The 65109-nt window shown below is 32.7% G+C and overlaps 2 protein-coding genes across 6 annotated transcripts; one reads left to right on the forward strand and one right to left on the reverse strand.

Annotated features, from left to right (window-relative positions):
* Positions 1 to 1063: 1063 nt before the first annotated feature.
* Positions 1064 to 25689, forward strand: LOC139495631 (caspase-14-like). 5 transcript variants are annotated; one of them, XM_071283918.1, is made up of 7 exons: positions 1064 to 1540; positions 2048 to 2098; positions 6700 to 6792; positions 8602 to 8792; positions 9627 to 9714; positions 13448 to 13609; positions 15626 to 15897. In XM_071283918.1, the coding sequence occupies exons 1-7, from the start codon at positions 1171 to 1173 to the stop codon at positions 15874 to 15876; spliced, it is 1206 nt and encodes a 401-aa protein (XP_071140019.1). In that variant the 5' UTR covers positions 1064 to 1170; the 3' UTR covers positions 15877 to 15897. The 5 variants fall into 5 exon arrangements, with proteins under 5 accessions (XP_071140019.1, XP_071140018.1, XP_071140023.1 ...); XM_071283917.1 differs by lacking the exons at positions 13448 to 13609; positions 15626 to 15897 and adding exons at positions 23403 to 23564; positions 25399 to 25689 and having other exon boundaries at positions 1091 to 1540; XM_071283922.1 differs by lacking the exons at positions 13448 to 13609; positions 15626 to 15897 and adding exons at positions 23403 to 23564; positions 25415 to 25689 and having other exon boundaries at positions 1091 to 1540.
* An 880-nt stretch (positions 25690 to 26569) lies between these two features.
* Positions 26570 to 53867, reverse strand: LOC139495638 (sarcoplasmic calcium-binding proteins II, V, VI, and VII-like). The gene is made up of 7 exons (XM_071283932.1): positions 53698 to 53867; positions 48164 to 48218; positions 47118 to 47170; positions 45687 to 45801; positions 44992 to 45120; positions 34852 to 34964; positions 26570 to 29681 (listed from the first exon to the last, which is right to left on the reverse strand). Exons 2-7 carry the CDS (start codon positions 48213 to 48215, stop codon positions 29412 to 29414), a joined length of 732 nt encoding a protein of 243 aa, XP_071140033.1. The 5' UTR covers positions 48216 to 48218; positions 53698 to 53867; the 3' UTR covers positions 26570 to 29411.
* Between the last annotated feature and the right edge of the window lie 11242 nt (positions 53868 to 65109).

A 65109-nucleotide genomic window follows, 5' to 3' on the forward strand; every position in this document is an offset into this window, starting at 1 on the left:
ATTAGAAATTTGAATTGAAATTATTTTTTTAATAAGGAAACGGGGAGGTGAAAAAATGCTGGAGGGGGTGGGGATTAGGGGTGTAAAATTTGTCTCATTTCAGATTTCAGAAATTAAAAGGATTTTTTTCTACAATTTTTTTTCTGATTAATATTCAACAGCATAGTGTATTGCTCAATAGCAAAAAAAAAAAATTAAGTTCATTTAAATAATAATCTTTCTTTGTCATATAAGTAACATTATACTTGTGACATGAACAAAAGTAACAGCAACAATAAAATAACTGAGTTAAACACACACATATCTATATATATACAAGTAAAAGTAACTAAGAGTCCCCTGTCCTCAGCTCTAAAGACTGTTTTATAAAGGAACCTGTTTTTTTTCACTTGGTTTATATTAGAAGGATTTAGTAGGACTACTAGTTTTTCAGTATCAGATAGATTTGAAAACATAGGATTATCTATTGCCATGTCATTAAAAAGTTTTATACGTAAAACATTATTTATTTGACAGTGGACAAGTTGGACATGTTCTATTGTCTCGAGATATTTTTAGATATCTGCCCTTCTCAATGAGCAAATTATGGTCACTAATTCTAATTTTTGTAAATAAACGTCTAGTTTCAAAATTGTGATATTTTAGATAAAATTCTTGGTCTTGTTTGACTTTAATATTTTTGTAAAGAAAAAGTTTGTTATTTTCGTTCAAACTATTAATTTTATTTTCCAGTAGTTCTGAATAAAATTTACTTGTAATATTCTTAATCCAAGTCTTCAGTTTGTTAACTTGTTCCATATTTTGACAGGACATTACTTTTTGTATATCAATATTCATTTCTTGTGTTGAATCTTTTATAAAAGTGGACCAAGTATAAACTCCTTGTGAATCAAGGTGTTTACTTAATGTATAACTTTCTTTTAGCAATGGGTTTATGTTTTCAGTATTTAATCTAGCCCAATAAATAATTGCTTAAGACCACATTTATTCGATGGTTTTATTTAAAATTAAAAGTCGTGTGTACACAATAAAAATCAATGACAAAATATAGTTTTCACATGTCAGAATAAATTAGTTCCTCGTCTTAAAATAGACCGTGCTCGGACACCCACACATAAAACATATATCAAGTGTTGTGTTTTTGGTGCTAGTAGTGCTACTTGAGTAGAAATGGACGCAAAAGACGAGGCGAAAGAATTGCATGCTAAATTAACATCAGATCTTAACGAGCAGTTTGGTCTGTTTGAAGCCGATAGATATGAACAGCTTGTCAACAGACTAAAAGCAAAACTGAGTCCGAAGGTAAGAAAGGAAGCCAAGCATATAATGGACATTTTAGAGGCCTTGGAAAGAAATGGAACCATAGGTCCTGGAAACTACGAATACTTGAAACGTGTTATCAGAGAGTATGACGTTCGTGTTGTGGCTGATTTGATTGAACCAACTGAACGGGATATTCAGAGAATATTGTCAAGAGAACAAGGAACTTCTGCTTCCGGCAGAAGTACAGCGTCCGGAAGTACATGTTATAATAATCAAGGTATGTCATTGTGTGTTTATATAAAATTGAGAATGGAAATGGGGAACATGTCAAAGAGACAAAAACCCGACCAAAGAGCAGATAACAGCCGAAGGCCACCATAACATTCTTCTTTTTTTTTTTTTTTTTTTTTTTTTATAGACAAATATATATATTTATCATTTGATAGAGTGAACATATAATATAATTTTCTTATAATTAAGAATAATTTACTATTTCTATTAACTGTTCTGATATTTTTTTTTACTATCAATGTGCCACCGCATTCAAAAAAAATAAAAAATGAAAATATCAGTATAAAAACGTTAAAAATTGAATAAGAATGCGAAGTCATATGTTATAAGACTACTAAAGTTCACGAAAACAATAAATCTACAAATACTTAACACGCTTGACCATAGTAAATTAATGTGGACAATTAAATACCGATCTGAGATAAGAAATAAATGTGCAAAGTTTCACCCTATGACATTTTGTACGTACTGCTTCATTTGTTTCTTTTTCAAGGTCAACATTCAGCCGACGGAAAACTAACGAAAAAAAGAAAATTGGAAGAAGGTAAGATTGTGTTGATTTTTTAATTGCATATATCATTTTAGACGATTATGATAATGCTATGCTGACATGATTCATTTTAGTCATTGATCTTGAATAAGCAATAGGAAAATATCGACAGGTTCCGCTTTGCCTTCATATTCCCGTAAATCAAACCTGTTACCCAGATAGCAAACATGTGTTGGGCCAATATTGGCATTCTGTTGGCAACATTGTTGGGCCAATGTTGGAAAACTATGTTGGGCCAACGTCATTTTGCTCATCGGCCCTCAGTTGGCCCAACATGTTGGGTCTTTGTTGGCCCAACATCAGTATGCCAACAAGGTTAACTATTTGCCAACAATCTGCCAACAATGTCAACTATTTGCCAACAGTCTACCAACGTCGTCTCTAGTTTTAAAATTATGTTGGATTAATGTTGGTCGAACAGCAGTATGCCAACGATGGCTTCAATCTGTCAAATATGTTTTTCATGCATTTCATGTTATGTATTAAGAAATATTTCTCCCTAGTATATAATGTATATTATATTGGCAGGTCAATCTCGGCTGCCATGTGGAGAGTGTGATACATCACTCGTGTCAAATGAGCAGCTGAGTTCAGTTGATCAATTTAGCAACTTGCAGAAACTATATTCAAATTTTATTTGTTTTTTTGGGCTGGTTTTAAATATTTTTTGTTTGTGCATAAAATTATTCAATCATTAAGATAAATACATTTAAATGACTATACAGATTTGAAAATATTAGATAAAGAGAATGAAGAGCACATTTTTTGGTTTGCACTTTGAAATAATATCTAAAAAAAAATATAAAAATCTGTGGTATAATACGGGGAGATAAGAACTTAATACGTTGGCATATTGTTGGCACAATGTTGGCTCATATTTCAATATTGTCATGAAATATCAATGATATGTTGGTTTTTTTTATAAATATACTGTTTTAAAAACTTTTGAATTATTCAAAATGCTAAGAATTTTCTAGCTCTTGGCACAGACGGTTTAAAATAGTCCTATTTGGGAAGACTTTATTATTTGATATTTTACTAAGTCCTCAATGCCATTCAAACACAATATATAGTCTCTATGATAACATAGAATCATTCAAATAAAGTTCGAATAAAATTGGTTCAGTCGTTTCAGTCAGAAGACCTTACACTGAACCAACGGATAACGTAAGTCAAATATTGTTGGGCAAGCTACTTTAAAAATAACAGTTGGTAAGAAAATGTTGGGCCAACATTGGGCCAATAACACCAAAATGACAGTTGGTGGAAAGTCGTTGGGCCAACAAGGGGCCAATAGTGTCAAAATAACTGTTGGCTGAGTTTTGTTGGGCCAACAAAGGGCCAATAGTGTCAAAATAACTGTTGGCTGAGTTTTGTTGGGCCAACAAGGGGCCAATAGTGTCAAAATAACTGTTGGCTGAGTTTTGTTGGGCCAACGTCGGTTTCTTGTTGTGCTGCCAACGCCAACTATTTACCAACTGTGCCAACCAATCACCAATGTTGGCCCAACAAAGTATTGCTATCTGGGTATTAACGAAATTCATGTGTACGAGTTACTCCCCTTTCGAAGTTCATATATTTTCATTGACAATAAAGAGCTAGCGGAAACATCAAATTAATCTGTGTGTAATGTGCGTGTGTGGAATCGTTAAGTCTTTCCAAATCTTTTTATATTGACAATTATAGTTAATCCTTTAATATCAAGCTATTTTTTTCATTAAAAATTGATAAACACGCATGATATTTAACTGTTAACTTTAATATAAAGATTTACATGGACTGCAGGCGATTTTGTACGGATCGGAACCAGTCTGCAATTACCGAAGAAAAACAACTTGTGTAAAAAGTGTAATACATAACACAGTGTAGATACTATTCTGTACGCTATCCGGAAGTCGCGATTTTCGAAGCGATGATTTCCAACTGGCTAACAGGACGGTTTTGCCTACGGTAACTTTTCTCATCATTTGTTTACTCCTATATCTACCAAGTGCTTTGAACATCTTCAAGATATATATAGCATCATAAATATAAGTAACTGTAACAAAAACATGCATTAGAATAAAAAATATACGTGTGCATCACATCAATTTGGTAGAAAAAAGTGAAATCGACTGACAATTTTGCTCTCGTAGTACAAAGCAAATAATCTTTTATTGCAAATATTTGCATCAGTTTACAGTTAAATATATACTGTTTCAATATTCTTTTCGGATTTAAGTAGAATATTCGTATTTCCCATAAAAAATATGTTTTCCTTGAGGATCCCAAAATAAATTACTGTACGATCAGTCTAGAACTGACTGTATTCTAGAAGCGATTTCAGATTTTTTGACTGTATGACCAGTCGTGATTTTGAAGAAAAAACAACAGCAATTTGAAGGTATATACGTTTATATGTGATATTATGAACTATCCAGGGAACTATTAAACAGATATATCATGTTAAGGAGGGGTATTTGCGAAAAATACCAGTCGAGAGAATGTTAAATTTCACGAGCCGTAAGGCGAGGGAAATTCATTCTCAAGACTGGTATTTTTCGCAAATACCCCTCAAGAACATGATATATCTGTTTAATTACACCGAATGTTAATGTTCAAAAACGCATTGATGATCGTGACGTTACAAGCGTCCAGTCAGATAGAGTATTTTTTGGCAAATACCACGGCAGAGAGGGTAAAAAAGGCATATCCCTTTGGCAAATACCCCGGCGGCGTTAAAAAATGAACGATATTCATTTGATAACAGTGAATTGGTGAAAAATACACTGGCATTCAACCAATCAAAACCCAGGATTCTTACATAAGGTGTAATTAAACGTGTAATTACTTTCATCAAACAATACAAATATATTTCTGATGAATTTTTTAGACGGCAAAATAATTGTATGTTTGTTCCATCAGTCTTATTTAAGATCAAATGCCTCAAAAGTAATACATGATTCGCTTGTGGAATTTGTAATAGTGTAGCGTTACAGTTATCTGTTTAGCTATTACATTTTTAAAGATTATTTACACCGTCCGCCGTTGACCAATTGATGATAACATAAATCAAGCTTGTCTTTTAAAATAACAAAAATGGATAAAGACAGCTTTGCGTAATGGGGGTAATTCATGTGATTTAATTTTGGTAAGTTTACAGAAATAGAAGGTCCATAATACATTAATCGAGTAAAAATGGAGCAATTTCAGAAAACTTTAATGATTGGTTTAGAAGGTGTTGGAAATACCTGATGGGTGCCCCCATATAATGTAATGTTCAAGTCCGTATCTTATATAAAGTAACCCCATAAATTTTTTTTTTACTAAAATTCGAAATAGACGGTGCACAATACAGTCATTATTTATGATAAGGAATCCGCATAAGATTAATTAATAGTTATATCAGTGACGGATTCAAAAAAAGGGGATTCGGCAGTTTGAAACCCTTTTTTAACTATCAATATTATGCATTTGTATGGGAACATATATTTGGAATCCCCTTTTCTCCTGGATTGGACCCCCTCTTCATTTAAAAATGTCCGGAACCCCCAATGTATATTAAGTGGTTTATGAGGAGATGCGCTTACAAAACCGGCGACACATATTGTACCGGTCCAACGGACGAACGGAAAGACGGACTTCTTTATCACTATAACCCCCGCTTGACAAAGTGGTGTACAATTGAGTGTCAGAGAGACAGCTCTACATCTTAAACAAAGTGAAGGAACTGTGATCAATTATAGGCTACAGTACGGCCTCGAATGTGTGTAAATACATGCATTTTTATATAACAACTAAATCTGTGTGTTTGTACAATTTTAAGTATAACGGAGGACATTTCTGAAACTTATATATTAGTATACATCAAACCTTCCTCTTATTTTAGCAACATTTTAACATCCTTATACTTAATGTAGTAAGTCGAGTACACCCTATCAAGCTAAAACATGTTTCATAAGTTTTCAGGATGTGAATGTATTGAAATATGTTTGTGTTATTTAGAAAATGCCACCTTCTAATGTATCGTAAATAACTTTGAAATCACCACTAGAATACAGTGACATAAAGACTGATCATACAGTTTTAAAATAAACAAGCGAGACTGATCGTACAGTGAGAAATTCAAACAAGTGTAATTTTCTTATTTCTGGCTTCAAAGATCTGGTTGAAACTTTTACCACCACTTGAAATATACTTCATTTAGTTAATTAAGTCTGGTTTTTACGTTAATTTGTACACTAAGAGGGTAAAAAGATTGTTTTTAGGTTCGCCGACTGATTTTTCTTAGTGATGCACTTGATTATCTCTTGATTAAGGCAAAGATACGAATATTGAATGTGCGGAATTTAATTCTAAACCATTTGAGAATATCGATGTCGGCTGAATTAATCATTAAGCAATGTACAGATGATCAACTTACCGTTTAATTCAGTATACCCATCAAATTTAAAATGTGATCCAAAAAGTTCTCGCTTCGAAAATCGCGACTTCCGTATAGCGTACAGAATAGTATCTACACTGTGCATAATCAAATCGGTAATAGACAATTAGGCTTAGGCATAATGTTACATGCACGTGTACAATCTGGTGTTTTTTTGTTTGACTTATTACAGAAATTCAAATTCTAGATGACAATAGGTATGAAAAGGAAAGGGGACAAAAAGGATATATGTTGATTTTAAATGTCATCTCAAAGGGACGGTCAGGTAATTTAAATTTAATATATAGCTGTTAGCAGTAGAACACATTATTGTTGAATTTTGGTTATCTGTATTAACCATAATATGAAGCAATTGTTATCAAATTAAAGGCGAAATATACCAAATGGATCTATCAAAATACAAAGGTCAAATATAGAAACTAACAAAATCATAGAAAACATGAAAAAAGAAAAAAATGCAAACAATATACCGGTAGATTACATAACACTACATTCAAAATAAAACAAAAAATGGATATATGAACCCAAAAAACCTGGGGGTGACCTCTTTTGATAGAAAGCATAAAAATGACAACTGTCGGACCCTTTTCGAAGTCACAATGGTACTTAATCCTTGAAATTGATAAATTGAATAAAAGTATTACTTTTAAATAAATGTACTTTTTGTTTGAATTATAATACATATTCTAGAAAACAAAACTCTCATTACATGTCTGATTTAAGCGTCCCTGGAAAGGGCATTTTGTCTGCGATTGGATCGGTATACATCACAAAACTTTCAGAACAGTATGCCCCCGTCACATACACAAATTCCTTAAAGAGTCCATAAGGATCGCCAACTCGTAGTCAATCGCAATCATCTATATATAACACGTACGCTGGTATCCGTAAAAACAACCACCTCGTTACAACTAGTATTTTCCTTTAGGGAAAGCGATACTATTTATTCTGCCATAGGCGACAATACTAACATTTTCTAATTTTAACACTTTTTATAATAAAAACCTGGATAAAACAGTTATGTGTGGTGTTAGTACTTTATTACTCTATTTTAAAAATTGAAGCCAAATAGTATCATGACCAATTTCCAACGGAGCTTGGTTATGTTATCCATGCCCACCGTCATTTTGCAGCAAATTTATAAAATTTTGAAAGCCTTTTCGAATAATTCTCTAGAAAATATTTCAATAGGTTTTTAAATTTATATTGTAAATATTAACACTGCAGTTATTCATAGATAAATAAAAAAATATATTGTACCCTTACATCCAATCACGGCGCTCCTAAGTTGACTTCCTTCACCTGTCTCGGGTACACAAAAGGCCAACCTAATGCTAGGAAAATGTAATACTACCGTTTTCCCTTTACTCTATCAATCACTTATTGTAGAGTAGTATGCGGATCGGAGCTGGATCTGCCGGGGAGTTTGGTAACAACTCGCAGAAACTCTCGAAGTTCCGTAAAGGAGATGCAAATAATTTGACACGCGAAAAATCTTCCAACGATTGTCCACAAATTAATTTTGCGTAAAAAAACTAGTAACAATCCTTTAGTATCGCAAACTGCTCGAAAAAACAAACTGCTCGCAAGAATTCATAAATGAATGGTAACAAGAGGTAAGATTTGTTAATGTTAACGATTTGATTACAGATTAATTACGGATAATTACGAGTGCCTTAGTGTTTACGGTTTCATTCGGGTCGTGTTACGATGGTTTAATGAATTGTTACGACTTAGTACGAATAATTCACGTGCGGTTACATCACTATTTGTAACAACACGGTACGTTAAATGTAAGAATTTAAAAATTACGTTAGATGTATTCTGTTATAAAAGTTCGATAAATGGCCGTAAGTTGTTTATAGTTAAGAGGTGAATAACTTTTAAACATACGGTAGAGAAACAGGTCAAATAATTGAAAACAGAGTATAATGGGTAACACATAAAATAATAGGGAAATACTCCCAAAAAAATTAACAGAGCGGATTCTCGAAATAACTGTCGATTGTCTAAATTAGCCGATACACCATAAAAAAAAAATTGAGGGAAAATAACTAATAACTGAATTTTACAGGCAGTGAGAGAGATATATCAGCATTGCAAAGTTTCTTCTGTGGGCAGCTTGGTTTCACTGTCAATGTGAAGGAGGACATGACGAAAGATGAGTTAGTTAAGACTCTGTCCGAAACAAAACAAACATTGACTGGAAGCGAGGCTAAGAAATACTACTGTTTTATCTGTGTTGTTATGAGTCATGGCGGTGAGGTCAGTATATAAAATGGCCTTGTACACCTTGTTTAAAAATACAATTGAAAATTAATTCATTATTTTATTAATCTGGTATACGGTTAAATCATGATCAGGTGTCAATCAAACGCATATATACATTTACATACACTTTCATTACATACACTTTAACTTAATAATTTCATGAGCAAGATTGGGATGTCTGCTTGCATTTCTGTAATTTTTCTTTAAATTCTAAGGCTATTTTATTTCATTTTTTTTTAATGTTGGCCTATCATTCTCCATTCCACAATCATGTTTGCCCTTTTTTTTCTAACTTTCGGCCAAATCTTCTCTTTCTTTTATTTTCGGTCAAAATTTCTCTGTTTTGTAATTCAGTCCATGTCATGGACAATCAAGATAAGGTACATTGTATCAACAATTGTTTTAAGATTTTATGATTTTAGTATGTATACATAAAGTTTATGGGGAAATGGGGACTATGTCAAAGAGACAACAACCCGACCAATGATCATGATCATATAACAGCCGAAGGCCACCAGTGGGTCGTCGACGCAGCGAGAAACTCCCGCCGTGAAATGGAGGTGGGCCTCAGCTGATCTCTAAATAAAATTGTGTACTGCTTCTTTGAAAATGGAAGTCATACTAAACTCCAAAACATAAAAATGAACTTAACTAAAGATTAAAAAGCATACAAGACTAACAACGGCCAATGCTCCCAAAATGCACGTCTGCTTGAATCGTTGTATACTTCTTTATTTTTGTAATATTTTATGTTGATATTAGATCAAATAAATCTATCTATACACCATGAGGTACTAATTAACGCGTTTAAATATACATTTTTAATAGGAAGGCATCTGGACCACTGATGAACAAAAAATCAAGATGAACGACATAACAGCCCAATTTAAAAACACAGAATTTAGAGATTTCATCGGTAAGTGTATTTAGACAAAGGAGATACACCGAATTTTTTTTTCACAAAAAAAACCAGATACTCATATGCGCCACCCTCGTTCTGGACATTTTAAACATGTGTGCCATCGAAATCAGTATCGATCGTATGGGAGCATCCTCTTGGGGTTTTTGATTATGTGATCACTTGGCTGTTTTTATAATTGTCAAAGGGGCACTAGCTGTCAAATTCATGTTCACCGATTTGACTCAAAGTTTTATATTTGATTAATAACCATGTAAACATTTATCCAAAGAGCTAGAGCCATTTTCGCCTGAATTTTTCACATTCGATTAGATAGATTAATCATGTTTTAAATAGCCCGATAGATGCTAATTATAGTACATGAAAATACGTCACATCATCTATTTCCATACCTTGAATAGGTATTCCTACAAAAAAACAAGGTCAAGACTATTGATTTTTTTTACATTGAGTTTGTTTAAATGTTAACACCCTTTATGCGCATACCATACCACGTAATTTGTCAAGAAGCCAAATAATATCGAACAAATTCAAATGGGAAGTTGTTTTTCTCATTCTGAATATATGTATATCTGTATTTGTTCTGGTCTTCATTTTTTTACATAAATAAGGCCGTTAGTTTCTCGTTTGAACTGTTTTACATTGTCTTATCGGGGCCTTTTATAGCTGACTAGTATGCGGTTTGGGCTTTGCTCATTGTTGTAGGCCGTACGGTGACCTATAGTTGTTAATGTCTGTGTCATTTTGGTCTTTTGTGGATAGTTGTCTCATTGGCAATCATACCACATCTTCTTTTATATATTTTAAGGTTTTAACGTCTATAAGATAAGATAAGATAAGATAATATACATTTTAACCGGAGAACATCTTACATCAGTTGGTCATCGAACACCTTGTGTTACTGACACATGCTATATGGCCTTTTCTAGCATTTTAACAAATCGGCCCTTTGTTTGCGATAGAGATGCAACATCTTCTTGATGTTTTACCTACAATCACGATTTGTAGTGTAATTGGTTTGTTCTGTGGTGTTGTCTTATTTTCTGATGACGTAGGTACCAGTGAAGGGACGGTGGTAAAAATTTCAGTACTAGTATCTACACAGTTAGTAAATTAGCGCCAAAACTGCATTTGTTAAATATAATACCATGTTCAAACAAGGTTTCGAAAAATTGTTTGTATTGTTTTAAAACTTGTATACCATGGCCTTATTTTATGTTATGTGTATATAACACACGCAACATTTGGCCTCATTGCTACAGAATCAATTCTCGTGCTATTGGTTATGTACAGGCACCTACACTGTACTTCAGTTTGACGGCAGTTGTTCCCTGCATATATGTTATAAATGTAAACGTATGAAAAGAAAGTAAGTCAGGAGTATGGATAGTCATAGGAATGCACACAATAAGCGATATGTACACTATTTTTTTCTTTAATAAAATGATCTATACTAGTCAAAATGAACCAGAATGACTCTATGAATTTAGCAAACATCCGAAAAAAATATGATAGAAACATTAAACTTTAATATAACAACACAAAAAATGCAAAAGGTCTGAGTGAGATTCAAACCCTATCTTCTCTCATTGGTAGTAAAAAAATCCCTGCTTTTTTTCTCTTGATAAAATTTTATTCAAATATGTACAATGAAACATTCACCAGACAGTGCCTGGTGTCACAAACAGACAGTTACATATAGTCAGTTACAAATATATAGAAATTCAATGTAAGTTGAGATACTAGCCGTATGTTTATAATTAATATAATATTTCTGCATGGTTATCTGTTACTTTAATAACGGGATTGTCCAATATAAAATAGTTTTCTATTAAGAAATGTTCTTTTCTCTGATTTAAAAGATAAAAATAGTGAGAGATGTATTTTTCTAATATTTTTTTTAAATAGTCTACTAAATTCTCTACTCTACTGATAGAGCCACGGCGATGCTTGACAATAATTTTTATTAAAGAGCTATATCGGTACAATTTAGCGATGTTATAAAAATTTCATTAAAAAGTTGTATTTTATGTAATAAGGACATACTAAACCAATATCATTTTATTAGGGAAAAAGTAGTATAAATCACAACAGTCACGAAAAACATAACTTTTTTTTTGTTTGAAATGTCCTTCTGGGGGATTCCCTGTTTTTCCCACCTAAAATCACCCTTAATTCCGCATATTGAACTTTCATCCTTTTTGAGAGTTAAATTAAATATTTATCACACATATCATAATATATGTAAATCGAGATATTGATCAAAAAGCCTTTTATTATTGTGTTTTTATAATAGTAAATTTTATACTGTCGGCACTTTTTGAAAATGACCCTTCTGTGGAAAAAATCAGGACAAATGGGCCCTACCTCTTTTAAAAGGTCTAAGATAAACAATTTACTGGGCATGGGCTCGATGATATGTAGCTTCGATTCATCGATTTGACTCCGAACACCCCAATGGTCATATTTATATATATGTAAGCGATATAAACATAAATATAGATAGAAATAGAATAAAAACTCGTGGAATTAGATTTTTCTAGGTCTTTTGAATTTTCATGTTATAGATTAAAAATATATGTTAATCATCGTTTTTACCTTTATAAGAATGTGTTGTGTTTTTTTGGTGTGGATCGAATCAATTATTTACCTTTATTTCACTTTCAAAGTTGACATTCTTTTCCTTTAAATTACTAAACGCACACAATGTACATGCGTTATCCATCTCTAGCCAAGGGGTTAAATTGAAGTTCACATGAATACGGATTCAATGAGGTTGGATTATTCACTTGCAATCGAATAATTCATCATCAATGGTTCATAGCTAAATTTGACAAAATTGAACCATATTGATTGCTTAAAGTGAATTTCTAATTCACTATTTCACTTTCATTAATGATTGACCAAAAATAAATCATATCTTGGATTTTTTTTATATATCTCGTAGCTAAGGACCCTTTAAAATAAAAAAGCTGCAACTTGTCAAATATTATAATTTGAGGACAATAACCCTATTATTAATAAAGAGTCGATAAATGGTTTATATCATTTGGTTTTAAGATCTCGTATTACTGAAATTTGTTTCTGTGTGATTACAGTTTCTTTCATAGATCTGTAATAGATGTAGATAGAAGACAAAAAATGCTATACTGTGTCAAAAACCGACATTTAAGGGTAACAAACTGCTTCAGTCTATAAATAGTATTTTCGGTGGTATAAATTGAGATAAGGAATGATTGCCAATGAAACAACTTTGGAGCAAGTATACGTCGCCGTACGGCTTTCAACCATAAGAAAATCCCATACCACACAGTCAGCTATAAAAGTCCCCGACAAGTAAAATGCTGGGCAGTTCAAACGAGAAAAGTAACGGCTTATTTTATATTAAACAATTCAATTAAAAAAAAATGACAGACTTGATCAAACGACAATCACTTTTTTACTAACTCCTAAAATAGGGGCAGGCACATACAAATTGAAATGTGGCCGAGTTTCACATGTTTGTATGCGCTTACCCCCCCCCCCCCCCCCCCCCCCCCCCCCTACCCCGATACAATATTTGTTTTCGACAAGAATTACATATATAAAACTGACGTTTTGCCTTTACGATAGTAAATACGTAAACACAAATTTACAATAATTATTCCATAAAAACCTCCGTTATTCCATTGTGCTCGTCAGTTATTCAATAATAACCTGATTTATTCGACACAATTATTCAATTATGTAGATAAGCCGAAAATATTCATTGTGCAGGCCTGCAGAGGAAAACCAGTCCAAGAATTAACAGAACACGTAGCAGACGATGAAATGGAACTTGAAGACGACTTTATTGACAGCGTAACTGTGCCAAAGGATGCCGATATTCTTATTGCATATGCAACAACGGATGGTTGGTATTTTGCTCAAATTTTAAAGATATTATTCATGAAAGGGTATGGTTGGGGTTTTTAGATTGGAAAAAAAACGGACAAATAAATATAAAAAAGACAATAGGCTTACGATCAAGAATAAAAAATAATGTGGTGCTTAAACATCAAGAATAACGGATAAAAGAATAGAAAATAGAGAAACAAGGCATAAAAAGAGTGCCACAGAAATAAAGAATTCCCCATCCCATATCAAGACTGTTAACACTATGATGACCAAAGCGATTTTTTGTATAATTTAGAAATCATGCTTTGACATAATGGTAAACCTTGTTTTAAAATACCTCCTTAAACTATCCTGGATTTGTACCAAGCTAGGATAGAAGCTTGTTTATGATCAAAAGATCAGAATGGAAAAAAACGGACAAATAAATATAGATTTAATAAAATAAGCGTACGATCAAGAATAAAGAATAATGTGGTGCTAAAACATAAAGAATAACGGATAAAAGAATAGAAAATAGAGAAACAAGGCATGAAAAGAGTGCCACAGGACAGGGGCGGATCCAGCAATTTTAAAAAGGGGGGGGGGTTCCCAACCCAGAGTAAAGGGGGGTTCCAACTATATGCTCCCATTCAAATGCATTGATCGTCCAAAAAAAGGGGGGGTTCCAACCCCCGGAACCCCCCCCCCTGGATCCGCCACTGCAGGAATAAAGAATTCCCCATCCCATATCAAGACTGTTAACACTGTGATGACCAAAGCGATTTTTTATAATTTAGAAATCATGCAGGCTTTGAAATAATAATAAACCTTGATTAAAAATACCTCTGATGATAAAGCAATTGATAGTAATTAGATTCTTCCTACGGTCAATCATTCTCATTGTAAAATTTAATAAAAAAAAAGTTATTTTTCGTAATTGATTTTTGTTGAGCCTGCGACTTTTGTCGCAAAAGCGAGACAGCGATCCTTCATTCCGTCGTCGGCGGCGTCCACAAATATTCATTGGTTAAAAGTTTTTGAAAGTTTAATAACTTTCTTAAACTTTCCTGGATTTCTAAGAAAACTTGGACAGAAGCTTGTTTATGATCAAAAGATAGTATCCAGAAGTAATTTTTGTAAAAAAAAAATCCTGTTTATCCGAATTATACTTATAAATGGACTTAGTTTTTCTGCCAGTTAACATTACATTCACTCTGTGGTTAAAGTTTTTTTTTTAATAGTAATAACTTTCTTAAAATATCCTGGATTTGTACCAAACTAGAACAGAAGCTCGTTTATAATCAAAAGCTAGAGTCTAGGAGATTTTGTAAAAAAATAGTTCCTGTTTTTCCGTATATTTCTTATAGACTTGGTTTTTCTTCCAGTAAACATTACATACAGTCTGCTGTTAAAGTTTTTAAAACATTTATTAGATATTTTATAGTCTCAGATTAGATTCATAAACCATCCTGGATTTTTACAACTTCTTACAATCAAAAGATAGCGCCTAGAGGAAATTTTTTACAAATTTTTCCCCATTTTCGTTGAGCCTGCGACTAACAGCAAAAGTAGGCGAGACACTGGGTTCCGCGGAACCCTTACAATTTTTTTTATATATTCTATCAACCCAGTTTCGCTAACTGCTATCCTTCTTCTCTTGGGCAAAGCAAAAAACATCAAAATTTGAATTGTGAGATCTATTGGAAATTAAATTTATAACATAAAAGAAAGTTCACATTAATCTCCATTTGGACTGAAAAGATTTTCATTGAATTTTGATATTATTCCGTCTTTGATAATTTGACTTGGTTACAATTGGTGTTTGGACATACGACTCCGGCAAAAATCCCCCCGCCCCCCTTTCCCATCGTCCTGAAAATGCATGAAATATTTGCCACTGGACGTTAAACAACCAACAATCAATCAATCTACCCCCCTCTTACCATTGTCTACCAAGTTGTGTATACTTTTTAAAACCCAAGTTCGGTTTCAAAAAATATACACAATTTATGAGTTTCCTGTCGACATTAAATGTTAATACACTAAATTTCAGGGCATTTATCAGTCAGACATAGAAGAGACGGATCTTGGTTCATCAACGCATTGGTACAAGTTCTCACAGAAACATACGAGAAGCGACACTTCGAGGAGATGCTGGTTGGTGTTCGACACATGTTAGCAAAATGGCGAGGGCGTAGAAAGGACCCGGAGGATAGTGGAAAGAAACAAATATTATGTCAAATGCCGTGTTCATGGACAACACTTACGAAATTATTTTATCTAAAAGCTTCTGGGGATTGTTAAGAATAAAAAAAGATTAGTGATTTTTTTATTTAATATTTCATCTTTGGTCAAATACCAACAACAAAATGGCGATTCAACAGAAGTTAATATTTTTTCCTTTATATTGTTTTTTCCAACATAGTTGATAAACTTAATGTGCGAAAAACAATTGTGTGACTCGGACACAAAACCATACTCCCACTTGAAGTTAAATGGTTGCACACTTATAATGAAATATCTTTTTGTGCAAAATATTTCCCTATACCGCTCACGTGGTAATTATCAAATCTAAGCGGAATTTAAAGAATAACTGAGTGGTTGATGTATTCGATGGGCGTAACTTTTTGTGGTATGTATGTAAGCAACCCAACGACAAAACGATAAACGAACAGACACATAAGGAGCACTTAGAATATACAGATACATATACACTATGTCTAGTTGTAAATCCAAACTACAATTCTCTCTTTTGACAGGTTAATAGTTTAAAAGTGTTTTTAAAATCAAACCTCTCATTTGATATCGTTTATTTATATCCCATCCTGCGACTTATCAGAAAATGAATGTGCTGAGAACTTAATTTTAATCAGACTAGTAGTGTTATTGGTCAGTAACCGAAGTAATTTTCATCCTCCCATACACATCTCCTGTACCCACCACAGGGACTCGGTTAGCAGATTAAAATTTTGTAAATCAATGTTTTTAATTTATATTTTATTATTTCCTGTCTATTTGCATTACTTTATTAACGTATTTAACGTTGAGATCACCATTTCTTTGTTTTCTGGCAATGTGCAGTTTATTATCCATATCCGTATACTGAAAAAACCTAAAGGGATCTAAGTCGCCATCTTGAATTGCCTTCCCTACTTTAGATAAAAAATAATTAAAAGTATTAATAAATTACTATAAACCTCACAACAGCCCTCATTTTCTTCCAAAATTATTCTTCTATCACATGCATATTTTGATTTGTGGATTAACAGAACCCTTACGCAGCTTCAGTTGCATTCGTGTCAGAATATTCAAATTTCCCGGCGAAAGCAACGTAACTGGCAAACATGTCGTTTTCAGTATGATAGACGAAATGGGAGATAACTCTTGTCATTCGGAAACTTCCGGGTTGATGCGTTTACCACAACGATAACTCCTTATAAACAGACGAGTGCTGTCCCCTGATTTATTATTACATATCGAGCGCAAAATTATTAACCATGTTAACGAATAGAACCTTTCTTCAAACTGGGTACCATAAATCATTGACTTTTTCGTAGACACATCAATAAAATGAAGAAGTTACTTAAAATATTGACACGATCAATGGGAATTATAAGGTTTACAAACAGTACCAGGATGTAAAAAAAAGGGGGAGGGCCAGTTGGTAGGTCAACTTGGATTAATACTTTGAAAAAGTCTATTTATTTATCATACATGCATGTATTAAGTTCATTCAGAAGGCCCCTTTTTCCCATAAATACGCCTCTGATTATATAAGTGTTGTACTGCATAAATCTATGATTTGAAAAATAGCAGGACGATGTCAGAAAGTCGCATTCCTTTATGGAAATAAAACCCGATAGTTTGGGGACAATCATTTCATATTTTCAATGGGCGGTAGGATAGGAGGATAATCTGATATTGAAACAACACATGCACTGACTGTTCAAAGACATTTTTGTTTGACATTTAATTTATATGAAGGATATCTTGGTGTGGCGTAGGTATCAAGTTAGGGGACAGCATTCGCGCGATCGTCTGTTTATAAGGAGTTATCGTTGTAGTAAACGCATCAACCCGGAAGTTTCCGAATGACAAGAGTTATCTCCCATTTCGTCTATCTCACTGAAAACGACATGTTTGCCAGTTACGTTGCTTTCGCCGGGAAATTTGAATATTCTGACACGAATGCAACTGAAGCTGCGTAAGGGTTCTGTTAATCCACAAATCAAAATATGCATGTGATAGAAGAATAATTTTGGAAGAAAATGAGGGCTGTTGTGAGGTATATAGTAATTTATTAATATTTTTAATTATTTTTTATCTAAAGTAGGGAAGGCAATTCAAGATGGCGACTTAGATCCCTTTAGGTTTTTTCAGTATACGGATATGGATAATAAACTGCACATTGCCAGAAAACAAAGAAATAGTGATGGCAACGTTAAATACGTTAATAAAGTAATGCAAATAGACAGGAAATAATAAAAAATAAATTAAAAACAGTGATTTACAAAATTTTAATCTGCTAACCGAGTCCCTGTGTACCCACACCTGTTTATTAAACTAAATTGTTTTGGGAGACTCGGTTGTTCAAAGTTGACTCCGGTTTTGACCTGGAGATCAATCTGTAGATATCTCTTCGGTTTGTCTATTTCAGCCGAGAAGCCCAATCACGGTTTCTCTTCCGAGAACTTCGGTCTCCTTCAACATAATAACAAACTTCTCGGTGTCCTAACACTCCCTTGGTGTTGGGTTGGAGTTGTCTGTGGTGATGGATTGTATAAAAGTCAGTGACGCATCTCCATTAATCCTTATAGGGAGTGTAAACGGATTCCACTGTACCCTTGCAGCTCTCGAGGGGTGCATCGCATTTCGAAGGAATTTTCGTATTGTACATTTATATTTGGCAATCCTTTCAACCGAATATACATATGAATAAATTGTCATTTTTTGGCGTAGACTAATGAGACTTATCACCAAATATGTACTTGTAGCATGAGCAATAGAGCAAGTGTCACCTGTAGAACTGCTTACCATTCAGGAGCACCTGAGATCCGGAATGTGTTTTTGGTGGGATTCGGGTTTCTTTTTTTATCTACAGAATCGAAATTAAGTTAACATATCTAGCAAAATGTTAGTCACTCCTCTCAAAAATGGTTGTCTAAATTGTCATCTTATCCATCATGTAATTTCTTGTTGTGCACGCGTTTTTTTTTTTGTTTTTTTTTATTATTAAATTTTATCTATAGACAAAATTGCATAAACACCGACAATTAACTAGTTTAATAAACGTAATAAACGTATAACAGAAACAAATGCTGATTTGTCAAAACAAAACGACTATAAATGCTAAACCAAATGAGTGGTCCTTTCCCAAAACTCATATTCCGATTCCAACTTTCAACGGTATATTTATTCACTTTGTAACATATTTTGATTCAAATATATTTGCAATCAAACTGAATTATATAAAGAAATAAAGTGTTTTTTGTTAGAGCTAATTTTTTTATGCTTGTAGATTAAAATTTTGTTGGCTTGCTTGCTTTGTTTGTTTGTGTTTGTACAGACGTTTGCTCAAGCATTGTAACTTAGACTGACTTCTGCATACAATATAAGTAGGCAGAGTTAAACCGGTTGATAGATTTAAATTTAATTATTCGATAATGTCAATTCAAATCTGAATGTAATGTTTACTGGTTTGACTCCGCCTTTTTATATTGTTTGCAGATGTCAATCTTAATTGCAAACATTTATACAAACAGAGCAAGCTTGCAAGCCAACCAAATTCTTAAATCTACAAACATTAGGAAATTAACTCTAAAAATAACCCTTGCATACTTTTTTGCATATTAAAAATATTTCCATAACAAGAGGATAACCTGCTTTGTATTACAGTTTTGAAATTGACTTTGAAAATTAATTCTTAGGAAAGGCTAATAAACAAATAATATAATGTAATGTTTATATGCATATACAAATTTATATAGATATATAACAAAAGCAAACACAAATATTTTGAAAAAATCGGCCCTTTGTTTGCGATAGAGATGCAACATCTTCTTGATGTTTTACCTACAATCACGATTTGTATAGTGTAATTGGTTTGTTCTGTGGTGTTGTCTTATTTTCTGATGACGTAGGTACAAATGTACCAGTGAAGGGACGGTGGTAAAAATTTCAGTACTAGTATCTACACAGTTAGTAAATTAGCGCCAAAACTGCATTTGTTAAATATAATACCATGTTCAAACAAGGTTTCGAAAAATTGTTTGTATTGTTTTGAAACTTGTATACCATGGCCTTATTTTATGTTATGTGTATATAACACACGCAACATTTGGGCCTCATTGCTACAGAATCAATTCTCGTGCTATTGGTTATGTACAGGCACCTACACTGTACTTCAGTTTGACGGCAGTTGTTCCCTGCATATATGTTATAAATGTAAACGTATGAAAAGAAAGTAAGTCAGGAGTATGGATAGTCATAGGAATGCACACAATAAGCGATATGTACAATATTTTTTTCTTTAATAAAATGATCTATACTAGTCAAAATGAACCAGAATGACTCTATGAATTTAGCAAACATCCGAAAAAAATATGATAGAAACATTAAACTTTAATATAACAACACAAAAAATGCAAAAAGTCTGAGTGAGATTCAAACCCTATCTTCAAAACAATCTCTCATTGGTAGTAAAAAATCCCTGCTTGTTTTTCTCTTGATAAAATTTTATTCAAATATGTACAATGAAACATTCACCAGACAGTACCTGACAGTTACATATAGTCAGTTACAAATATATAGAAATTCAATGTAAGTTCAGATACTAGCCATATGTTTATAATTAATATAATATTTCTGAATGGTTTACTGTTACTTTATAACGGGATTGTCCAATATAGAATATTTTTCTATTAAGTAATGTTCTTTTCTCTGATTTATAAGATAAAAATAGTGAGAGAGGTATTTTTCTAATAATGTTTTAAAATAGTCTACTAAATCCACTACTCTACTGATAGAGCCACGGCGATGCTTGACAATAATTTTTATTACGGAGCTATATCGGTACAATTTAGCGATGTTACAAATTTTTCATTAAAAAGTTGTATTTAATGTAATAAGGACACACTAAACCAATATCATTTTTGAGGGAAAAAGTAGTTTAAATTACAACAGTCACGATAAACATAACATTTTTTTTGGTTTGAAATGTCCTTCTGGGGGGATTCCCTGTTTTTCCCACCTAAAACACCCTAAATTCCGTATATTGCACTTTCATTCTTTTTAAGAGTTAAATTAAATATTTATCACACATATCATAATATATGTAAATCAAGATATTGATCAAAAAGCCTTTTTATTATTTGTTTTTATAGTAAATTTTATACTGTCGGCACTTTTTGAAAATGGCCCTTCTGTGGGAAAAAAATCAGGACAAATGGGCCCTACCTCTTTTAAAAAGTCTAAGATAAACAATTAACCGGGCATGGGCTCGATGATATGTAGCTTCGATTCATCGAGTTGACTTCGAACACCCCCAATGGTCATATTTATATATATAAGCGATATAAACATAAATATAGATAGAAATAGAATAAAACTCGTGGAATTAGATTTTTCTGGGTCTGTTGAATTTTCATATTATAGATTAAAAATATATGTTAATCATCGTTTTTACCTTTATAAGAATGAGTTTTTTTTTTGAGTGAATCGAATCAATTACAAAATGTACATGTATTTACCTTTGTTTCACTTTAAAAGTTGACATTCTTTTCCTTTAAATTACTAAACACACACAATGCATGCGTTATCCATCTCTTGCCAAGGGGTTAAATTGAAGTTCACATGGATACGGATTCAATGAGGTTAGATTATTCACTTTGAATTGAATAATCATCATCAATGTTTCATAGCTTAATTTGACAAAATTGAACCATATTGATTGCTTAAAGTGAATTTTTAATTCACTATTTCACTTTCATTAATGATTGACCAAAAATAAATCATATCTTATATTTTTTATATATCTCGTAGCTTATGCCCCTTTAGAATAAAAGGCTGCAACTTGTCAAATATTATAATTTGATGACAATAACTCTATTATTAATAAAGAGTCGATAAATGGTTTATATCATTTGGTTTTAAGATCTCGTATTACTGAAATTTGTTTCTGGTCCGAGAACACAATTATTTCATAGTGCATTTCTTTTAGAACATAAATGAAAATAAAAAAAAATCCCACCTGCGCTTTCTCAAAGAAACTTTTACAGTGTGGTGTACTACTTTTGGGACAAATTATATCAAAATTATAGAAAACTTCATCGGCTCTAACTTAAAAGATGGACAATTTTATGTTTAGGGCGTCTTGAAATCTTTTGACAGCTAGCTTCCTTAGTGCTAATTTTCAACCTTTTTCAGCTGGACCAAATCACGACTTTCCTTTAAAATTCTGGACCCAAATTTTTTTACAGTGTAATTTTATTCCCATACTTGCAATTTGAGGCAATAAACATGGAGAAATAAATTTGGAAGGGGTATAAAAATTAATGGCAAGTAACCCACTGTCAACACTAGGGACTATACAAGGGACGACAATTGTGGTCTCGGACCTTCTGTATGATTACAGTTTCTTTCATAGATCTGTAATAGATGGAGATAGAAGACAAAACATGCTATACTGTGTCAAAAACCGACATTTAAGGGTAACAAATTGCTTCAGTCTATAAATAGTATTTTCGGTGGTATACATTGAGATAAGGAATGATTGCCAATGAAACAACTTTGGAGCAAGTATACGTCGCCGTACGGCTTTCAACTATGAGAATATTAGTTACATAGTGTGCTAGTGACCTAATACGGTATATATGGGGTCAGTAAATTCCATATGGGGTGAGAGCGAAGCTCGAATCCCCATATGGAATTTACTGACCCCATATATACCGTATTACGTCACTAGCACAATATGTAACGAATTTATCTTAGCGACTATCTTAACGTGTGAAATTAAGACTAGTGATTCTCAAAATGAGCATTCAATTCTGTTAGCATTAAGAAAATACTTCCATTGATCCTACAAAAACAGATGCCAACAATAACGACTTGTAAGGTTTAAATGTGTTTTATGAATTTATTTCAATCTTAAACATCAATTTCTTCGTCTATTGGAACTTTTAAGTTTTTTTCTCAGCACCGTTTTATAAAGGGACATAACACCATTACTAACCGTGTATGAAATAAGCCCCGCTCCTTCTTACCTTATATGGAATATAAAGGGACGTAACTCCACTACTAACCGTGTATGAGATAAGCCCCGCCTCCCTACTAACCTAATATCAAATATACACGGTTTGCACGCGGACGCTTTTAACCAATCATATTCCTAGAAATGTATAGGAGGTAAGAGAAAATCCCATACCATACAGTCAGCTATAAAAGTCCCCGACAAGTAAAATGTTGGGCAGTTCAAACGAGAAAAGTAACGGCTTATTTTATATTAAACAATTCAATTAAAAAAAAATGACAGACTTGATCAAACGACAATCACTTAATTACCAACTCCTAACTTGGGGGCAGGTACATAAAAATTAAAATGTGGCCGAGTTTCACATGTGTGTAAGCGCTTAACCCTCCCAAAACCCGATACAGTATTTTTTTTTCGACAAAAATTACATATATAAATCTGACGTTTTGCTTTTACGATTGTAAATACGTAAAAAAAAAAATTAACAATAATTATGCCATCAAACACCTCCGTTATTCCATTGTGCTCGTCAGTTATTCAATTATGTACCTGAATTATTCGACACAATTATTCAATTATGTAGATAAGCCAAAAATATTCATTGTGCAGGCCTGCAGAGGAAAACCAGTCCAAGAATTAACAGGACACGTAGCAGACGATGAAATGGAACTTGAAGACGACTTTATTGACAGCGTATCTGTGCCAAAGGATGCCGATATTCTTATTGCATATGCAACAACGGATGGTTGGTATTTAGCTCAAATTTTAAAGATATCATTTATGAAAGGGTATGGTCGGGGTTTTCAGATTGGAAAAAACTGACAAATAATTTATTAAATATAGATTAAAGAAAATAGGCTTACGATCAAGAATAAAGAATAATGTGGTGCTAAAACATGAAGAATAACGGATAAAAGAATACAAAATAGAGAAACAAGGCATAAAAAGAGTGCCACAGAAATAAAGAATTCCCCATCCCATATCAAAACTGTTAACACTATGATGACCAAAGCCATTTTTTTTATAATTTAGAAATGAGGCTTTGAAATAATGGTAAACCTTGTTTAAAAATACCTCTGAGGATAAAGCAATTGATAGTAATTAGGTTCTTCCTACGGTCAATCATTCTAATTGTAAAATTTAATAAAAAAAAGTTATTTTTCGTAATTAATTTTTGTCGAGCCATCGACTTTGGTCGCTAAAGCGAGACAGCGATCCTACATTCCGTCGTCGGCGGCGTCCACAAATATCCACTCAGTGGTTCAAAGTTTTTGAAAGTTTAATAACTTTCTTAAACTATCCTGCATTTCTAAAAAAAAAACCTTGGACAGAAGCTTGTTTATGATCAAAAGATAGTATCCAGAAGTAAATTTTGTAAAAAAAAAAATCCTGTTCATCCGCATTTTACTTATAAATGAACTTAGTTTTTCTGCCAGATAACATTGCATTCACTCTGTGGTTAAAGTTTGTTTAAATTTTAATAACTTTCTTAAACTATCCTGCATTTCAAAAAAAAAAACTTGGACAGAAGCTTGTTTATGATCAAAAGCTAGTATCTAGGAGATTTTGTAAACAAAAAATATTTCATGTTTTTCAGTATACTTCTTATAGATGGACTTCTAGGTGGATTTTCTTCCAGTTAACATTACATACAGTCTGCAGTTAAAGTTTTTAAAACATTAATTAGATTCATAAACCATCCTGGATTTTGACCACTTCTTATGCCTCGTTCACACGGACATTTAATTCGAATTCGCTTATCGCGTTCACACACTCTTCTTTTTTAATTCGAATTGATTCGAATTGGCTAATTCGAATTATCAAATTCGCATAAAAAATACGCTTTTGTGAATACGAATTAAAAAGTAAACGTCGTTTGGACAGTAAAGCGAATTTGACGCGCTTTGCAGTTCGAATTAGAATTGACGTTAGGACGTAAAACGTTTCGAATTCGAATTACGTGTGAACTCAGCATTACAATCAAAAGATAGTCTCTAGAGGAAATTTTTTTAATATTTTTTTCTCCATTTTTGTTGAGCCTGCGACTAACAGCAAAAGTAGGCGAGACACTGGGTTCTGCGGAACCCTTACAATTTTTTTTATTTATTCTATCAACCCAGTTTCGCTAACTGCGAGCCTTCTTCTCTTGGGCAAAGCAAAAAATTCATAATCTGAATTGTGAGATCTGTTGGAAATTAAATTTATAACATAAAAGAAAGTTCATATTAATCTCCATTTGGACTGACAAGATTTTCATTGAATTTTGATATTATTCCGTTTTGATAATTTGACTTGCAATGGTTACATATATAACGACTAAAAGTCCCCTCTCCCATCGTCCTGAACATGCATAAAATATTTGCCACTGGACGTTAAGCAACCAACAATCAATCAATCTAAAAGTCCCCCCCCCCCCAACCACCAACCACCAACCACCAACCACCAATCACCACCTCTTACCATTGTCTACCAAGTTGTGTATACTTTTTTTAAAACCCAAGTTCGGTTTCAAAAATTATACACGATTTATGAGTTTCCTGTCGACATTAAAATGTTAATACATGTACACTAAATTTCAGGGCATTTATCATTCAGACATAGAGAAACCGGATCTTGGTTCATCAACGCATTGGTACAAGTTCTCACAGAAACATACGAGACGCGACACTTCGAGGAGATGCTAGTTGGTGTTCGACACATGTTAGCACGTGATCCAAAATGGCGAGGGCTTAGATCCGACCCGGAGAACAGTGAAAAGAAACAAATATTATGTCAAATGCCATGTTCATGGACAACACTTACGAAACTATTTTATTTAAAGGCAGCTGGGGATTGTTAAGAATAATAACATGATTAGTGGGTTTTTTTAATGGAATATTTTATCTTCAGTCAAATACTAACAAAAAAAATGCCGATTCATCAGAAATTTGAATGTTTTCTTATCCCAACCTCGTAAATACACCGAAAGCGTTTCTTTAATTTGTAATCAACTTCTCAGATCTTTAATCAACCTTACAACATGTACAATTGGAAAATCTTTTCGTGCAAATTAGTGGAAAGTTGTCTCATTGGCAATCATACCTCAACGTATTTGTAAATTCTTTGCAAAATTTGACATTATGTTTACCGTCAATTATAGAATCTGCCGCAAAAAAAAACATTTTCAAAGGTATTTCATGGATTGTTTCGGCTTTTTTTTCTCGACAACTTATTCCGGCTCAATTAAATTTGATGTTAATGCCAGTTTCCTTTTCCAGTTTAACTGATTGACATAGCCCTTTGCCCATTGGTGTTATATGGATGTCATGACTTATTTCTTCTTGGTAATTTTTATAAGTTGTTGTTTAATAGGTTCTTTTACGGACTTTGATTGGATTTTTGCAATTTCCCTTATAGCATTGTCATTAATTGACATCGTCTAATGGGACTTGTCACAGGATTTGTACTTGCATCATGAGCAACACAACGGGTACCACATGTACATGTGGAACAGGATCTGCTTACTCTTCCGGAGCACTGGAGTATACCTCCGGTTTTTGGTGGGATTCGTGTTGCTCAATTCTTATTCATGTTACTACAAAATCGAAAATAAAAAAAACCAGGTCTATCAACAGGTGAAAAGGAAGTCATTCTCATCACACACTCTCCCAAATGGTTGTCTGAAATGTCATCTCATTCGTCACGTGAATCCTTGTTGTGCAGGCATTTTTTTCTGTTGAATTTCATCTATTATAGACAAAAATGAACAAATACTGATAAGTAAATAGTTTTAATAAACGTATAACAGACACAAATGCTGATTGGTCAAAACAAAACGACTATAAATTCTTAACCAAATGAGTGGTCCTTTCCCAAAACTCATTTACTGATTCAAACTTTCAACGGTATATTTATTCACTTTGTAACATATTTTGATTCAAATATACTTGCAATGAAACTCAATTATATAAAGAAATATTAAAGTATTTTCTGTTAGAACTAATTTCTTAATGCTTATAGATTAACATTTTGGTTGGTTTGCTTTCTTTGTTTGTTTGTTTGTAAAAACGTTTGATGAAGCATTGTAATTAAGACTGACATCTGCAAACAAGTAGGTGAAGTTAAACCTGTTTATAGTTTAAAATTTAATTATTTGATATACAGGTTTGACTCTGCCTTTTTATATTGTTTGCAGATGTCAATCTTAATTGCAAACCTTTATACAAACAAAGCAAGCAAGCCAAACAAAGTCTTAATCAACAACATTAGGAAATTAGCTCAAAAAATAACTCTGAAACTAACTTTACCCTCTCATACATTTTCGCATGTTAAAAATATTTTCAAGTCAAGGGGATAGATAACCTGCGTTATATTTAACTTTATACATGTATTTAATATACTTTTGAAGTTGCCTTCGGAAATCAAATCTTAGGAAAGGTTAATATACAAATAATATAATGTAACGTTTATATGCATGTATATAGATATATATCAAAAACAAACAAAAATATATTGAAAAAGTTTAAAAATATAACTTCAGAGAATACACCAATCTCGAGTTCAGTTGCATTCGCAATAAAGCATTCCCCATAATTTTAAGTGTCATGATAGAAAAAAAATGACTTCACAGATCAAAAGAAACGGTTTTGCAAATGTAATTTTGTCTGTCAGCGCAAAAATTAGGTTTCTTGGAGCAATGTTACAGAACTCGAAATTTGTGTACAGACACAGCCTGGGAACAATAGAACATTCATGTATTATTCCCATATACTGCATCACAAGAAATTATTTCTTTGAGGTAGTGTAAAACTGTAAACCATTTGTACAAAAAAAGTCCTTTCTACAGGATAACAAGAGTTGCTTTTACAATATGACACTCACTTATTTTTTTTTAAAATTAAACAATAAATACATTTCACAAAATAGCCCTTTTATTTTCATAACAAAGAAATAAAATTGAGAATGGAAATGGGGAATGTGCCAAAGAGACAACAACCCGACCATAGAAAAAACAACAGTAGAAGGTCACCAACAGGTCTTCAATGTAGCGAGAAATTCCCGCATCCGGAGGCGTCTTGTTCTTTTGTGATCTTCATAAAAAAAATATGAAATTTCAACTATATATATACTGCTTGTAAAAATTAGTTTATTCTTACTCAAATTACAGCTTTATCCAACATGTTCCTGTAAAACTACTTGAGCGTAATATTTTAAAACTTATAAAATACAGATCACAACTCTTCAATATCAATTTGAAAACAAATACAAAATGTAATTTGAAAAAAGAATAATGACTTGTATTTTGTATTTATATAATAGAACATTTATAACAATGAAAAATGTCATGATGTGCAATGTCTATAGGTGTAAAACAGAGACCAAACGTCTGTTTACGTGCATTACTGGATATATATTTTATATGTCTGATCTTGTTATAACTTGCATGTATTTCGTGGATAATTTTTGCCAGTAGAAAACCACTGTATCAATAGAAAATATGACATGTATGAGGGTTTTTTTGTGAGGGGGAGGGGGCCCTTCATTTCTGTATTTCTTTAATTTTTAAGGCCAGTTTTCCTTTTTTTCTTTTTATTAAAGGCCGGTTTTCTTTATACTTTATATTTTAGAAACCACTTATTCTGTATTCTTGTCCTTTTTGGTAAATTTTTCTCTATTTTTATTCATTTTTTATTCTCTATTAAAACCCCATTTTTAATTAATTGGAAACATACCAGTGCACATAAAAGTTTAGCTAAATCTGTTCTAGGGGACCTAAACTAATGTCACTCCTTTATCTTTTTCTTTATATATAATATCAATCAATGTTCAAGAGAGGAAAAGGAATAAAAGTTATTGTCATGGGAAATAAGAATATAAAAATATATTATGGTTAATGGGTGGGGAGCTTAACTGTTTTCAAAATATATTTGATTTAATAATAATGATATGAGTGGGGAGGGCATTACCACTGCACCATTCGAAAGACAAAAGTTATGGTACAATTAAAAGGTCTTTTCATGGCAATTCGTAGTGCATATGGTTTATCATCAAAAGAGAGACAAAAACATTAAACCCCAGAGTTCTTGAAAAAGTGGTGGTCAAAAGGTATTTTTCAAATAGATTTAATAGTGATGACTAGGAGATGATTTTTTTCAAGGAGCATGTCAGGGAAAAAAAAGATTTTAAGAACTGACTGATTAACCCCTAATGTAGTATCGAGTATTGTGCTGTAGTTTTGGTCTTTATATGGTGAATTTTGAAAATATACATTATGCCAGACAAACAGCAGGAAAAAATCAAATCCTGCATCATGGATCTTTCCAAATTATATAATTTTAATAAGATACACCAGATCTACAAATAACCTACTGAATTTAAAAATACTGATTCTTTTCCAAGCAATTTCACTTTGCTATAATATTTAAAGTGTAACCTGCATTGCTCACCTGGTTTTCATATTACAGGTTTCATTAAACAAGATCATCAATGACGGTATGCATTGTAGAAATATAACATGTTGGCCCTAACGCCAGGTTCTCTTGAAATTATCATGAAATTTCTGTTAACCCTGATACCATGCAAAAACATATATATATATTCTAATGGTGCAATATCATTTTTTAGATTTTTTCTTGGTCAAGCTTGGTCGTCTTGTCCCTGTATGTCCCATCCCTGCCCTGCCACTGTCCCTGCCACTGTCTTGTCTTTGCTTTGTCTTGTCCTCAATGCCAGGTGCATTTTGAATAAGTTTGAATTTGGTGTCCTCCACTCTATGTTCGAAACAACCAAATATATATCTTCCTGGGCCGTATGGGGTTCTCCCAAACAGGAAATTGGAAAAGATCTGTTCATATCCTTCTAAGTTTAGTGGATATCGTCCATACTGAAAGTGTAAAGTTATAATCAGTACATACATGAGGATCCCTCATTTCTGTATTCTTTATTTTTAAGGCCATCTTTCTCTCTTATTTATACTTGTTGTCCCTTATTCTCTATTATTTATAATTTTTGCCCATTATTCTTTATTATTTATACTTTTTGCCCACTATTCTCTATTATTTATACTTTTTGCCCCTTATTCTCTATTATTTATACTTTTTGCCCATTCTTCTCTATTATTTATACTTTTTGCCCATTATTCTCTATTATTTATACTTTTTGCCCATTATTCTCTATTATTTATTCTTTTTGTCCATTATTCTCTATCATTTATACTTTTTGCCCATTATTCTCTATTATTTATACTTTTTGCCCATTCTTCTCTATTATTTATACTTTTTGCCCATTCTTCTCTATTATTTATACTTTTTGCCCCTTATTCTCTATTATTTATATTTTTAAGGCCATCTTTCTCTATTATTTATACTTTTTGCCCATTATTCTCTATTATTTATACTTTTTGCCCATTATTCTTTATTATTTATATTTTTTGCCCATCTTTCTCTATCATTTATACTTTTCCCCCAATTATTCTCTATTATTTATTCTTTTTGCCCATTATTCTCTATCATTTATACTTTTTGCCCATTATTCTCTATTATTTATACTTGTTGCCCATTATTCTCTATTATTTATACTTTTTGCCCATTATTCTCTATTATTTATTCTTTTTGCCCATTATTCTCTATCATTTATACTTTTTGCCCATTATTCTCTATTATTTATACTTTTTGCCCATTCTTCTCTATTATTTATACTTTTTGCCCATTCTTCTCTATTATTTATACTTTTTGCCCCTTATTCTCTATTATTTATATTTTTAAGGCCATCTTTCTCTATTATTTATACTTTTTGCCCATTATTCTCTATTATTTATACTTTTTGCCCATTATTCTTTATTATTTATATTTTTTGCCCATCTTTCTCTATCATTTATACTTTTCCCCCAATTATTCTCTATTATTTATTCTTTTTGCCCATTATTCTCTATTATTTATACTTTTTGCCCATTCTTCTCTATTATTTATACTTTTTGCCCATTATTCTCTATTATTTATTCTTTTTGCCCATTATTCTTTATCATTTATACTTTTTGCCCATTATTCTCTATTATTTATACTTTTTGCCCATTATTCTCTATTATTTATACTTTTTGCCCATTATTCTCTATTATTTATACTTTTTGCCCATTATTCTCTATTATTTATTCTTTTTGCCCATTATTCTCTATCATTTATACTTTTTGCCCATTCTTCTCTATTATTTATACTTTTTGCCCATTCTTCTCTATTATTTATACTTTTTGCCCCTTATTCTCTATTATTTATATTTTTAAGGCTATCTTTCTCTATTATTTATACTTTTTGCCCATTATTCTCTATTATTTATACTTTTTGCCCATTATTCTTTATTCTTTATATTTTTTGCCCATCTTTCTCTATCATTTATACTTTTCCCCCAATTATTCTCTATTATTTATTCTTTTTGCCCATTATTCTCTATCATTTATACTTTTTGCCCATTATTCTCTATTATTTATACTTGTTGCCCATTATTCTCTATTATTCATAGATGCCAACCCCTTTTGAGACAATCAGTAACAAACTATCAAATTTTCCGTATTTTTGAAAAGTTTTCAGTAATCATTCAAAAACTTGCATTTACCAATAAAAATTACTGTCGAGTGGTTGCAAAATGATGTGCACTAAAATTTGTTTTTCAACATGTTGTCTGTAGTATGAATTCCATTCATTAATTGTTCAGATGTTCTCGACTCGTACATTTTCGTTTTGTCAAGGAGAAGTAGAGAAAGGGGGAAAGCTACTTCATAAAATGCAAGTTTTCCTCTTCGGAAGTCAGTTAGTTCCCATCAATAGGTTGATAACTCCAGAGAAACCGGAAACATTACATTGTCGTTTTCTAAATACCGGACCAGGACGGAAAAGTAATGATAAAAATCCGCGATTTACAAAATTGAACGGCGATGATTGGGAATCCGTAACTATTCGACTTTGACCGTAATAGCGTAGTTTGTATCGCAAAATCGGAAAAACTACGGAAAAATCGTAATGGTTGGCATCTATGTATTATTTATACTTTTTGCCCATTATTCTCCATTATTTATACTTTTTGCCCATTCTTCTCTATTATTTATACTTTTTGCCCATTCTTCTCTATTATTTATACTTTTTGCCCCTTATTCTCTATTATTTATATTTTTAAGGCCATCTTTCTCTATTATTTATACTTTTTGCCCATTATTCTCTATTATTTATACTTTTTGCCCATTATTCTTTATTATTTATATTTTTTGCCCATCTTTCTCTATCATTTATACTTTTCCCCCAATTATTCGCTATTATTTATTCTTTTTGCCCATTATTCTCTATCATTTATACTTTTTGCCCATTATTCTCTATTATTTATACTTGTTGCCCATTATTCTCTATTATTTATACTTTTTGCCCATTATTCTCTATTATTTATACTTGTTGCCCATTATTCTCTATTATTTATACTTTTTGCCCATTATTCTCTATAATTTATACTTTTTGCCCATTATTCTCTATTATTTATTCTTTTTGCCCATTATTCTCTATCATTTATACTTTTTGCCCATTATTCTCTATTATTTATACTTTTTGCCCATTATTCTCTATTATTTATACTTTTTGCCCATTATTCTCTATTATTTATTCTTTTTGCCCATTATTCTCTATCATTTATACTTTTTGCTCATTATTCTCTATTATTTATACTTTTTGCCCATTCTTCTCTATTATTTATACTTTTTGCCCATTCTTCTCTATTATTTATACTTTTTGCCCCTTATTCTCTATTATTTATATTTTTAAGGCCATCTTTCTCTATTATTTATACTTTTTGCCCATTATTCTCTATTATTTATACTTTTTGCCCATTATTCTTTATTATTTATATTTTTTGCCCATCTTTCTCTATCATTTATACGTTTCCCCCAATTATTCTCTATTATTTATTCTTTTTGCCCATTATTCTCTATCATTTATACTTTTTGCCCATTATTCTCTATTATTTATACTTGTTGCCCATTATTCTCTATTATTTATACTTTTTGCCCATTATTCTCTATTATTTATACTTTTTGCCCATTATTCTCTATTATTTATTCTTTTTGCCCATTATTCTCTATCATTTATACTTTTTGCCCATTATTCTCTATTATTTATACTTTTTGCCCATTATTCTCTATTATTTATACTTTTTGCCCATTATTCTTTATTATTTATACTTTTTGCCCATTATTCTCTATTATTTATATTTTTTAAGGCCATCTTTCTCTATTATTTATTCTTTTTGCCCATTATTCTCTATTATTTATACTTTTTGCCCGTTATTCTCTATTATTTATACTTGTTGCCCATTATTCTCTATTATTTATACTTTTTGCCCATTATTCTCTATTATTTATACTTGTTGCCCATTATTCTCTATTATTTATACTTTTTGCCCAGTATTCTCTATTATTTATACTTTTTGCCCCTTATTCTCTATTATTTATACTTTTTGCCCATTATTCTCTATTGTTTATAATTTAGCACCTCATTGTCCTCTATTCTTTATATTTTTTGCCCTATTCTGTAAACCCCCATCCACTTCCTCATGCATACGACTTTTCTAGCAAATTTAAGCTTAGGCAAGAAAAAAAAGTAAAATGTTGTGATTGCCAACATATGCTCCCACAACCATACATTTTATTGACAGAGTGTCATAAAAGCTGGATCTTGGGGAGGGGGGATACTCTCTAATATCTACCGTTTCTGTAAATTTTCCACCTGTAGTAAAATGTGTTATATATCCATAATGACCTTTTTACATTGTAACATGTTTAAGTTCCGAAAACATATAAAAACCAGGTGCTCCGCAGGGCGCAGCTTTATACGACCGCAGAAGTCAAACCCTGAACAGTTGGGGCAAGTATGGACACAACATTCAAGCTTGATACAGCTCTGAATTTGGATTGAGATTAAAAAAATTGATATATTATGAGTTTCTGACACAAAACAAATGTCAAGATCTTACAAATCTATTGCGCAATATTGTGCAATTAAAGATTTTTTCTTTTAAATTTTCAAAAATTTGGAATTTCAGAAATTTGATGAAAAAAAAATTGAAAACAACTTTCACCCCCTTTTTTTGCAATTAGTCCAACCCTGACATTTCTTTATACATCAGATACAAGTAGACTAGTGTAAGGGAGGTAAATCCGAACATACCCAACATTGTATGTTAAATGTTATAGAATTATCTCCCCTTCACCACTTTTAAATTGTCTAAATTGTCCATTGACCAGAAATACCTAGTTTTTCCCCTTTTTTGCCCCTAATTCTGAAACATTTTTAGCCATAACCCCCCCCCCCCCCCCCCCCCACCACCACCACCCCAAGTCAATACTAACCATCCCTTCATGGTATGGAAACTTGTGGTTTAATTTCAGAGAGATTCATACACTTAAACATAAGTTATTGTTTGAAAACTACAAAAAATATTATTTTGGGCCCCCATTTTGGCCCCTAATTCCTAAACTATTCATACCATAACCCCCCCCCCCCCCCAAATCAATCCAAACCTTCCTTTAGTGGTATTGAACCTTCTTGTAAAATTTATAGAGATCCATACACTTAAACACAAGTTATTGTCTGTAAACTAGAAAAATGCTTCTTTTTGGCCCTTTTTTTGCCCCTTATTCCTACATATTCGGGGAAATTAACCCCAAACTGAATCCCAGCCTTCCCTGTGTTATATGGAAACTTTTGGTGCAATGCCAGAGAGATATCCATATAGTTACACACAAGTAATGGTCTTAAAACTAGAAATTTTTTCCAATTTTATGAAAATGATGCATATTTTCCCAATAAAAAATTGTAGAGGTAGTTTGGAAAAAAACCAACAATATCACTGGAGGAAAATTAGCCAAAACAAATTAAGAAAAGAGAATAATAGGGTGCTAAAATATAAAGAATAGAAAAAAATACCAAAAAATTAAAGAATTCCATACAGAAATTAAAGACCCCCACCCCCGTCTAGACCCTCTGTAATGTTGTGTGAAAAATGTGGCTTCAATAAAAACTTACATCTGTCATTTCTTCATAACCTTTCTTCGCTATTTTCTTGGCCTCATCTGGTTGTAAATTGATGAGCTCTACGTAGAAGTCACATAATTCTTCTTCATCTATTACATTATTGTCTGTAAATACAAAAAAAAATACCTCTATTTCACTATAATTACATTAGATGTATGTTTCATTATAATACGTTATTCTGATTGGATAACTAGCAATCTCGTGATATTCCATAGTCAATTGCATTACACAATGCAACTTTTCATTCATGATGACACGAGGTCCCACAATAAAGTGCACAGGTAAATGAAATAAAAACTTGATAAAAGCCGTGTTTTCATGATCCTATAGGTAAAAATGTAATTATAAGTATTGAATGCTATTTTTTGTAATTTTATAGGGTTGTAAAAGCGTTGACCGTGCGCACGCTTCATACAAAATGTACTTCGGTTACGCTTTTACACCCCAATAAATTTACAAAAAAAGAGCATTCAATTCTTAAATAAACTGTTGTACTGTTGTCAAAGTATATAGTTCATCGATGTTGGTGTAGATTTCAAAAGGTTTTTGTATAGATATCAAAAGGTATTGGCATACGTTGGTGTAGATTTGAAAAGGTATTGACATAAGTTGGTGTAGATTTGAAAAGATATTGGTATAAATATCAAAAGGTATTGGTATAGATATCAAAAGGTATTGGTATAAATATCAAAATGTATTGGTATAGATATCAAAAGGTATTGGTATACTAAGTAGATATCAAAAGGTATTGGTATAAATATCAAAAGGTATTGGTATAGATATCAAAAGGTATTGGTATAGATATCAAAAGGTATTGGTATAGATATCAAAAGGTATTGGTATAAACATAAAAAGGTATTGGTATAAATATAAAAAGGTATTGGTATAGATATCAAAAGGTATTGGTATAGATATTAAATGATATTTATAGATGAAGATCTAATTAAGTACCGAATACATGTCAAACATGTAAGCATTGATCTCAATTATAACCGGTAAAGATATAAACCTTAACACATAGATATGTCTTGCCTTTTTTGTTATTTTGAAAGTAAAATACAAATGTTGAAATTAAAACAGCAACACTTTTATAACATGTAAGTTATGTAAAATATTCAAAGTCAATGTACCATGCATTAATGGGAATCAATGAGATGTACCAATGCTAATACAACTGCATACCAAATATCATTGACCTAACACTAGTGGTACCAATGCTAATACAACTGCATACTAAATATCATTGACCTAACACTAGTGGTGCCAATGCTAATACAACTGCATACTAAATATCATTGACCTAACACTAGTGGTGCCAATGCTAATACAACTGCATACTAAATATCATTGACCTAACACTAGTGGTACCAATGCCAATACAACTGCATACCAAATATCATTGACCTAACACTAGTGGTGCCAATGCTAATACAACTGCATACTAAATATCATTGACCTAACACTAGTGGTGTCAATGCTAATACAACTGCATACTAAATATCATTGACCTACCACTAGTGGTGCCAATGCTAATACAACTGCATACTAAATATCATTGACCTACCACTAGTGGTGCCAATGCTAATACAACTGCATACTAAATATCATTGACCTAACACTAGTGGTGCCAATGCTAATACAACTGCATACTAAATATCATTGACCTAACACTAGTGGTGCCAATGCTAATACAACTGCATACTAAATATCATTGACCTAACACTAGTGGTGCCAATGCTAATACAACTGCATACTAAATATCATTGACCTAACACTAGTGGTACCAATGCTAATACAACTGCATACTAAATATCATTGACCTAACACTAGTGGTGCCAATGCTAATACAACTGCATACTAAATATCATTGACCTACCACTAGTAGTGCCAATGATAATACAACTGCATACTAAATATCATTGACCTACCACTAGTAGTGCCAATGTTAATACAACTGCATACTAAATATCATTGACCTACCACTAGTAGTGCCAATGATAATACAACTGCATACTAAATATCATTGACCTAACACTAGTGGTGCCAATGCTAATACAACTGCATACTAAATATCATTGACCTAACACTAGTGGTGCCAATGCTAATACAACTGCATACTAAATATCATTGACCTAACACTAGTGGTGCCAATGCTAATACAACTGCATACTAAATATCATTGACCTAACACTAGTGGTGCCAATGCTAATACAACTGCATACTAAATATCATTGACCTACCACTAGTAGTGCCAATGATAATACAACTGCATACTAAATATCATTGACCTACCACTAGTAGTGCCAATGTTAATACAACTGCATACTAAATATCATTGACCTACCACTAGTAGTGCCAATGATAATACAACTGCATACTAAATATCATTGACCTACCACTAGTAGTGCCAATGATAATACAACTGCATACTAAATATCATTGACCTAACACTAGTGGTGCCAATGCTAATACAACTGCATACTAAATATCATTGACCTAACACTAGTGGTGCCAATGCTAATACAACTGCATACTAAATATCATTGACCTAACACTAGTGGTGCCAATGCTAATACAACTGCATACTAAATATCATTGACCTAACACTAGTGGTGCCAATGCTAATACAACTGCATACTAAATATCATTGACCTAACACTAGTGGTACCAATGCTAATACAACTGCATACTAAATATCATTGACCTAACACTAGTAGTACCAATGCTAATACAACTGCATACTAAATATCATTGACCTAACACTAGTGGTGCCAATGCTAATACAACTGCATACTAAATATCATTGACCTAACACTAGTGGTGCCAATGCTAATACAACTGCATACTAAATATCATTGACCTAACACTAGTAGTACCAATGCTAATACAACTGCATACTAAATATCATTGACCTAACACTAGTAGTACCAATGCTAATACAACTGCATACTAAATATCATTGACCTAACACTAGTGGTACCAATGCTAATACAACTGCATACTAAATATCATTGACCTAACACTAGTAGTACCAATGCTAATACAACTGCATACTAAATATCATTTACCTACCACTAGTAGTGCCAATGATAATACAACTGCATACTAAATATCATTGACCTACCACTAGTAGTGCCAATGATAATACAACTGCATACTAAATATCATTGACCTACCACTAGTAGTGCCAATGTTAATACAACTGCATACTAAATATCATTGACCTACCACTAGTAGTGCCAATGATAATACAACTGCATACTAAATATCATTGACCTACCACTAGTGGTGCCAATGATAATACAACTGCATACTAAATATCATTGACCTAACACTAGTGGTGCCAATGCTAATACAACTGCATACTAAATATCATTGACCTAACACTAGTGGTGCCAATGCTAATACAACTGCATACTAAATATCATTGACCTAACACTAGTGGTGCCAATGCTAATACAACTGCATACTAAATATCATTGAACTAACACTAGTGGTACCAATGCTAATACAACTGCATACTAAATATCATTGACCTAACACTAGTGGTACCAATGCTAATACAACTGCATACTAAATATCATTGAACTAACACTAGTGGTACCAATGCTAATACAACTGCATACTAAATATCATTGACCTACCACTAGTAGTGCCAATGATAATACAACTGCATACTAAATATCATTGACCTACCACTAGTAGTGCCAATGTTAATACAACTGCATACTAAATATCATTGACCTACCACTAGTAGTGCCAATGATAATACAACTGCATACTAAATATCATTGACCTACCACTAGTAGTGCCAATGATAATACAACTGCATACTAAATATCATTGACCTAACACTAGTGGTGCCAATGTTAATACAACTGCATACTTAATATCATTGACCTAACACTAGTGGTACCAATGCTAATACAACTGCATACTTAATATCATTGACCTAACACTAGTGGTACCAATGCTAATACAACTGCACACTAAATATCATTGACCTACCAGTAGTGGTGCCAATGCTAATACAACTGCATACTAAATATCATTGACCTACCACTAGTAGTGCCAATGTTAATACAACTGCATACTAAATATCATTGACCTAACACTAGTGGTGCCAATGCTAATACAACTGCATACTAAATATCATTGACCTAACACTAGTGGTGTCACTGCTAATACAACTGCATACTAAATATCATTGACCTACCACTAGTGGTGCCAATGTTAATACAACTGCATACTTAATATCATTGACCTAACACTAGTGGTGCCAATGCTAATACAACTGCATACTAAATATCATTGACCTACCACTAGTAGTGCCAATGATAATACAACTGCATACTAAATATCATTGACCTACCACTAGTGGTGCCAATGCTAATACAACTGCATACTAAATATCATTGACCTACCACTAGTGGTGCCAATGCTAATACAACTGCATACTAAATATCATTGAACTAACACTAGTGGTGCCAATGCTTATACAACTGCATACTAAATATCATTGACCTAACACTAGTGGTACCAATGCTAATACAACTGCATACTAAATATCATTGACCTAACACTAGTGGTACCAATGCTAATACAACTGCATACTAAATATCATTGACCTTTAACACTAGTGGTGCCAATACTAATACAACTGCATACTAAATATCATTGACTTAACACTAGTGGTGCCAATGCTAATACAACTGCATACTAAATATCATTGACCTAACACTAGTGGTGCCAATGCTAATACAACTGCATACTAAATATCGTTGACCTAACACTAGTGGTGCCAATGCTAATACAACTGCATACTAAATATCATTGACCTAACACTAGTGGTACCAATGCTAATACAACTGCATACTAAATATCATTGACCTAACACTAGTGGTACCAATGCTAATACAACTGCATACTAAATATCATTGACCTAACACTAGTGGTGCCAATGCTAATACAACTGCATACTAAATATCATTGACCTAACACTAGTGGTACCAATGCTAATACAACTGCATACTAAATATCATTGACCTAACACTAGTGGTGCCAATGCTAATACAACTGCATACTAAATATCATTGAACTAACACTAGTGGTGCCAATGCTAATACAACTGCATACTAAATATCATTGACCTACCACTAGTGGTGCCAATGCTAATACAACTGCATACTAAATATCATTGAACTAACACTAGTGGTGCCAATGCTAATACAACTGCATACTAAATATCATTGAACTAACACTAGTGGTGCCAATGCTAATACAACTGCATACTAAATATCATTGACCTACCACTAGTGGTGCCAATGCTAATACAACTGCATACTAAATATCATTGAACTAACACCAGTGGTGCCAAGGCTAATACAACTGCATACTAAATATCATTGACCTACCACTAGTGGTGCCAATGCTAATACAACTGCATACTAAATATCATTGACCTACCACTAGTGGTGCCAATGCTAATACAACTGCATACTAAATATCATTGAACTAACACTAGTGGTGCCAATGCTAATACAACTGCATACTAAATATCATTGACCTACCACTAGTGGTGCCAATGCTAATACAACTGCATACTAAATATCATTGAACTAACACTAGTGGTGCCAATGCTAATACAACTGCATACTAAATATCATTGAACTAACACTAGTGGTGCCAATGCTAATACAACTGCATACTAAATATCATTGAACTAACACTAGTGGTGCCAATGCTAATACAACTGCATACTAAATATCATTGAACTAACACTAGTGGTGCCAATGCTAATACAACTGCATACTAAATATCATTGAACTAACACTAGTGGTGCCAATGCTAATACAACTGCATACTAAATATCATTGACCTAACACTAGTGGTGCCAATGCTAATACAACTGCATACTAAATATCATTGAACTAACACTAGTGGTGCCAATGCTAATACAACTGCATACTAAATATCATTGACCTAACAACTGCATACTAAATATCATTGACCTACCACTAGTGGTGCCAATGCTAATACAACTGCATACTAAATATCATTGACCTACCACTAGTGGTGCCAATGCTAATACAACTGCATACTAAATATCATTGAACTAACACTAGTGGTGCCAATGCTAATACAACTGCATACTAAATATCATTGAACTAACACTAGTGGTGCCAATGCTAATACAACTGCATACTAAATATCATTGAACTAACACTAGTGGTGCCAATGCTAATACAACTGCATACTAAATATCATTGACCTAACACTAGTGGTGCCAATGCTAATACAACTGCATACTAAATATCATTGAACTAACACTAGTGGTGCCAATGCTAATACAACTGCATACTAAATATCATTGACCTAACACTAGTGGTGCCAATGCTAATACAACTGCATACTAAATATCATTGAACTAACACTAGTGGTGCCAATGCTAATACAACTGCATACTAAATATCATTGAACTACCACTAGTGGTGCCAATGCTAATACAACTGCATACTAAATATCATTGAACTAACACTAGTGGTGCCAATGCTAATACAACTGCATACTAAATATCATTGAACTAACACTAGTGGTGCCAATGCTAATACAACTGCATACTAAATATCATTGACCTAACACTAGTGGTGCCAATGCTAATACAACTGCATACTAAATATCATTGAACTAATACTAGTGGTGCCAATGCTAATACAACTGCATACTAAATATCATTGAACTAACACTAGTGGTGCCAATGCTAATACAACTGCATACTAAATATCATTGACCTAACACTAGTGGTGCCAATGCTAATACAACTGCATACTAAATATCATTGACCTACCACTAGTGGTGCCAATGCTAATACAACTGCATACTAAATATCATTGAACTAACACTAGTGGTGCCAATGCTAATACAACTGCATACTAAATATCATTGACCTAACACTAGTGGTACCAATGCTAATACAACTGCATACTAAATATCATTGACCTAACACTAGTGGTGCCAATGCTAATACAACTGCATACTGAATATCATTGACCTAACACTAGTGTTGCCAATGCTAATACAACTGCATACTAAATATCATTGACCTAACACTAGTGGTACCAATGCTAATACAACTGCATACTAAATATCATTGACCTAACACTAGTGGTGCCAATGCTAATACAACTGCATACTAAATATCATTGACCTATCACTAGTGGTACCAATGCTAATACAACTGCATACTAAATATCATTGACCTAACACTAGTGGTACCAATGCTAATACAACTGCATTAAATATCATTGACCTAACACTAGTGGTACCAATGCTAATACAACTGCATACTAAATATCATTGACATATCACTAGTGGTACCAATGCTAATACAACTGCATACTAAATATCATTGACCTAACACTAGTGGTACCAATGCTAATACAACTGCATTAAATATCATTGACCTAACACTAGTGGTACCAATGCTAATACAACTGCATACTAAATATCATTGACATATCACTAGTGGTACCAATGCTAATACAACTGCATACTAAATATCATTGACCTATCACTAGTGGTACCAATGCTAATACAACTGCATTAAATATCATTGACCTAACACTAGTGGTACCAATGCTAATACAACTGCATACTAAATATCATTGACATATCACTAGTGGTACCAATGCTAATACAACTGTATACTAAATATCATTGACCTAACACTAGTGGTGCCAATGCTAATACAACTGCATACTAAATATCATTGACCTAGCACTAGTGGTGCCAATGCTAATACAACTGCATACTAAATATCATTGACCTAACACTAGTGGTACCAATGCTAATACAACTGCATACTAAATATCATTGACCTAACACTAGTGGTGCCAATGCTAATACAACTGCATTAAATATCATTGACCTAACACTAGTGGTGCCAATGCTGAATACAACTGCATACTAAATATCATTGACCTAACACTAGTGGTACCAATGCTAATACAACTGCATACTAAATATCATTGACCTAACACTAGTGGTACCAATGCTAATACAACTGCATACTAAATATCATTGACCTAACACTAGTGGTGTCAATGCTAATACAACTGCATACTGAATATCATTGACCTAACACTAGTGGTACCAATGCTAATACAACTGCATACTAAATATCATTGACCTAACACTAGTGGTGCCAATGCTAATACAACTGCATTAAATATCATTGACCTAACACTAGTGGTGCCAATGCTAATACAACTGCATACTAAATATCATTGACCTAACACTAGTGGTACCAATGCTAATACAACTGCATACTAAATATCATTGACCTAACACTAGTGGTACCAATGCTAATACAACTGCATACTAAATATCATTGACCTAACACTAGTGGTGCCAATGCTAATACAACTGCATACTAAATATCATTGACCTAACACTAGTGGTACCAATGCTAATACAACTGCATACTAAATATCATTGACCTAACACTAGTGGTGCCAATGCTAATACAACTGCATTAAATATCATTGACCTAACACTAGTGGTGCCAATGCTAATACAACTGCATACTAAATATCATTGACCTAACACTAGTGGTACCAATGCTAATACAACTGCATACTAAATATCATTGACCTAACACTAGTGGTGCCAATGCTAATACAACTGCATACTAAATATCATTGACCTACCACTAGTGGTGCCAATGCTAATACAACTGCATACTAAATATCATTGAACTAACACCAGTGGTGCCAAGGCTAATACAACTGCATACTAAATATCATTGACCTACCACTAGTGGTGCCAATGCTAATACAACTGCATACTGAATATCATTGACCTAACACTAGTGGTGCCAATGCTAATACAACTGCATACTGAATATCATTGACCTAACACTAGTGGTGCCAATGCTAATACAACTGCATACTAAATATCATTGACCTAACACTAGTGGTGCCAATGCTAATACAACTGCATACTGAATATCATTGACCTAACACTAGTGGTGCCAATGCTAATACAACTGCATTAAATATCATTGACCTAACACTAGTGGTGCCAATGCTAATACAACTGCATACTGAATATCATTGACCTAACACTAGTGGTGCCAATGCTAATACAACTGCATACTAAATATCATTGACCTAACACTAGTGGTGCCAATGCTAATACAACTGCATACCAAATATCATTGACCTACCAGTAATAGTTCCCCATAAACAGACTTTATCACAAACTAATACATGTCAAGCAAAAGTTTCAAAATCAATAGACTATGACTGAGGGGTCTTGGCCAAATAATCACAATGGAAAGATATCAAAAGGTACAAGTATAGATATAAAATGGTATTGGGTAGATCTCAAGAGGTATTGATATATGTATCAAATAGTTAAGATGGATATCTCAATAGGTTTAAGTATAGATATAAAAAGGTACTGGTGTAGATCTCAATATGTTCTGGTATAGATATAAAAAGGTATTGATGTAGATCTCAATAGGTACTGATAAAGATGCCAAAAGGTACTGGTGTAGATCTCAATTGGACCTTAGGTATAGATATAAAGATGTATAGGTGTAGATTTCAATAGGCACTGATAAAGATGTCAAAAGTTACTGGTGTATATCTCAATAGGACCTTAGGTATAGATATAAAGATGTATAGGTGTAGATTGCAATAGGACCTTAGGTATAGATATAAAGATGTATAGGTGTAGATTTCAATAGGTACTGATAAAGATGTCAAAAGGTACTGGTGTAGATCTTAGTAGGACCTTAGGTATAGATATAAAGATGTATAGGTGTAGATTGCAATAGGCACTGATAAAGATGTCAAAAGTTACTGGTGTATATCTTAGTAGGACCTGTATAGTATTAGATGTCAAAAGATATAAGTGTAGATCTCAATAGGTTTTGGTATAGATATCAAAAAGGTACTGGTGCAGATCTCAATAGGACCTCGTATAGATATCAATAGTTTTTGGTATAGATATCAAAAGGACCTGGTCTAGATATCAAAAGGTGTTGGTGTAGATATCAAAAGGTATGAGAAATATTGTCAAAAATTAGTGTTTTCAATTACAGAAATTAGATAAATTCATACATACCTTTTCTGTCAATGATTCTGAAGAGAGATCGTGGGAGCAGTCGGAGCCATATTGGACAGTTTATCATACTCATACAGCCTGGTATGATAGTTTCCCATAATGCCAACCATTCTGACAGGGTTACCTTATCTGCAGAAGAGGAAAATAATATGTTAAAGCTAAGAAGGTAGCTGTAAGATAAGGCCAAGCTTTTTACCAGTCAAATCGATTCATCGATTGATTGTTGGTTTCTTAACGTCCAGTGCCAAATATGTCATGCATGTTCAATTGAATTGAACATGAAAAAGAAGTACCAGTATAATCAATCTACCTGTATCAGGTAATCCTTCAGATGTTCATAAGATGTTAGTCTGGTCAGAATTTATACTTTTTATGAGGGTCTGCATGGGATGTCCTGAATTTCTTTATTATTTAGTTTGCTTACCATTTTTCTCTATTTCTTTAGTTGTTTGCCTATTTATCTCTATAATTTGTTTTTTTCATATTTATCACCAGTTGTTATTTTTTTTGTCTTTATTTTAAACTCTTATTTTTTTCCCGATTTTTCTCTATTCTTTATGTTGTTTGCTTATTTTTTTCTAAATTTTTTTATTTTTTTTTTGCCTACAATGTATTTATCTCTTCTTTATTTTGCCCATTATTTTCTATTCTGTAACCCCATCAACACCCTAATCTATATGCAATAAATCACCTACCATCATAAGATTCTCCAGCTTTTTCTTTTAATACTTCATAGAATGTCTCATGAACTTCTCCAAATTCTTGAGCTGCAGTTGATGTTGGCGACCATTTTGTAAATTTGAATATTTTCTGTAAATTAAAGATTAACATTCATACTGTATTATTATATTGTAGGAAGTAACCATAAATTCTATATTTGTGGTGGATCTAGGAATTCTGAAAAAGGGGGGCACCCTGACTGAAAAAAGCCCCCCCCCCCCATATATATGCATCCTCTCATGCTATAGTGATTCCCTATTATAGCATCCAAAATTTTCTCCAAAAAGGGAGGCCCGCCCTTCCCCTTTAATATTTCAATAGGGTACTAATTTATTTGTGGATTTCGTGGGTTCTGGTAAATCATGTGTCAAACAAAAATACAAATTTCAGATAACCTGTAAATAGGCTTGCAATGATTTATAGGCGTGCAACGTGCAATGATTTATAGACGTGCAATGATTTATAGGTGTGCAATGATTTATAGGTGTGCAATGATTTATACGTGTGCAATGATTTATACGTGTGCAATGATTTATAGGCGTGCAATGATTTATAGGCGTGCAATGATTTATAGGCGTGCAATGATTTATAGGTGTGCAATGATTTATACGTGTGCAATGATTTATAGGCGTGCAATGATTTATAGGCGTGCAATGATTTATAGGTGTGCAATGATTTATAGGCGTGCAATGATTTATAAACTACCAGGTTTTATTAATGCGAATAGTGTGAATGATTTAGTATCGCAATAATTAGAACTCGCATTCTGATATCTGATATATATGCATCTGTATGCAGAATTTCCTGAAATCTCAATAAATAATCTCCCATTGTTGTCCATTCTTCATAAATCGCATTAATAATTACATTAGATGTATGTTTCATCATAATACTTTATTCTGATTGACTAACTGCACATCACGTGTTATTCCTAAAGCAATTGCATCACTCAATAAAACTTTTCATTCATGACAACACATGGTCCCACAATAAAGTGAACAGGTGAATTAAATAAAACAATTATAAAATTCGTGTCTCATGATCATAGCTTAAAACTGTAATTATAAGTATGGAATGCTTCTTTTTGTAACTTCATAGGGTTGTAACGTTTTTACACCCCAATGAAGTTACAAAAAGAAGCATTCAATTCTTAAATAAATGCATGCAATAATTTCTGAATGACCAGTAATTAATGTATGTCCTTCAGGCTTGTAAAAAACGCTATATAGTAAGATAAGAAGAGGCTATCGTACATTCCCATTATCTATAGATGGCAGATTATTTTATTAATCATTTGAGATGCTATGTTACTGGGTACTTATGGCATGAATGTTTTTTAAATATAGGAAAATTTTGATTTCATGGTTTAAAAAATTCTGCTTGTACATTGTATAAGTAATACTTACATCTCTAAATTCACCGAGATTGTTATATTCCAGAAAGTTATTTCCTTTTGTATCTAAAAAATAATTATTCAAACATAAATTAATTTGTAATCAAAGTGCAATAAATGCGTAAATGCACGGACACGACTGAAAATGCCATTTATCAATCTTCCAAGAACCATAACTCCTGAACGATAAAAGTCAAAATCGTCATTATTTACCTTGATCTTCATTTTGTTGTCAGTAACAACATATTCAAATTTTAAAAGCTGTGGTTGGACGGTTCATGAGTAAATGCACGGACAACATTTGGTTGCCGCCCGCCCGATCGACCGCCCGGCCGCCCGCCGTACATCCCCAAATCAATAACCGACATTTTTGTTACAATAAATGCGTAAATGCACGGACACGACTGAAAATGCCATTTATCAATCTTCCAAGAACCATAACTCCTGAACGGCAGATCAACTTCTACTTAAAATTGTGAATGGAATGGAGAGTGTGTCAAAGAGACATCATCCCGACCAAAAGCAAAAAACAGCCAAAGGAAACCAATTGGTCTTCAACACAGCGAGAAATCTCGCACTCGGAGGCGGTCTTCAGCTGGCCCCTAAACAAAGATGTGTACTAGTTCAGTGAAAATGAACGTCATTAAGGTGGTACCTAACACTACAGGGAGATAACTCTGTAAAATCAGCTAAACGTTTTAATCACGTTGTGTTTTGAGGGAATATTAAGCTCCTCAATGATCAAAATAAGTGTTTGTCAAACTGCTATATAACCAGTGTAATTTTTCTGATAAAACGGTTGGTTCAAATTTTTTGAAATTTTCATATTTTTGTCAAAGGATCAAAGTAAATACTTTGTCAAAATTTTATGAAAATTAAACGAGCCAAATTATTTTTAGTTAAGGTGTTGGATACCACCTTAAGGGAAAGTTTGAACATCTATGGTCTCTAATTAAAGTTCGACGTGATTTTACTTGTTGTGTCTTCCTTTGTTTCAGTGATTACTGCGTGTTCATTGATTTTGATGTTGGGAACAAAACATGACACTGAAAATCTTACCGAAGAATCTGAAGTAAAATTCCAACTTTTCTTTTTGAAATGGAGACAGCATCTTCTGAATTAGAAAAGCAAGGTCTATCATTTAATACCTTCAAATGTATAAATAACAAGAATGTGTCCCCAGTACACAGATGCCCCACTCGCACTATCATTTTCTATGTTCAGTGGACAGTTAAATTGGGGGTAAAAACTCTAATTTGGCATTGAAATTAGAAAGATCATATCATAGGGAACATGTGTACTAAGTTTAAAGATTATTGGACTTCAACTTCATCAAAAACTACCTTGACAAAAAACATTAACCTGAAGCGGGACGAACGAACGGACGGACGAACGGACCCACAGACCAGAAAACATAATACCCCTCTACTATCTTAGGTGGGGCATAAACACATATTTTAACACGGGGTCCACGGTTATAGCCCAGGACTGGGTTGCTCAAATCCATGACTAATTATCCATTGCGGTTATGTAATATACATTTTTTCAGATACACAGGCACTTGTTTCTATCCATAGGAAGGTCGACTATCCAAGTACACGTCCTTCTTGAAAAATTGGCAAAGTTTATGTTTTCTATGCGAAAACAAAATAACATTCGACATCGAAGTGCACAATAACAATATGCACCTAATTACAAGTGCATGGTGTTTATAAGATCTATTAGTGTTTGTGTTGCTACAGCTCGTTTAAAAATATCGCTGTGCGAATTTATTATTTGCCACATGATCAACGAAAGATGTGTTCATTATGCTATTTCTTCAAAAGGTAGCGTTCGTAACTTACACTGGGGTTGTTAGTTCGAATCCCGCAAGTGTCAGGTGCTTTCGACTCTAATCGTAATTTACTAGCATTGTCAGTTTCCTGCCGAACGTTGGTGGTTCTCTACGGGCACTCTTGCTTCCTCCACGAATAAAAACTGACTGCAACCGATACAGCCAATAGTGATCAAAGTGGCGGTAAAACACCAACAATCAATCGATCAATGCAGATTGATGTTCTAGTTATAATCGTGTTTGACTTATTTTTTAACTAATTCTAGGCAATATTGACCTATAATGGTTTACTTTTTTTTAAATTGTTATTTGGATGGAGAGTTGTCTCATTGGCACTCACACCACATCTTCCTATATCTAAATATTAAAAGTACAATCTACGAATTTTGATCTAGAATCTAGAATCGGAGAATACAGCTCAATGCTATATTTATACTGAACGTACTTTTGTATATATTGCTTACCATTTTACAATTTTGAAAAGAAATGATCTCCGTTGCTTTAAATATAGGAGTACAGTATATACTATATGGTAATTTATATAGAGTGTGTTTGATAAGAATGTATGCCTTAAAGCTAAATGTATACTTTCAACATATATCATTATAATTTGAATTTTAGTAGAAAAATACACTGGGTCAAAGTGTAATTATATAATAAAAGTTTAATCGTAAATGTGTCAATTCGCAAACGGTGAATTTACTACTTCAGTGTTCAGACTTCTGGTTTTATATATTTTAATTGGAAAGACTTCCTTTTGAAATCCACTCCGTTTGAAGGAATAAGCACAAACAAATTAGAAGCACAAATGCATGGACCCCCTTTTTCTTTTCCCTTTTTTTGTTGTTGTTATTTTTTTAAGGTTATTTCAAATTATTTTTACTTATTCAATGTGTTCTTGCTATTATCCGTACTACATTACAATACCAGTAGTTTATGTATTTTATCCTGTATTTTTATTTTCCGAACTTGACCAATGTTTACCATTTCGTATTTTTTTTTAGCACCAATCGAAAAAAAAGTATACCTTTGTTTACTCCAAGGCCTGATACTAACATGAACATGATGAATATACACCTAATTGTTCTCATAGCCTCTATATCGGATCTGGTAAACCAAGGGGGGGGGGGGCACTTCAAACTTTTTTTTGGTAGGGGTGAGCAGCTGAGACATCAAGTACCACACCCTTTTCATATATTTTGTTAATCAAAAATACATACCTTGTCATATATTAATTAACAAAAAACAGACCTATAGATATATTTCAATATTTTCACCGCTCATCATCACGTTCTTGTTAAGAAGCAAAATAGTCGCAATAAAATCACCTTCTTTTCCAATAAATTCGTCATATCTTAAACACTTTTTTCTTATTGCCCATTTTACATCTTTCATTATGAAGATATTTCAATTCCAAAATACAATACATATATAAAACACGTTTGGTACATTTTAAGATCATAGATGGTATTACATCTATGGTCAGATAAATGTAATATCATCCCAGAGTGCAACACCTTCGCTGATTTTAACATGTTTAGATATTAATTAAAAACTGATAAAAATATCATTGCCGTTCCCTCGTAAAGGACCCTGTCACAATGGAATTTCTTTAAATAATTGTTATCATGTTTTATGTATACAAACCCTTGAATGATAATTAGGTGCAAATGTCAAAATAGTTGGATTTATTGCATCTATCACTGGCATCAGTGGAAATACTACATCAAAATAAATAGAATTCAAATTGGTTTGACAAATAACTGATGCATTTACGACTGTGGTTTAATCGCATCAAGAATAAATACGGACATCTGATAAGTTTCAGACACTAATGATATAATCAAGCAAGTGATAAAATCAACCTATTGATATATTTCATCTGAATTTCTCACCCTTTTCACCTTTTCATATATCATAGAGCATGAAAAAGTGTCACCTATTCCAGCGGCTCATCCCTACCACTAATTATATAGCAAGTCATTATTTACTTAAACTACCCAACAAATTTGCAGAAATGAAACTTTTGAGTTGACATTAAAAATTGAGGATTAATGCGCTCCATAGTATACTAATTTAAGATTTCAAGAAAACCAGGGGTTATTTTTAGTAGTACATCCATTCGGAAGGTCTCTTCTTTCTTATATGGCTTTAAAGGTATGCTGAAAATTGGCATGCAGAAAGGTGATACTTGGACGATTCAGGACTCAAGGTGGCACGGTAGTATTTGCATTCCAGAATTTTGGTTGCTCTTTTGTGTACCTATAACCGGAAGAAAAGTGACGTTGGGAACTTTTACCATAATTCGAAAAGTGCTTTATATGAACTCCCATTTTAGATTGAATATTGATATGAACTCTCGTTTAAGATTTGATATTTCTATGAACTCTCGTTTTAGTTTTAAATTGAATATTTCTCCTTTTAGTTTTAGCTGAATATTTCTTGTTTCATTCTTAAATATAATGTTTCTTATTTCAAATATCCAAAGAGATTATAGATTTACTATTTTACAAATTAATCCGATGGCTGTCAAGAGTGTGAGAGATAATACATGTACCTAACACTTGAACTACAAAAGCAATTATCGCTATTTTATAAAGTTTAGCCGGAGGACAATAATCCTATTATTATTACATAACATTGGACAAGTATATTTATATTTTATAAGAACCTTTTCATGTTTTAATACCCTTATCTTTGAATTAATTTATGTTTTGTAAACTGTTGCTGGGGCAGTCTTCCCCTAGCTTTCGAACGGTAAACTTGTGTTAATAAATTTGTATATATATTTTTATACGGTCTTGCGTTTAAAGCAGCCAAAGTGTCGATTATAGACCTACAGACTTTAATGTAACCCGTGCCGAACTTCACGGACGGATGCCGGAATTCACGGGGTTATATACCCTACTTAGGTAAATGTATCTAAACAGTGTGATTGGACAAAAAATACAGTATCAACTGAACATACTTTCCCAAACTGAGGTATGAATCAGGTGTAGAAAAATATGAAATAATTTTACATACAGATGAAAATGAATTTTTGAGATTTTTTTTTAATTTTGTATTCACTGCACCGTAAAAGACCTAAAAGTACTAGTGGCCTTAGGTTTTTAAAAATAGCAAAAAAAGTAAACGGTCATGATACATATTCAAATTCATTTCTGAATAGTAAAATGAAAGTACTTCAGTTAACTGTGAATGTAGAATTTTTTGCAGTGTTAGAAAGTGGTGAAAATTTTAAAAAGCCTATCATTATCCCTTATGGGCCAGGAAATACTACCGTGCCACCCATACCTGGTTTGTAAGGGGTTAAACTTAAGATAAAAAATTAAAGCTATAAAAATTGTAAAATTTGGTTGAACAGATAGGGATTTTTAATTGGTGGTCTGAGACCTTTAAAACACAATACATACATTGTACTTCAAACAAAAACGCAAATGAAAACAATATGTTTAACCTAAACATGCATGAGGGTTTGGATGGCGATTCTTCATTTCTGTATTCTTTAATTTTTGAGGTTATTTTGCCCATTATTGAGGGGGGGGGGGTAGGAGGGGTCCTGATCCCGAAATCCCGAGCTTAAAAACACGAAATCCCGAGGTCTCAAATTTAAATAAATCTAAATCCCGACATCCCGAATTGGAAAAAAGAATTCCCGGATCCCGAAAGGGCCAATCCCGAAATCCCGAGCTTTAAAACACCCGATCCGGGAGTCCCGATAAAGGTCCTATCCCCCTCATTAGTCTCCTTTTACATTATATGTTAGGCCTACTTTCCCTCCATTCTTTAATGCTGTTTTCTTTATAGATCTTTAAATTTTGGCCTACTTTTTTTTAATATGTTTGCCCATTGACTGTAGTATTTGTCCAATATTCTCTCAATCTGTTAACCCCATTCAGACCCTCATGCATTTTTTTTACTAGTAATTAAAGTTTAAACTTTGAACCTAGACATCCCATGAAACTACTCATCTCTTTTGCAGAGAAAATATCATTAAATTATAAATCGCTGTCTTGTAATAAAAGGCCATTTTCTAAAAGTCTTTCCATGTTTATCTTAATGCATAGTATTATAGCTCGATCCTTATGTGCACTTTAGTTTTTTTTCAATATTTTGGCCATGGATTATTTCTAAATTAATTACCATCATTAAACGCACGAAGATATCCCACAACCATAATTTAACAGATTTGGGCAAATTTCAAGTAATAAAAAAGGGGAAAAGTATAAGGAATTCTTAACCAAAACAATCGTTTTTGCTGAATGTAAATTTGTTTACTGTCCTTCGCATACCAACCAATTAATTCTTGTTTGAAACTTCGATGCAAACTGTTGTATCAATTTGCCTTCAACATGCAGTGTTGTTTGTTTTTTTTAATAAAAAGTTTGTTTTATTTATGTTAATATTTAAATTGGTTGTTTAATGTTTCAACTTTTAAGTAATATGATACACTCTCTTCAATATTCAAATCCCAAATTAAGTTTGTTTTCATATCTTTTATAAATCATTATAGAAACAATTTCCACCATCGAATCTTGAGCAATCCGATAACGACGGTTAAATGTTTAAAAATTTCGGCAAGCCTCGCGTTTTAAATACAAAATATTAACTGCATGTCTCAAGTGGAGAAATACCGTATTACACTATCGTTGCAGAGTGGTATAATCATTATGTATACACAGTTCAGAGGAAATTTAATAGATGTAAATAAATAGCAATAATCTTTACGTAATATTTGAAATATCAATGAAGTACTCACCTTATTCGTGGTAAATAAAGATGATAAAACAAATGATGTTTATTGTCTATTTGCTACTTTTTCAGTGCCAATATACGCCACAAAAATACAATTTTCAAGGTTAGTAAACATGGTAAAGGTCGAACAATTCGGTCAACAACAATCTATTTTATTGAACCTATATGCTGAGAGTACCATGAGAGTGCGCATGCCGGTCATAGAGGTCACTGCGTAAATAGGTCTAAAATTCGTAGAAAATATTGGATATATAAGTTGATTTTAAATGGATATTATGATTTTCGTAATTTAAGGAATACGATCTTTAAATTGATACATAGTTTTGGATTTTATCTATTAATTCTCGATGTGTTTTGATTGTGATGGATAACTTTGTCGCGTTGTCGCCAATGTAACTTTAACATAATGGCTGACCAATCGAGCATAAACTCGTTACAAGAACTTTCTGGCCTGGCCAAGAATAGTTCGAATACTGACAAAAGTGGCATTCCAACAAGGCTTATTTCGCCTGGTTATAATATCAATGACGATATTAATGATAACGTTTTTGAAGCAACTGTTGAAAACGCCGCGTTTGGAGGCGGAGCTTCAGCTGTCAATCATGACAGAGTGCCGGAAGTGATACCGGATGTTTACAACATTTTGTTGCAAAATCAAATTCTCATGCAAAACATGATGAAAAAACAGATGTTTTCGACTACTGATAGTAGCAACAATGTAAATAAAAACAATTCTAGAAAATCGACTCAGGAAATGATTTCCATTCTTTTATTGTCCTTGAAAAAATGACTGTTTTATACACATCCATTGGCAAATATTTTATACAAGATTCGCATCTTCATATAAAAAATTATACAAATACTAATGAAATCAGTGGCGGATCCAGAAATTTTCATAAGGGGGTGCCCACTGACTGCCCTAAGAGGGGGCCCGCTCCAGTCATGCTTCAGTGATTCAAATCAACAACAAAAATTCACAAAAGAGGGGGACCGCCCCCCTCCCCCCTGGATACGCCTTTCGAAATTTTTGAATACTATGAATCGTTATCAAGCTGGTCATTTTTACTCTGACGATCGCGACTTCAAATCTTTTAAAACCTAAATATCAATAACCGTAAATCTGGGACTACATGTCTACCAAACAATAATAAAAAGTTAAATGTTTAAAAAACCTATTGATGCATTCCCCCCAAAAAAGATATACATTACCTTATGAAATAACGTAACTAAAAATAAATCTACTTTGAACTTCCAAATTCCGTATTTGTTAACAGTTAGCAAATAAACAGTGTCTCTGCTTAAGTGAAGAGGTTCAATAGAGGGTGGTTGATGTCATTTATATATTTTTACAGATTATATCTCCTATAGCTGCAATCGTGTTTAAAGTAACGTAGTTTTTTCCTTTTCACTTTTGAGCATTTTTTTTTTGTACTCAAATAAAAATCAACGAACAGAAACCCAATTTCCCGGAATTAATTTCACACCAGGTTTGTTGAGTCTTTTAATATTCTTATTATTCATAGTATCACAGCTTCAAAAGGACACTTTAGTTTCATACAGTTAGGAACTTTGTTCGAAATTGCGATTATGATACCAGTAGTGTTGAGGTAGACTGAAAAGTTGGCCAGAGGGGGGGGGGGGGGGTGGGATTTAAACATCTTAAAGGGAATAGCGTAGAAAATTAATACCCTATAAGCTAGTCAGTGTCCTCATTTTTGTTTTTTATTTTCAATATTTTTTTCCAAAAAGGGATGGAGCAAAACATGGTTTTGGCCACCTCAGCCCCGATACACCCTGAAATTGAGCATCTGTAAAAAAAAATAATAAAACATCAACAATTATTTTGAAATGAATACTAAATATATCGAAGATATGGGGTATACTAGTACGCCAATAATGACAAATAACAAAAAAAGTTGTTTGCAAAATACAAGTTCCATTTCTGTGTGTATATTTATATACATGGTGTAAAATTTTCAATTTACGGTATACCGTAAATGGGACAGCAAACGAACGACGAATAATCGAAAGAACTTTAGAGGTCAAAGTTAATAGCATTTATTTTCTCCTTTTAGACCAGTGGCAATTTTTAATTCGACCTGTTGTAAAGTCAATAATCTTATTGTTAAAAACTGTATGTTGACAGACATGTCTTTATATTTTTTTCTCGATGATTTATTTTCTTATTTATGTATTCCCACATCTTTTTAAATTCTTACATGTATAACTTTTCAGATACGAACTTTTTATTTTGACTCTGATCCAATGAATCTTTGCTTTTCTTTCTTAGAATCTAAATGTCGCGTTTTGAGCGAAGAAGCAGCAAATATCAATTTTGAAGTCTTTTGTTTTACCATGCATGCAGACGGGGATTGAACCGACGACCTCCCTCAATCGTTGCAATAACGCCACAACGAGACCACCAAGACATTTAAGTCCTACATAACGTTAATTAATGCAATATTTCCAATTTGCTACTAATTCATAATGGTAAAAGATATTTCCATGCATGCATGTGGTCTACTGACTTAAGACATGCGCGTATTCAGACGGGGTCCAACCGGCGCGCGCACCTCTAAAAAGAAAAGAAATGTAATATAGGTAAAATTAAAACAATTTGCATGTCAAAATAAGATCCTTTCAATCCTTATTCTGAGGAGCTCTCCCCCTTACATGTAAACATCAATACTCAATATCGTATATTCAAAATATTGGAACCAATCACATGCAACTCATAGATACAGTACTATGCAGTGCTCAAGTTAGTCAACAAACATGTTTGTGTTGTGTTTTCTTATTAAGAAGTTGGATTTACAGTATTTAGTGGAAAGGAGACTGTTATTTTCTTACCAGTATGACAGAAGTACGATCTTGAGGTACCAAAGTGACTCCTTTTGTAGCCTCTTGTTATTGTATGATATATAAGGCCACAGGGCAAATACTTGCTTCAATAACTACTACCAAGGTCAAAAAGACAATTAAATAGCAATGGTATGGTTTACAGTAGTATAAAAGGAATTAAGTGAAGGTCATCATAGCAAGGGAGACACAGGTTTTAGAAAATTATGTATACAAATTATTTTACGTATATAAAATAAGATGTAGTATGATTTATGATTAACATGTCTTATTTTTAAATTTTCACACGGGACCTTTGCTAAAAAATTGTAAGAAAAACAAAATATCAATGTCCATCTCCATCTGCATACATTAATTTATTCTGGTAATACAATTGGCAAAAAGAAATTCAAAAATATAACTTTAAATTCAGATTTTGCATGCGAAAATTGCAATAGGATAGCCTTCGAAAAAAAAACCACACCTCTCATTTTATATTTAAATAACATTACTTGTATGCAACATTTCTTGAACTTTTTTAAATTTTCAACAAAATATCCATGTCCATCTATACACATGTTCTGGTTCACACAATTGGCAAAAAAAGAAAAAGCTTACTTTAAATTCAGATTTTTTGTTGTTGCGAAAACTGCGACGGGATAGTCTCTGCAAAAATATAAAAACACCTCGCATTTTTTAATAACATTATTTGTATATAACATTTCTTGATATTAATCTCTCATTTTTTCCATTTTCAAAAATCGAAATAATTAAATGGCCGCAAACCTTTCTGAATCTATAATGTAGTAAACCATCAAATTTCTTTACAAGGCTGAAACAGTTTTACATTTGACCTATATACAATGTACTAAAGGTTAAGTACAGGTCAGATTAAAAACTAACTGGACAGTGGTCATTGAATGTTTACGTCCGGTTTGACTGGAGGACGTTTACCCGACATGTGAGGGTAAAGGAAATTGTTACGTACGCTCTCTGCAGGTTTCGGAATTTTATTGAAGAGCCAATTTGTAACCTGATCTGTTCAAAAGAAGAAAAAAAACATATGAAGGTTTGGATGCATGGAGTTTAAGGAATAAAGAATCAATTGAGTGTGCCAATGCTACTGAATAATGGGCCAAGAAAATAAAATTGATAGAAATGGTAAAAATGAAAACTTAGGAAAACGGGTAAAACAAATAAAGAATAGCGAGAGAAATTCTCATAATAATGGGGCTCTAAAATATAACCAATAGAGAATAGTAAGCTAACATTATTTAGAATAGAGAAAAAATACCCTTTAAATCCAAGAATACAGAAGTAAAGACCCCCTCCCCCCATCCAGACCCTATTACATTACCCTTCTTTATATTTTCGCAGGCGTCTTCAGAGTCCATATTAACGTATTTACACTTTTGGTATTTTGCTGAATCTTGCCTCCGAATGACCTTAGATCTACTCCGAATCACCTTTTGACGTCAAGCAACAATCACTTTTAAATTGTGACGTCAAATAATTTAAATTATGATGTCAAAGTTTACGGGAACCTGTGTGATTTTACGTAATGGCGGACAAATTTGCATACAAGTGTAAATACGTCTATTCATCTCGAACTCTACGAATTAAGGTTAATCATTATATCCCTTCTCCGGAATACCTCGCTGAAGTACGTCCATTATTCATAGTTCATTATTCATTATTCAATAATGAATAATGAAATAGTTCACTATTCACTATTCAATATTAAACAAATGAATAATGAATAATGAAATAGTTTATGTTTCATTATTCAACTTGAAGCGGTGAATAGTGAAATAAACATAAAAAAAAATTTACTGTGACACTATAGCTATATCCTGCCACAATACGCGTAAAAATGAGGAAAAAGCCAATTTGGAATAAAGAAATGGATATTTTGAATAATGGACCGTTCAGCCCCTAATTACAGATATATACAATACCTCAATCGAAAGCTTATCAAGAGAGGAACAAAAGGTATATAGTCAATATGTTCAGCAACGGATATTATAGGAGTAACGAAGGACATACATATCGAATTACGCGTGCAAATAAATAAATAGTCAATTTTGAATAATGAAATGGATATTTTGAATAATGGAATGGACTGGCATGTCCCTTCAGCTACTATTTAAGATCCTTGAGCGACACGTAAAACTCATTTGATGAATTTTCTAAACAAATATAATCTATTGTATTTCATGCAATCAGGCTTTCGTGCAAACCATCTTGTCAAACTGCTATGACTTCTTTTTTAGATAAATGGTTAAAAGCCGTTGATGAAGGAAATTTAGTAGGGGCAGTATTTTTAGATCTGTGTAAAGCCCTTGATCTTCTAAATCACAAACTGCTCCTTCAAAAATTACAAAAATATAAATGTTCTTATAATTCAATTCATTGGTTTACGTATTTAGCTGATTGACATCAAGTCGTATCAATTTCAAATACTTTTTCAGATGTATCTACATTAAAAGCAGGTGTACCTCAAGGGTCCGTTTTAGGTCCTATATTATTCTTAATATTTATTAATGATTTGCCTTTGTGTAATCCTAATCATAATCTTAATCTTTTTGCTGATGATAGCACTATTTCTGTAATTGGAAACGACAAAAGGTATATAAGTCAGACACTCAATGTTGTACTAGAAAATATTTGTCAATGTGTTGATGAAAACAAAATGTTAGTAAATGTGTCAAACACAAAGACTATGTGTATAGGTTCAAAACAAAAACTGTCTGTGATGTGTAATGACACATTAAATGTACCATTAATGGCCAAAAGGTTAATGAAAGTCACTGTGAAAAAGTCCTGGGTATTTTTGTTGACAAAACTCTTTCTTGGTATGATCAAATGAATCATATAATCAAAAAAGTTAATTCTTCATTAGCTTTATTAAAAAGAATCAAGAAATACCTGAATCACAATGCACGGTCGAATTCTATTTTACAATGCGTATATTCTTCCACATTTGGATTACTGTTGTTCAGTTTGGGGAAACTGTAACAAGTTTTTAGTTGACAGTTTACTAAAATTGCAAAATAGGGCAGCTAGAATTATTTTAAACGAACACGATATTCGTAAACCATCTATTGAACTATTTAAGGAATCTGGAATTATTCCTGTTACTAAGAGAATATTTTACCACAAATCATTATTAATGTATAAATCAAAACACCAACTGGCACCAAAATATTTATCCAATCTTATTGTGCCTACAAGAAGTAAACAATCGTACAATACTCGACTTTCATCATCGGATAATTTTATTGTCCCTAAATTAAATACAGAATTATACAAATCAAGTTTTTCTTTTAGTGGTCAAAAAGTGTGGAATTCACTGTCCAGTCAAATTAAAAATCAAAAAGTATATCTGCATTCAAAAACTCTTACAAGTCATTTTATTTTTAAAAGTGTTAAATTTATAAGTTAAGCCACAATGTATATCATAGGACTGGTGTATTTGTTGTTGTTGTTGTATAAAGAAAGGCAACAGTAGTATACCGCTGTTCAAAACTCATAAATCCATGGACAAAAAACAAAATCGGGATAACAAACTAAAACCGAGGGAAACGCATTAAATATAAGAGGAGAACAACGACATAACACTAAAATGTAACACACATAGACAAAATCCCACGAGAATAACAAATATAACATATATATATAACATCAAAACCAAATACATGAATTTGGGATAGACAAGTACCGTGACACGTCTTATCGCAATGTGAATTTACACTCAAAAATAAGAGAAAACAAACGACACAACGTTATAATGTAATACACACAGAAACGAACTATAATATAATAATGACCATATTCCTGACTTGGTACAGGGCATTTTTAAAGGAAAAAATGGTGGGTTGAACCTGGTTTTGTGGCATGCCAAACCTCGCACTTTTATGGCCATATGAAATATAACATCAAAATGACAACACAGGACTACAATATAAATAAATTGGAGAACACAATTGACAAAGAATCACACGAACAACAGCCAACAAAAGGCAACAAGTTCAAAATTTGTATACGCCAGAAGTGTATTTTGTCCACACAAGACCTATGTGTGACGCACAGATACAAAAGTTTGAAAGCCGAAACGAGTACAAAGTTGAACAGCATCGAGGACCAAAAGATCAAAAAGGTTGTGCCAAAAACGGCAAGGGTTTTCTGTTAAGTTACCAGAAAATCCCTATAATTTAGAGTAATTTATACTTTTGCAAACAGTAAATTTAATAAAATGAATATACAAAAGATGTACATGATAAAGCTGAAGTATTAACTAATTACAGGAAACAACTGAAATACATTTACATAACCAGACATTTGAAACACAAAAGTAGACACATCCGAATACGTTTAAACCTCTACGCCAAGTGACGTCCTATTTGAAACTGAAAAATGACGAAAAAATGACGTCATTTGAATTAGTAAAACAGAGCATCAAAAAATGAAAAATGACGTCACATAAGAATGAATAAGATAGAATTAGGATTAATTTAAGATTATATATTTGAACTAAATACTGATATTGCATTTAATAACAAAGCACATTTTAATTCTTATTAATATAAAACTGAGGTAGCAATTAACTATATTATAAAACTATGTCAGGTTTGTTATGAATCTAACTTCAAACGTAAAATATCGTACTGATTACTTTGAACGAAATCAAATCTGATAAATGAAGGCGGTGATTAATTTTCTTTACCATAACACATAAATATAATAGAAAAGACGTCAACACATTTGACAAAATCCGATGAGAATTACAAATATAACATTAAACATTTAAACTAAATACATGAATTTGGGATGGATAAGTACCGTACCACGTCTTATAGTAATGCGAGTTCACACTCGGCAAAACAGTCACAATCGGGAATAAGTCACGTTTGGTAATTAAAAGATTAGACGACATTATGACAAAACACAATCTACCATGTGGTAAAAATGTCCTTAGCTAGTTTGGTCATTACTTTATATACGTCTATTGTTTACATGTGTGTAATAGTAGATTTTTTTTTATTCATATTGTTAACATTGTATGTAGAGAGCCTTATTGAAAATTGGTTTAATCCAAATGAGTTACTCTCTTTAAATAAAGATATTATTATTAGGTCTTTCCACTTTTCTGTGGAAAGACCTATTGTTTTTCTTCTGATTATTTTTTTTTTTTTTTTCCCCGCCTAATTTTGTTCTTGCCATAAATATTTGTTTCGCAATATGTCGCTTAGATATTTGGTATATGATATCAAACAGTTTATGCGCTTTTGAAATTTACCCTGTGTAACCGAATACTTTTCTTTGTAGGAGTTATCTCCCCAAACACTGTTTTCCTTGTGTCCACTACTCCTTCACAACCGTAAAAGATTACGACAAATTTATTTTATAAAATTGCTCGTTATATCCTTCGCATGATTTGTCCAATTTTGACCGAAGCAATATGAACGCTCCATATGAGAGTAATTTCCCCTAATGCATTTGTTATAAGTGATAGGCATTTCTATTTTGTAAACCATAAGTGATAGAGACCTAGGATCTTTTGATTTGAGGTCCTTGGTGCAAAAAAATGAAAATTGAGTCAAAGTCAAAGGTCAAAGGTCAAGGTCATATTCTAAATTTTGATTCCAGCTTATTTTCACTTATTTTCAAAAACCTTAAAAGATATCGACAAATTATTTCTATTAAATTGTTAGTTGCAACATGTCAAAAAACATAAATTTTGATTGCGAGGGTACGTTGACCGTCAATGGGAGGTTTCTCCCCTTTTTATATTTAGAATAATGCGTTAAGTGATATAACTCATTATCCTTACATATTATGGACCTAGGGTCTTTTGATGTGAGGTCCTTGGTTTATGACCTTGAAATTAGGTCAAGATCAAAGGCAAATTGGTGGTTCTAGATTTAGACCTTTGCTTGAAATTCATATTTATACATCATAAAGCCATAGAAATTGACATTCAAACTGAATTTCAATATTTTCATATCAAAATATATTGTAAGTGGTGGAAATACCTTCAATTGTTCTCTGTCAGAACAATTGGTTTTTAATTTTTTTTAATTTTTTTTTCTTCCGCCTAATTTTGTTCTTGTGATAAATATTTGTTTCACAATATGTCCTGAGATATTTGGTATATGATATCGAACAGTTTATGCACCTTTGAAATTTACCCTGCGTAACCGAATACCGAATCTCCCCAGACACTGTTTTCCTTGTGTCCACTACTCCCTCATTTTTTTTTCATTTTTTTTCTTCCGCCTAATTTTGTTCTTGTGATAAATATTTGTTTCGCAATATGTCCTGAGATATTTGGTATATCCATTTATATATAACAGTTGTTATCCATTCGTTTGATGTGTTTGGACTTTTGATTTTGCCTTTTGATTTTTGATTTTCCTTTTTGAATTTTCCTCGGAGTTCAGTATTTTTGCAATCTAATTAAAAACCGATCTCTCATCGCTCCTGTTTCTGATATGTCGCGTGGGAGATCTAACGAAACCCGCTTTGAGGTCACATGTGAGTGACCTCGTAGGTGTGTCTTTTTCGACCAATGAAATTGAGTCTTCCATGATCTTGGAAGTTTAACGTAAGGCAAAGGGATGTAACTCATTTTATTTACGACGAAATCGTCAGTCAAAATAATTCATAAACTTTTTTGATTGGCTTATTAATAGGTCGTCAATTCATTTGCATATCTTTATAAATTCATGACTTTTAGTTCACTCACATGTGACCTCAAAGCCGGTTTCGTTAGATCTTCCACGCGACATATCAGAAACAGGAGCGATGAGAGATCGGTTTTTAATTAGATTGGTATTTTTGTGTTTTTACTTTTTCGCAACTATAAGATTACGACAAATTTATTTTATAAAATTGCTCGTTATATCTTTCCCATGATTTGTTGTATTTTGACCGAAAAGATATGAACACTCCATATGAGAGTTATTTCCCATTATACTGTAACGTGTAACCGGGCGATCAATGGATCCGTATCTGAATAAATCAGGATATCAAGTGTTCAACTCAATTTTTTTACCACAACCAGTTGTCTTATTCAAAACAATTAACACATCCTAAAATTGATTCACAACAAAAACTATATACACAGCACAATGCACATAAATCAAAATGCAAGGTGAAGTACCTCATTCACAGTGCATAAACACAAGGTTTCATAACAGAATATATATACACAATGTCACTATGCAATCACTATGCAACATGTATCAGACCGATTTATTCACAATGTCACTAACAGATTGTTATGCAACATGCATACGGCCCTTTATTACACCATGTCACCAACAGATTACTTTGCAACATGACTCAAGTAAGTATCACACAAAACGTATGAACACAAAATCACATATATACAACTTCTATTTACAACGTCCACCAATATGTAGTATCACCTTGTTAGTCTGCAACTAACCACAATAACACAATGACACAATGACTTGCACAATGTATCAATTCACAAGGAATATATATATAACACAGCTGAACTCACGCACTAACTATCCCTTTGAGTTCCCACACAATGAATATTATCCAACTGGTAAGGTTTAACACAGTACACTTTCACTAATACACTTCCACAATATAACAACTTGCAACACCAGCAAGTAAACACCTTGTATTCTCACTAATACAAATCTATGAAGTATTCACACTTTCACATAGTACAACTTGCAACACCAGCAAGTATACACCTTGTATTCTCATTAATACAATAACCATTTATATATATCAGATTCACTTTATACATTGTATCACAATCACTATTGCAATATCCACATATAAATCCGAACACTATTTATATATCCTTTGGAATCACTTAATTCACTCTACTTACCAGTTGGAAAATAATCCCTGATGTAATCACTTCAACGGTCCACATATAACTGACAGTTTCTCTGTCTTGAGCTGGTTTATATACTACCATATGGAACAGTCCATTTTACTTAAAGGGGTGAAAATCAAGACTATACCAAATTTAGGGGTGTTTTAAGTAACGATGGTGCTCCAACTATGAAGAAACTTGTGTACATATAGAAACACAATTAACAGGGAAAAACAACTGGTATTTCACATCAAAACAAATGAACTATGACCGATTTTCGTTACAATACATTTGATATAAGTGATATGCATTTCTATCTTGTAAACCAAGAGTGATAGAGACCTAGCATCTTTTGATTTGAGATCCTTGGCCCAAAAAATCAAAACTAGGTCAAGGTCAAAGGTCAAGGTCATATTCTCAATTTTGAATTTGGCTTATTTTTGCATTTTCTCAAACACTTTTAAAGATATATATAAAAGAACAAGTGGAAAATGTTTGGTTTATTGTAATGAAGATCAGGTACATTTGGTCTGTAACAAATCAAATGGAATCTTAAAGGAGTTACTGTCCCTGAAATGTTCAATTAAACGTTTATTGATTATTTCTTCAAATTGGTTTATTATAAGGCCATATGACCTTTTACAAAAGGTTGGGTGACATATGACCTTATAAAAATGGCAACCGGAAGTGCATTGAGAAAACCGGAAGTAGCTA

Source organism: Mytilus edulis, chromosome 11 (genome assembly GCF_963676685.1).
Source record: "Mytilus edulis chromosome 11, xbMytEdul2.2, whole genome shotgun sequence".
NCBI classification, from domain to species: Eukaryota; Metazoa; Mollusca; class Bivalvia; order Mytilida; family Mytilidae; genus Mytilus; species Mytilus edulis.

Bases quoted from the DNA above. Each gene is read 5' to 3' on its own strand.
- LOC139495631 (XM_071283917.1), top strand. From the start codon at position 1,171: ATGGACGCAAAAGACGAGGCGAAAGAATTGCATGCTAAATTAACATCA. The intron at 1,541-2,047 runs GTATGTCATTGT...TTCTTTTTCAAG, and splicing joins TACATGTTATAATAATCAAG to GTCAACATTCAGCCGACGGA. The intron at 6,793-8,601 runs GTAATTTAAATT...TGAATTTTACAG, and splicing joins CATCTCAAAGGGACGGTCAG to GCAGTGAGAGAGATATATCA.
- LOC139495638 (XM_071283932.1), bottom strand. From the start codon at position 48,215: ATGCTGTCTCCATTTCAAAAAGAAAAGTTGGAATTTTACTTCAGATTC. The intron at 34,965-44,991 runs GTATGTATGAAT...TTGTATTTACAG, and splicing joins CAGAATCATTGACAGAAAAG to ACAATAATGTAATAGATGAA. The intron at 29,682-34,851 runs GTAAGTTTTTAT...TTACACTTTCAG, and splicing joins GTTATGAAGAAATGACAGAT to TATGGACGATATCCACTAAA.